The following is a 72089-nucleotide window of genomic DNA, read 5'->3' as shown; positions in this document are numbered from 1 at the left end:
TATCAGCCATTGGTTGAGGTTCTGGGTTTGAGCCTGCCACTTTTGGACTCTCGCTTGCTGAGGTGTTCCAACGATGATTATGAGGATCATGAATTGTGCAGTATGGAAGGATCCCAGATTGTATCACCCAGTATGCTTGAAAGAGTGTACCACATAATGACTGGAAGTGTTTATGTTGGGATGCATATTTGTAGTAAAAGAACAGGGCGGGAAGGACATGGCCACTGGCAGGCATGTAGCCGGGGGGGGGGGGGCTTGAGGTGCTTCAGCCCCCCCCCTCCCAAATTCTCAGGGTGGTCTGCGAGAAGACCTTACTGATACATTATTTAAACTGTTATGTTTATTTGTATCATGATCTGATCACCATGCTCAATATATGCCATATGCCTGGGGGTATTGGGATAACAATACAAAAGGTTTGCTAGGGTAGATTCTCTCTCACTCAGACTCACCCCCCCCCCCCCCCGAATCAAAATCCTGGCTACGGGCCTGGCCATTGGATGTGATCTTGTGTGCCCGTCCCATCCCCCTGCCTTTTTTCAATTTATGTAAATGCCTGTCTTGTATTCAAAATTTAACAGTATCTAATAAAGCAGCATGGCGTAATAGATTCAGTGTCAGGGAGATGGTTCTCTTTAGCTCTAAAGTTCACTGCATCTCAGCCTGATCTGCTTTACAAAGTTGTTGTGGAATGAAACTGTAGAAGTCTCGAACTATAGTACCCTAACCTGCTTGGAGGAAGAGAAGGTTGTTAAAAGTAGTAAATCTTCCTACTGCTGCTGCGAACTCTTCTTTTCAAATTGCAAACAGATTTCCATGCTGTGTACCTGTTTCATCCGGGATTTCCCCTGTAGGTTTCCAAGAAGGCAGCCTCCCTATTAGTCATAACGCGTGAGGGCAAGCCAAGTTGGAAGAAAGGCAAAAAATCAACTCATAAAAATAGGCAATTCCTTCCTATAATTTACAACACTATAAGTCATCTGAGAAAAAATAGAAATGGAAATGATTTCCAAATGATTATATGCCCCAGTGAAGACTCCATAAGGTCAGTTGAATATGCAGTGGAATATAGAATATGCTGGTGTACTAGTTAGTTATTAGGTTTTTTGAAAAAATGCAATATTCTGAGCAATTTTATTCTACCTCTTTGTGCCATTGAACATTTTGTAGAATTTATTTAGCATCCTATGTTTTTGTAGCAGTGAACATTTCAGTCAGCCAGATTCTAATTAGAGAATATGGACCATGAAACACATTTTGGATTCAAATAAAAACTGGATCTTCTCCAGAATACAGTTGTGTGGAATTCCAATAAAGACAGAAAAATGTGAACTGCCATTAGGTTGGATTCAGATTTTCAGATTTTCCACAGCTGGAAAGGACATTTGGGTTGTGTGCTCTAGTTCTGGTATTTCCATTTGGAATACAGCATAAAAATACAAAATGTCATCTGTTGGCTTTTCGGTCTATCCTTGATATGATTTATTCATAGCATCATCACTACTGACTGTCTGGGCCTTAGTGTTCCAACCTATTATGGACTTCTGCTTTACTCAAAGTAACAGAGAACAATTTTACAAAAAGTCCTAATAACATGTACAGTGATATTATCCTTTTCCCTATAGGCATTTATTCTAAGATGTTTGTTTTTCTAAAAGACTTTTTCATGATAATTTAATGTTTTCGTTTTGGATTTTGTTGAGACCTTTTGTGTAGCCAACATTGAGATTAAATCCTCAATAGAAAATAAAATAAATTTATGTAACATAATGAGCTGTTGGAAAATTCATTAATTTCCTTCCTCTTGATGAAATAAAAAAATACAAATCAACATACAAGTAGTGAAAAAAAAGTATTTAAATACCATTGAAACAAGCATCTTTATGACAGGTAATGTTTTCAAGGTTTCATTGAACATATGAGGTGGTGGGTGTTATTTTTTTTAAGGTATCACAAAAAGAGTTATTGTAAAAAGTAGCTTGTAACTATAAAATAATGTCAATAAATCTGAAATACTATCAAACTCCTGCTACACATCAAACAAAGCAAACATATGTGCACTTACAAAGCAATCCTATATGTGTGTGAGGAGGAGCCCCTTATACTGGCAGGACTGCTGACCCAAAGATCGGCGGTTCAAATCTGAGGAGTGGGGTGAGCTCCCATCTGTCAGCTCCAACTTCTCATGCGGGGACATGAGAGAAGTCTCCCACAGGATGGTAAAACATCCAGGCATCCCCTGGGCACCGTCCTTGCAGACGGCCATTTCTCTCACACCAGAAGCGACTTGCAGTTTCTCAAGTCCCTCCTGACACAAACAAATGTGCATAAGGTCCACCTAAATACTGCAACGGCACTAGATCCATCTGAACTTGGAAGCTAAGCAGACCTTGGTTAGAATGTGGATGCGAGACTGTTAACAATTACCAGATGCTGTAGGCTATATTTCAGAGGAAGGGATTGGCAAACCCACCTTTGAGTATTCCTTTCCTAAGAAAACTCTATGAAAGTCATGAGGTCACCATAGGTCAACAGGCAACTTGAAAGCACATACACACACAGCCCACTGGCTCCAATAAAATTTATTCCTTCTAAAAGTGAACAAGCACAAGAGTAAAACATATTAGCAATATCTATCTGCCTGAGAGTAAAAACCACATTGGAGCTTCTTTCTTTGAGAAAACAGTATAGCATGTTATCAGGGCGTACCAATCTGAACATAGGCCTGAAATTGGGACTTCGGGGTAAAGATGCATTGGGCGAGGTTGTCAGTTTAAACTCCTACACACACTTAACTGCAGAGTAACTTACATATCTTGAATTATTACTACTCCGCTTAGTCAGCAGCATCCATAGGTCTACATTGCTATTATACTACACAAATGCTTATTCCAAGGAAATCTGACCACATGCACATATGTGTTGTTCATATTTAATGACACAAGCATGTGTCTCAGTGATTTGCATTTAATATGTGAGTTTTCTCACTGAAAAAGGTAATAGAAACATAGAACCTTAATGTTGGAAGAGACCATCCATTCCAACTCCAGGTATTTGGTGCAGCTGGATAGTTGGAAATCCCTGCCACTGACAAGTTGGCTCGGGCCCCTTCTACACTACCCTATATCCCAGCATCTGATTCCAGATTGCCTGTTTATCCCATATATGGCAGCGGGATCTCATATACTCCAGTTCAAATCAGATAACCTGGGATCAGCTCCTGGGGTATAAGGAAAGTGTAGAAGGGGGCTCAAAGAGTCCCTTTCAAGTCACCAAGCTGATTTAAACCATAATCCAAAACATTGGTTCCAGCCTACTTAACCAATCAATGATAAGTGTTACTTATCCTTTCAGCCTGCGAACAAACCATTGGATACCAGACTAAGAAACATCAAGATTGATAACAAGATCCAACATATAATTGATAAGAAAAGAAAAAGAAAAAGATCTATGCTAGTTCAAAAGCTATGCTCCAAAGAAAGACCAGAGAAGAACACTATATGGTGGATGAAAAAGGCTCAAGGAATCCAATGTTTTGCAAATGTCAGTGATGAATCCTCACAAACTACCTTCTACCTATTTCAGAAGACATCCTCCCAGAATCCCAGAATGACTTCCACCCTTCCAGAGGAACAGTGGATATGATCTTAACAGCATAACAGTTTCAGGAAAAATTCAGGGAACAAAATCAATATTTGTACATGCCATTCATTGACCTTGAAAAGGCCTTTGACACTATGAAACATAATGCTTTCTGGACCATCCCTCTTGAAAATCAGTTGCCCTTTGACTCCTCCATGATGACATGATGGTAACAGTCTTGGACAGCAATGGCTCCCAAAGTGACCAATGTATGTAAGTTGAGATAAGGTGTCAAATAGGGCAGCATTATTGCTCCAACCTTATTTTCCATTTTCATAACTATGATTGTACACCTTGTTAATGGGAAGCTTCCTACCAGTGTGGAAATCTACCAGACAGAAAAGCCTTTAACCTCAGCAGGTTGAAAGTCAAAACTAAGGTCATAACAACTTCTGCTATAGAACTCCAACATGCCGACAATAATGTAGTCTATGCTCATTCAGAGAACACCAGTTAAAATTCATGAGTAAACCAAGTTTTTTTTAACCTGAAAAATTTCTGGAGGAGGGGGGGAGGTTGAACCCATAAACACACACTCTCACACACACTTTGGCTATGGGCTTGCTTCCTGCTGTCTCAAACCTCATCTGCCTATCTGTGAAATAAAGTTTCCTGGAACTGTAAGCTTATCTATATTAAACTGCATTTGTCCTATACAAGTACAGTAGAGGCTCGCTTATCTGACCTTCACATTCTGTCTTTTCTGACATTCTTATCTGATGCCCCCACTTTTCTCCAGCATTTCCCCTTCAATTAAAGGAGCGCTCCCAAACTACTTCTCCATTCCCAATAAGTGAGAAAGGCAAGACAAGGAAGAGGAAGAGGGGGGAAAGGGGGAAAAGAGGCAAATCCTTCCCTCTGTGATTTCCATGCTCCTCTTCTGTATCTGGGCACTTCCTGCTGGGACACTCTAGCCCCAAGGTATTTCCTTGCCTTAACCCTTTGAGTCCTTGTTAATATTCTAGGTGTCTAGTGCCGCATCAGATGGGTAACAGTAGGAGACTCCATATTATCCAACATTTTTGTTTATCCGACGTTCTGCCGGCCTGTTTATGTCGGATATGCGAGACTCTACTGTATATGCTCTTATAGTTTTGAGAGTTCCTTCTAGAGTTCTTCACTGTCTGGTTTGCAATTGACTACCTCAAATGATTTGGTGTTATCAGCAAATCTGGTCACTTCAATGCTCACTCCAACTCCAGACCATTCATGACAATGTTAAAAGAAGTCCTAGAACAAATTTGGTGGATCAAAAAATCCGTAGCTTCTCTCCATTGTGGAAACTCTCCATTTCATTAATTTCTTTCCTGCTCCTTGATGAGTTATTGATCCATAAGAGGAGCTTTGGTATAAGTTTAAAGTTACATTATGTAGCCTTGGCTAGTTCCCAGTCCTCTGACACAGAGATCTGATCTCGGGGATGCGTGCATATTTTTGTTATAAGATCAGCATTTCAAATTCGAGTTCTTTAAGAACTCTATGATACAAACCATCTGGAGCATGGGATTTATTTCCAATATTTGTGTAAAGTCTAAAGCTTCATCCCTTGTCAGGGTGTGTGCAAATGATGCTGCCACATCCTCTTCCACTTTCTGGCATAAGAAGGAAAATCTTCACTGATAGATCACTCTTTTTGTGAGACAGATTGGAACTCAATTAAATCTAAGGCAGGTTTACTTTGCTTTCCAGCTCAGACAGCAGGCTAGTTCGGACCTCCGCAGTTGATCTATATCAGTGGTTCCCAACCTTTGGTCCTCCAGGTATTTTGGACTTCAGCTCCCACGATGCCTAACAGCTGGTAAAATGTCTGGGATTTCTGGGAATTGAAGTCCAAAACACCCGAAAGACCAAAAGCTGGGAACCACTACTCTATATCGTCTGCAGTTCCAATGGGCCAACCACCTTCTACGTCATTTTCTTTTTAAAACAATCTTCTGTACTAAAATAATTTTGATTATTAGTCCTAATGTTATCATGATAATTCTCTTCAAAATCATTGGTGGGAGAGTGGGTAAGATATCCTTTTTATGAAGGTAGGATCAGTATATGTAAAAACAACCCCAGTATTGTTCATTGACTGCCTTAAATTTGATGATGTCTTTTCAGATCAGCAGTACACATTATAGTTGAGCTTCTACTAATTCACATTTTACTATACCCAAACACTATATGGCTGACCGAAAGGTCGCAGGTTCAAATCCAGGGAGCAGCATGAGATCCCACTGTTAGCCCCAGCTTCTGCCTATCTAGCATTTTGGAAAACATGTAAATGTGAGTAGATCAATAGGTACTGCTCCAACAGGAAGGTAATGGCACTCCATGCAATCATGCCAGACACACGACCTTGGAGGGTTTTTTTTAAAGTATTTTTATTGATTTTATTATACATACATCTATAAATTAAAATACTGAATGGATACAAAAGGCGTAAACGGGACGTAGGCGTGGGTGAGGGAGGTGGTGAGGGGAGGGTGGGTTGGGTATGGGGAGGGATGGAACAGGGGTGGGGGGTATGGGTACTTCCAGGATTCGCCCAGAAAGCTTTACATCTTATTGCTTTTATATACGTTATTCAAAGTCGTTAATACACTGTTACCCTTTATTTCAATACTCTTGTTTCTTAATGACCTTGGAGGTTTCTATGGACAGCGCCGGCTCTTTGGCTTAAAAATGGAGATGGGCACCAATGCCCAGAGTCAAACACGACTGGACTTAATGTCGGGGGAAACCTTTACCTTAAACATTATATTGAGATTTGTCTCTTTTCACTTTCTCATTTACCCTTCTTTTCCCAACCTTCCTATTTTAAAGACATTTCACCTTTAAGATTAATGTGACTTGAGCATGCTTTGTTGGCAATGTTCCACTTACATATGAATTAAATTTGATCACACTGTTTGCAAGTGATTCATTGTCTCTCACATTTTCCATTATAATTAAATTCAGTTTAATCTCACCTTTTATTTGTTCCATTACCTCCTATTGCCTTTTTTATTGTGACAAAAATACTCCTATGCAGCTCACCTTGTGCATGGAACAGAGAGCATTTCAGAAAGTTCTGGCTTTCCACATCCTGACTAGCAACCACAATTTGGTTTCCAGGACCTCACAATCACATTTCTTGAAATGATTGGTGCTTACATGTACCGCAAACACTGTTTGTAGCGCAGCACTATCTATTGGGCTTTTAAAATAAGTAGTGATACTTTCAACTATCATCTGAGGAGTGCAATTCACCACAAAGTCTACACGTTCACCACAGATGCGCCTATCATTAGGTGCATCTATACTGTAGATTTAATGCAAAGAGAGTAGGGGGGGGGGGGGCAAGGCTTCTTTTAGGTTTTCACGGAACAGTCCCCTTGCCTCTTACTACTCAGAAAAAGAATGGTTCCTTTTTTGAGAATAGATACAGCATTACATTGACCCATGGATAAGATAAGAGAGAAGGAAGGGAGGATGAAAGAGAGGAAGAGAGGGATGGAAGGAGTCCTTTTGATTCTATTTTTGACTACAATTTCCAGACTTAGACATAGTATATATAGTAGTATGCTACAAGTCGAAACTATACTGTTCAGCTGTATGTCTACTACTCTTTTTTACCTAACTCCAAGGAAGCCCTTCCGGTGCTGGACGAGTGCCTGACCGCTGTGGCTGTCTGGATGAGGACGAACAGGCTGAAGATTAATCCCGACAAGACAGAGGTCTTCCTGGTAGATCGTAAACCGGATCGGGGTATAGGGTAGCAACCTGTGTTGGACAGGGTTGCACTCCCCCTGAAGTCATAGGTCCGCAGTTTGGGTGTCCCCCTGGATTCTTCACTTACGCTTGAGACTCATGCGTTGGTGGTGGCCGGGAGAGCCTTTGCACAATTAAGACTCGAGCGCCAACTGCCCCCACTTTTTATGTAATATCAATAAAATGTCTTTGTGTGTGTGTGTGTACAATAAAAGTCAATTTAAAAAAGATTATGCTTACTGTAACTTCCAAAATGTAGTGTGTTCATTGAAGATGTTCTCTAAAGAATTTGCTTCGCCAGAGAATTAGGCTCTGTCTCTGAGGCATGAAAATGGAGTCATCTCCTTCCCTTGACCTACCATGTACCATTCGAACTAAAATAAACACCACCTATTCTGCATTTATGGTGATTAAGGAATAGCTTGAGTCTTTGACAATTAGAATTCACTATTTTTTTTAAAGCCCTCACAATGTAAGGCATTAAAACCAACAAAAAAGGAGCAGTGGCCAAACTGGAGCGCTGGATTTGTTTCCACCAGCAATCAGGTTTATTTGCTTAGGTTTTATTTTATTTGCTTTCCGATGATTCAGATAGGAGTTCTGTGGTCCTTTCCAAGTGAACTTGCACGTTCTGTGTATTTTGAGGCTGCTGGCTTATCCAAATGTGGAAAGTATTGGCGGCCCAACAGTATTTTCCTATCCAGGCTTTTTAAAAATGAAAACTTTCAGGAGGAACTGAAGGAATGCTTCTTCTAAGCCAGGTTATCTTTCTAAGCAAAACTGTATTACCATTTTTCCCCTGACATCTTTTGTAAATTCATGCCATAGATCATTTCGCAATCTGTTCTAGTAAGACTATAGGATTTTTTTTGCACATGTTATCTGAACTCTAGAATCTAGTTTTGGTTTTTAAAACTGCTTCCTGCTGATAAATATAGACATTTGGTCCATCTTGAGTTGATCATGAGTAAAACCCTGTTTGATCATTCTGCCTGAACAGGGTACAAGAAAATGTGCAAGATGCATGGGCCCATATTTTGGCCCCATTCACATTATCCTCATGTCCATTGGCTCCACCTTGTCCCCAACCCTATTGCACCAAGTGTCACGTGTACAATTATCAGTCTGCTGGACAGAGATCATGTGTGCATGCGTGTGATGTGATGAACTCTTGATGTCCAGGGAACAGGTTTGTTCTCTTGAAGGCAAGAGAGCTCATCTGGAGAGACAGACAGATGAATGTATGCTTACTGAATGAGGCCTTCAGAGATATTACTATTGTGTTCCACTCCCAGGGTTGCGGTTTAGCTATTGTTATGAAACATTAGGCTCCAGAAAAAGGGAAACACTCTGAGGGATACTTTCCTTAGGAGAAAGGGAGACACCTGGCTATAAAAGATGTGATAATAACTAGAGACAAAGAAGCATCTACACCAGGCATGGGCAAACTTTCTAACTTGGGGGCTGTATGCTAGCACCCCCTGCTATGAGGACCGACTGCCCAGTGATGGAAGGAAGGAAGGAGGAAGGGAAGAGAGAAGGAAGGGAGGATGAAAGAGAGGAAGAGAGGGATGGAAGGAGAAAGAAGGAGAGAGGGAAGGAGGGAGGAAAGAGGGAAGGAAAGACAAAAAGGGAGGGAGGGAGGGAGGGAGGGAGGGAGGAAGGAGGGGGAGAGAGGAGGAAGGAAGAAAGAGGGAATGAAAGACAAAAGGGAAGGAAGGAAAGAAGGTAAGGGATGATGAAAGGGAGGAAGAGAATGTTGGGAGGAAGGGAATGTTGGGAGGGAGAAAGAGGGAGGGAAGGGAGGGAGGGAAGAAAGGAAAGGGGGAAAGAGAAAAGGAAAGAATGAAGGAAGGAGAAAGAGGGAAAGAGGAAAGGAGGGATGAAAGAGGGAAGGAAGGGAAGACAAAAGCCAAGGAAGGAAGGAAGGAAGGAAGGAAGGAAGGAAGGAAGGAAGGAAGGAGAGAAGGAAAGGAAGGATGAAAGGGAGAAAGGCAATGGGAGGGAGAAAGGCGGAGGGAAGGAAGGGAGGGAGGGAAGAAAGGGAAGGGAGAAAGAGAAAAGAATGAAGAAGAGGGAAAGAGGAAAGGAGGGATGAAAGAGCGAAGGAAGGGAAGACAAAAGCCAAGGAAGGAAGGAAGGAAGGAAGGAGAGAAGGAAAGGAAGGATGAAAGGGAGGAAGGCAATGGGAGGGAGAAAGGCGGAGGGAAGGAAAGGAGGGAGGAAGGAAAAAGAGAAGGAAGGAAGGAAGGAGGGAGAGAAAGAAGGGGAGAGAGGGAAGGAATTACGAAAGCTTGGAAGGGAAGGATGGAAGGAATTACAAAAGTGTGGAAGGGAAGGATGGAAGAAAGGGAAGGAAGGAAAGAACAAGGAAAGAGAGAAGGGAGGAAGGATGAAAAGAAGGGAATGGAGAGAGGGAGAAAGAGGGAGGAGAGGAAGGAAGGGAGGAAAGAAGGAAGGAAAGAAAGAGAGAAGGAAGGAAGGATAGGATGGTAGCGACTACTGTTCTTTAGTGCTGTCCCTCAAAGAAGCGCTGAGAGAATAGAGATGATTGGTGTTTCTTTTAAGGTCTCCTGGGATGGACTAGTGGTTCTCAACCTGTGGGTCTCCAGATGTTTTGGCCTTCAACTCCCAGAAATCCTAACAGCTGGTAAACTGGCTGGGATTTCTGGGAGTTGTAGGCCAAAACACCTGGGGACCCACAGGTTGAGAACTAAGCTGTTGCCTTTCATCCCTCTTAACCACTCTTAACAGAGAAGGTTTCTTTTCTGATAACAGTTAATTCTGTTCCATAACAGTTATTTTAAAAAGAACCCATTCCTTTCTTTGAGTAACTCTTCCAGGAGTGAATTTCCTTCTGAGGGGTAGATTCCTCTCATTTCCTGTAGTCTAACTCTGGTTCTTAACTATCCGTCATTTGTGAGTCGTATGTTGGTACCTCAGGGACTGCCTGTATATAGTATTCAACCAATAGGGCCGTTAAAGCCGCCTTCTGAAAAGTATCAGAATATAATCTGCGAAATTATAATTGGCAAACTGTCTCATTTACCAAGATAGTACAAAAAATGATAATGATGTTGAAGAAAATGCCTTCAATGCATGCCTACTTTGCCTTGAGCTATTTGAAACAAACACAATATCACTTTTTAAGAACACAGTCCCTGCATGCATACGCTGTGGCATGCATCTTGTGTGGGCAGAAAGGTTTTCCATTGTGGGCACACAATGACCAGGTGAAGACAGATCAAAAGACAACAGTCATTTATGCGAGCAAGTCAAGAGGTCATATGTACGATGACAGTAAAAACTGTCACCAGCAGTAGAAGGTGTGAAACCAATTATCCTCCAAGCATTTCATGTCGTCTTCATAACAGGGAGGAGATCAATAGATCTGCTTACCAAGTGAATGTGCCTCTTCCTCTAGACCAGGGAGTCTTACATTTTTCCACTCGAGACCCCTTTTTGGCCTGAGAAATGTCTAAATGACCTTGGGTATACTGTTATATAAAACACTTACAAAAATCAAACACTTACTGATAATACATTTGCAAGGCTTGTGAAACAGACTGATTTTCCGTTTTATGAAGTACAGCTGAAGTTATCACACTGTTTGAAGAGATATATTCTCAGTTACGTGCATAGTTATAGAAATACATTCGCCAGTCTCCTGTGAACATTTTAGCATACACACTGAAATTTATATATGACTACATTCTGATCCCAGTTTTGTTTTTCAATTATATGGTCATAGCTATATAGACAGGAGCCTCCGGTGGTGCAGCGGGTTAAGCTGCTGAGCTGCTGAACTTGCCAACCAAAAGGTCAGTGGTTCAAATCCGGGGAGCAGGGTGAGCTCCTGCTGTTAGCCCCAGCTTCTGCCAATAATAATAATAATAATAATAATAATAATACTTTATTTGTACCCCGCTACCATCTCCCCAAGGAACTTGGGGAGGGCGCGCAGACAATCCTAAATCAATATCAAAGTGCATTTGAGGACATATAGCAGTTAGAAAGCATGCAAAGTGAGATCAATTGGTACCATTTCGGTGGGAAGGTAATGGCACTCCATGCAGTCATGCTGGCCACATGACCTAGGTGTCTACGGACAACGTTGGCTCTTTGGCTTAGAAATGGAAATTAGTACCACTCGAGTCGGACACGAGTAGACTTAATGTTAAGGAGAAACCTTACCTTACCTATATAGATGGTTTGAGAACTAGAGACCATCCTGGATTACATTTATACAGAGACAGTAATGTGCAAATACACATGTGCAGCTGTTTTAATGTGGAGTTTTATTGATTTGCACAGTATCTTATGTCATTTCTTTTTGTTCCAGTCTGCCATTTGGCTGTCCCTATGAAGAGGCATAATGGGTTTACATATCCTAAAAGCACTAGATCCTGTCTGATCTTGAATGTTAAGAGGAGTCAGCTCTGGTTAGTACTTAGATGGGAGACAATAAACAAGTATCAGATACTGAAAGCTATATTTCAGAGGATGGAACTGGCAAAAGTACCTCTGAATAGTTCTTGGCAAAGAAAACGCTATGAAAAAATCATGTGGTCGCCATAAGTTGACAGGTAACTTATTTATTTCGTATCAAAAGCATTGCATATATTAGTATAAAGCTGATAAAAATAGGTGTGCAGGTGGCTAAATATCTTTTGACCAAAAACGGGCAACAGCAACGGTATATGGACAGGTAACCTGTCCATACAAAAAAAGAGGTGAATTTAGGTGTACCCAAGTGGAAAGCTATGGAGCCTAAAAAATGCACACTGTTACCCTTCTAAACCAAATATTCCTAACAAGAAGGGGAATGAGGGCTCTAGCTATGAGTGGACCAAAAAAAATTAGAAGAATGGCATTCAACATACTTCATTTATGATTGTGGAGGCATCAAATTGTTGCCGATTGTGAACCATCCTGTGAAAGTTGGTAAACAAATAAATACATTTCATGGCCAGAATCACTGGGTTGCTGTGAGTTTTCTTGGCTGTATGGACATGTTCCAGAAGCATTCTCTCCTGACATTTCACCCACATCTATGGCAGTCATCCTCAGAGATTGTGAAGTTTGTTGGAAACTAGACAAGTGAGGTTTATATATCTGTGGAATGTCCAGGGTGGGAGACCTTGATTAGCATTGAATGACCTTGCAGCTTCAAAACCCGGCTGGTTTCTGCCTGGGGGGATCCTTTGTTGGGAGGTGTTAGCTGGCCCTGATTGTTTGTCTGCAATTCTCCTGTTTTTTGAGTGTTGTTCTTTATTTACTATCCTGATTTTAAAGTTTTTTTTAATACTGGAAGCCAGATTTTATTCATTTTCATGGTTTCCTCCTTTCTGTTGAACTATGAAAATGAACAAAATCTGGCTAAAAGTATTAAAAACTCTAAATTGGGACCCTAAATAAAGAGCAACACTCAAAAATAGGGGAATTCCTGACCTGAAACAATCAGGGCCAGTTAACACCTCCCAACAATGGATCCCCAGGCAGGAAGCAGCCAGGCTTTGAAGCTGCAAGGCCATTCAATGCTTGCAGCTTCATTTTAACTTGGATAATGAAGGGCATGTGTACCAAATTCAGCCCAAATCTATCAAGCTACGCGTAGGAGCCTTTGAGGTTCGTTCATTCATTCACACATACATACTTTCAATTTCATACATACATACTTTTGAGAAGGCCCTCTCCCTCATCCCCAACAATCGCGCCTGCGAAGGTGGTGTGAGCGTGAGCAGGGCCTCTCCAGATGATCGAAGAGATCGTGTGGGTTATTATACAGAAATGCAGATTATAAGAGTCCGCATTGCCAGATAATCTGGGATAAACAGAAAACCTGGGATCAAATCCTGGGATATAGGGCCTGTCTGGAAGGCCCGAGAGTCATAAAATCATAGAGTTGGAGGAGACCACATGAAACATCCAGTCCAACCCCCTGCCATGCAAGAAAAACCTTACCAAAAGAAGCAAGCAAACCAAATTTGTCCAATGTTCTGCCAATCACTGTTGTCATTTTCATTTACAACTCAATCCCTTTTTGATTCCGCCCAGTGTGTACACACACCCACTTGTGTTTGCTCTGTTTCCTAAAAAGCTTGGAAAGAACTGATTTCCCAGGAATGTGTGACCTTGCTTTAGCAAAACATGTTATTGCACTCTAGTGTAGCAGAACATGGGACAAATACAGCTGCTTTTGGTTTACGTCTGTCTAAACTGCGGTGCAATTGATGTCGGACTGACTGTACACAATTCTGGGAAAAAATGACAGTTAATCATTGCTAGAGTACAATGAGAGAAAACTTAAACAAGTGATTCTGGGATTTTTCTACAAAAAACAAACAAACCCAAATACGTTAAATGAGCAAGTCATGCTTAGTGTTGAGTCTCCTAAACTGAACACACCAAGGTCAAAGATATTCCTCTCATCCCTCAAAAGGAGAATAATTCTATCTTAATTCACATGCATTCTCTTTCTGGGTCCATGACTCCATGAAATTATCATTCTTCTTGGGAGTATAAGGATACATTTTGTTAAAAATGAATGATTTCCCAGCTCACTCCATTTAGTAGTCAAAATACCATCCAAAATAAAAAATGAATAATTAATTATTTATATTCTTTAAAATAGGAAAGCCTTTATTCTGAAGACTTGCACTGCAGTGTGTGTATATGTATACAAACACAAATCATTATTACAGGTAAACCTCCTTTTGCAGCACAAGAGAAATATTATTATTATTAGTATTATTATTATTATACACACTACAAATTTCTGTTTGAATCAAGGCATAATTTACAGATATACAGTGGCATTGCTCTTCAGATTTCCAGATTTCCAATATTTTACAAATATTTCATTTTTCAGTGCACATTTATAGAAATGTATAGAAATATCAGTTGCATAATCTATTCTCTGATCATGTCTCATCTATGTTCACCAAAACAATTCCCTCCAGCTTCCCTACTGAAGAAAAAGGTCATTATTCTATTTGTTCAACGGAAACATGAAGTGCAGCTTTGTTACATTACTACGGGATCACTGACACACAATACCTTTAACCCAACTGCTCCTCCCTCTAGACAGACTGATACTAAACAGAACAACCCAACATACAAAGTCCCTCTTCAGTATTATCTTCATTTACTGAAAAACCCGAAGCTCCACAGACTGAAGAGGGGCAATATACCCATTCCCAAGATGGCGTTCGAAGAGATCTTTACTTTCTTCCAAATGGATCAGACCATACTTTTAATCCTAAGGAAAATAAAGGTGTATTTAGTTTAGAAAATGGCAGCAAAAGAGGAGTTATCACATCATCCCTTGTGTATATTAATAGGCGTAATATCACAAGTATACCCAAGACATAGTCAATAAATAGAACAGTAGCCCTGATTTAGAGCCCCTGGTGGCACAGTGGGTTACACCACTGAGCTGCTGAACTTGCTGACAGAAAGATCGGCAGTTTGAATCCAGGTAGTGAGGTGAGCTCCCACTGTTAGCACCAGCTTCTGCCAAACTACCTGTTCAAAAACATGCAAATGTGAGTAGATCAATTGGTACTGCTTCTGCAGGAAGGTAACAGTGCTCCATGAGTCATGCCGGTCACATGGCCTTGGATGTGTATATGGACAATGTGGGCTCTTCAGCTTATAAATGGAGATGAGCACCAACCCCCAGTGTGCACATGACTAGACTTAATGCCAGGGGAAATCTTTCCCTTTACCCCTGATTTATGGAAAAACTGGTTTACAAAAGGGGATTTCTAGGAACATTCTTGACTTATAAAAGACTTGACATCACAGGCATTCAGCAAATGAACGACTGAAAAAAATGCTGAAAAACTGCATGACACATGTATGCATGTTTTTAAATACCAGTTTGCACAACATATGGACCAAAGGCACAGACACTTGTTTTGAGGTCAGATATTTGAACACGGAAGATATTTAGTTACAGTTGGACCTCCACATTTCCATGTTTGGCTTTTTGCAGATTTGATTATTGATGGATTTGATTCAAAATGTTCTCTCTGTGAATCTCTTGTCCTCAGTGCAATTTTTATGGTCAACATCCTCAGGAAAGGTATTTTGTTTAACCTGGGAGAACATCTGTGTGGGAATATCTAGGTTTTCCAGTGCAATTCTATGACCAGCAGCCAGCTGACTATAGAGCAGTGCTGGAGAAACTAGAAATTCCCAGAGAGGAATTTCTAGGTCAATGGTTCTCAACCTATGGGTCCCCAGATGTCTTGGCCTTCAACACCCAGAAATCCTAACAGCTGGTAAAGTGGCTGGGATTTCTGGGAGTTATAGGCCGAAACACCTGGGACCCCACAGGTTGAGAACCACTGTTCTACGTTCTCTTAGTTTGAAAAAAAATTCTAGAAATTTCTAGGTTCTCTCAGGTTAAAAAACAGCGGTTTTATTTGCAGATGTATTTTATTTTTGTATTAACTTTTATGGGTAGTTCTGTGTCCCTAGTCCCAGTAGCTGTGGAGGGGTGATTCTCTTTAAAATATTTATATACACCCTTCATTTAAAGTTGACTCCAGAAGAAAAAGAGCATGAAGTCAGGTTTCCAGCTCAAAGTGCTTGATGAAGCAGCTCCATCTGGTGTTTGGGCTGGAAACTCGAGATTATCAGAAAGTGTGGACATTTTCCCTGACAACATCTGACTCAAGAATAATAATAATAATGTTTATTATTTTTATTTATACTCTATTTTTCTCTCCACAAAAGAGACTCAACATGCCTTGGTAACAGGTGATGTGTTCCTCCCATCCAAAATAATTCCCCCAAATAAAAATCAGTATTGCCTATCCATGGGGGATATGTTCCAAGTTCCCCTGTGGGTATCTAAAGAAGAAAAGAAAGACTACTGCTACTACCACTAATAATAAATATAAAAATAGATCCTAGATTTTTACATGGATCAGAAGCATGCCATAGGATAACACTGGAGGACCTGGAGAGGTCTACAAACATATCAGGAGAAATTTATAAAAGGACAAGTGAAATCAATGGGCATAAATTCTATGGATAAGGAGGTCATACTGTACTCCAATTGTCTATTCATAAATGTACCTGGAGGTTGAACATCTTCTTGAATAATACCAGCTCGGTTTACTGCTTGCTCCTTTTCTGATAAATAAAAAAACATTAGAACATTAAAAATTGTAAGTAAGAATAATGATACAATTAAACAATTACGGCCAGCTAACACTTCCCAACAAAGGATGCCTGTAGGAAGGAAACAGCCAGTCTTTGAAGCTGCAAGGCCATTCAGTGCTAATCAAGGTAGCAAATTGCAACATTTACACTTGCCTCCAACAGACAAGAGGTCTTTCTCCCACCCTGGACATCATTCCACAGATATATAAGCCTCACTTGCCTAGTTTCCAAGAAACCTCACAAACTCTGAGAATGTCTGCCATAGATGTGGGCAAAATATCAGGAGAGAATGCTTCTGGAACATGGCCACACAGCCTGGAAAACTCACAGCAACCCAATTAAACATCTCATTGTAATAAAGGAAAAGACTCAGAGCACAGACCCGAACCAATTGTAAGTTTACTGCAAGATGTAATCAAATAAACTTTGATGCTTTTCCATATCAAAATGGAAACCATATGGAACTCAAACGAGTCATCTCAGCATTGTAGTGAGTGGAAATGATCTCACATTTCCATATGGAAGTTACTTTTCTTGCTGCCCACAAGCAGCTATACTCAACACTCTGGCATGCAATGACCCCACCACAGCTTGGAAAAGTTACTATTGGTTATCACAGTTGCAGTGGTTTCCAGAGCCCTGGAGCCAGCATGGCCGGTAGTCCTACTGACTGGGGAATAATAGTCCAAAAGAAAATCTATCAGTACTTAAAGTTTGCTATCTTGGGCAAACTGGCTGTGGATGCAGGCGAACTACAACTCCCACTATGGTGAGTCAGTCCATTCAAATCACAATAGTAGGTTGAGTTAGTCATGGGGGTTCTGTGTGCGAAGTTTGGCCCGCGTCCATCATCGGTAGAGGTCACAATTTCTCCAGTTGTGGGTGAATAACAACTCCCAGAAAGGATGGTCAGTTACCCCCAAACCTCTCCAGTATTCAAATTTTGGCATATTGGGTATGTATCCAAGTTTGGTCCAGATCCATTGGTGTTTAAGTTTACAATGCTCTCTGGATGTAGGTGATCTACAACTCCCCCAAATCAAGGTGAATTTTCCCAAGTTTGGTCCAATTCCATCTTTTTGAAGTTCAGAGTGTGAATGCAGGTGAACTATAAATCCCAGTACCCACAACCCTTATAAATCATAGTGAATTCTCCCCAAACCTCTCTAGTATGTTCAATTGCTAATCAATTTCTCTGTTTGCTGTGTGCCATAGAAAAGAATATGAAAGGGTTAAGGGAGAGGTAGTGGGGTAGGGTCATGCAAATTCCATACCAATGGAGAGAGTAAAAAACACTGGGTTGCCTGTGGTGGAGGAAAAACAGAAAATCTAGGATGAAATTGTCCCTGTATGAAAGCCTTCACTTGGGTGGTGGGCAATATACTGTTTGTAGAGGACACTGGCAGGGGTTGTACATGTTCATGGTGCTGACTATAACCTGCCATATCATTGGAGAGAGGGCCTTTGGTGGCTCCTCATAGGTGGGATCATAGATGTTTGTGAAAGTGGGTACGATAAATAGATAGATAGATAGATAGATAGATAGATAGATAGACAGACAGACAGACAGACAGATGGTTATCATGATTTTCTATAGGCAGGCAGATGACGTCTAGTATATGATATATATTATGCATTTCAAGAACTAGAGCTGATGGAGAAAATTGGTGGTATTTTTGGATTAAGGTCAAATATACCCAAAAACAGTTCTAACATTTGAGGCACCAAAGTGCATTTTGCCCAGTGTAATGTATAAGCTGTTTCGAGTCCAGATATTGGAGGAAAGACTGGATATAAATAAAATAAAATAAAAAGTCACAATCTAGTCATCTGTATTGGTTTTAATAAATTTTGCTCTCTTGAGTGCCAATATAGGGGGAAAGACTGGATAGAAATGATTAAGACTAAAATTTCACTGTCTAGCTAAACAGCATCAGCAGCAACTGAAGAAAATGCCTGCAAAAACATGCCACTTTTAAAGCAGGATTGTAAATAACAGTTGACCAGGTAACTCTAAAGTATTATAAAATTGGTTGTAACTTGAAAAAAGAAGGTAAATGTGGGCAGTCCAGTTAGAAATTTCCACTAGTTTGAATTAAGAGGCTAAGCCAATATGAACAGTTTTGTTGTTGTTCATTCGTTCAGTCGTCTCCGACTCTTCGTGACCTCATGGACCAGCCCACGCCAGAGCTCCCTGTCGGCCGTCACCACCCCCAGCTCCTTCAAGGTCAGTCCAGTCACTTCAAGGATGCCATCCATCCATCTTGCCCTTGGTCGGCCCCTCTTCCTTTTACCTTCCACTTTTTACTGGACAATAATAATAATAATAATAATAATAATAATAATAATAACAACAACAACAACAACAACAACTTTATTTGTTCCCCGCCTCCATCTCCCTAAGGGGACTTGGGGAGGCTAACATGGGGCCAAGCCCAAACAATTACAATAAAGCAAAATGAAATACATACAAGACACACGACAACATCAAGTAAAAATGCTTATACAATAATATAATAAAATAAGATAGTAACAATAACATAATAAAACAGAGTATAAAAAACAATACAGACGTTTAGACAAGGACGAGCTAGGCCAAGTTCAAGGAGTGAAAAATTTTAAAACCCATGGGTGAGGTAAATAAATAAAGTGCTGTATTTATACAGAGACTCAGGTGGGATAAACAATGAGGTTATTATCAACTGAGGAATGGGATAAAGTGCATCAGAAAACCAACTGACACTGAGACAGGACCTGACATGGGAATTAATTATTCATTCTTCAAAATCACATTCCTCCAAATACCCCTACTTTCCCATTCTTTAAAGCAGTGGTTCCCAACCTGTGGTCTGTGGACCACCAGTGGTCCACAAGAACGAAAATGTGGTCCGCAGCCTCACCATTACTACACTGTTTCCTCGAAATCACACGGCAACAACAGCAACTGGTCTCACAAAACAGTCTTATAGTGGCAAGGCAACGGGGATGTCAGGAGGAGAGAGGCTGACTACCCATGAAAGATTACTACTACCACATCAGCTCTAGATTATTAAATATGGTTTTCTGTGGGCGAGCAGATGGTGACTACTGGATGGCATATGTTCTGTATCAGAAACTAGAGCTGATGTGGTCTATCCAATGCAATTTTCTGAATCAGCACCCCAAATAACCAAGCCGAATCTAAAGTTGACCAAAAATGGATTCGTAACCCTTTTGGTACTAATGTTGGAGAGTGTTCCCTGGTCAAAGTGGTCTTTGGTCAAGTAGTCTCAAGTGGTCAAAAAAAGGTTGGGAACCACTGCTTTAAAGTGACTGGAATCTTTTTCTTCCCCAACATGTTGCAAAAGCCTGTTCTTAAAGAGAGTTCACAGCTTTGTATAGATTTCAGGTCTTTCCAAATTTCTTTCCACAACTCACATCATCTTTTGTTTTCTCACTTGGATTTCTCTTTCTTCTAGGCTTTGGGGTGAGGGTGAAGCATTGCAATGCATTTCACGGCAGAACATACCACATCACATTTTTATATGTTCTGAAAGTGCTAAGAACAGATTGAGCTCCCTCTGTTGGCATTAGAAAAGAAGGCATAGGTCACAACAGTTGTATATCCATCCTTTTAAAAAAGGGATCCAAAAGGAAGGAGAAGACAGCGAGTCATGGAAATGGGGAAAGTCTGATGAGTTTTGTTTGGAACTGTTCATCATTTCCAAATTGGGGGAACGGAAGCAATTTAAAAGAAAAATTGGTCTATTCTGCAGAAAGAAAGTAACATGTATCTGTTTCTCATATTTGATTATGATATATGAGTATACTCGCAGCAAAAGGAACATTTGTTGTTGTGTACCTTAAATAAAGCAACCTTATCACTAGGTTTCCAGGAGCTGAGCAGAGCATCAGACATCAGGGTGCATCTACACCAGGCATGGGCAAACTTTGGCCCTCCAAGTATTTTGGACTTCAACTCACACAATTCCTAACAGCCTGTTAGGAATTGTGGGAGTTGAAGTCCAAAATACCTGGAAGGCCCAAGTTTGCCCATTCCCGATTTACACTGTAGAAATAATGCAGTTTGTCACCACTTTCATTGTCATACCTGAATGCTATGGAATCATGGGATTTGTAGTTTGGGGTGGCTTATTCTCAAATAGCATCCCTAAAATCCTGATTTTCCCCGACATACAGTTTGTATTATTCAAAAAGCCAACTTCTACACTGCCATATAAAATCCAGATTATCTGCTTTGATAATCTGGATTATAAAGCAGTGTAGAAAGAGCCACAGAGAGTGAAGCTAGGTCTAAAATTTCAGCTTGTAGGTTTTCTGACAATACGGTCAATGTCATTTTTTGACAGTTAATGCTGTCTCAATGCATGCTCTTTCTATGCTCATTATCTATTAAAAAAGGCTCTTTTTCAAAAACAAAAACCAAGTATTCTAAGTAGCCAGGAAGATATCAGGAAAAATCATGGGAATGAAAAATGTGAGATTGCTATGCTCAAACCTGACAATGCCAGTTTTTGCTAATGAATACAATTTGTGCTTGATAAAGTTAAGTAATAAAATAGAACAACTATCACATGGGCAGTAGTCATATTCGAGGCACAATTGATTTGAGTCATCTGCATCGAATTCAGGGTAATATAAGTGTCCAACTTCATGTACAGTATTTGGTGAGACTATGCGGGAATATCCTGTCAACTGACATTAATTTTCTTGCAGCTGATTATATTTTTTATTATTACTCATACAAAACATTGACTTATATATGAAAGTAATCGTTGTGTTTTGGACTTTTTTTTCAGATTTCTTGCTATATTCAAATGCTGAACAAAAATATATTTTGATATATTTTGTATAGCTTGCAATGTTAAAAGAACACTGAGGCTGAGTCTACACTACACTATATCCCAGGATCCGATTCCAGATTGTCTGCAATGAACTGGATTATATGAGTTTACAATACCAGATAATCTGGGATAAGAAAATAATCTGTGATCAGATCCTGGAATATAGAACAGTGTAAATCCAGCCTATGCCCCCCCCCCCCCCCCCAGACAGGCCCTATATTCCAGGAGCTGATCCCAGGTTTTCTGTTTATCCCACATTATCTGGCAGTGGGGACTCGTATAATCCAGTTTAAAGTAGAAAACCTGGGATCAGATCTTGGGGTATAGGCCTGTCTGGAAGGTCAGTAAGATGAGTGGCGTGTTTGGAATGGAAGTTATTTCACTTTTCTGTGTTCATGCACTCGCTAGTGAACTCCATGCTCTATATCAGAGAGTCTTCCCCCTCTCCACTGCCACCTGTTGACCACTGTGTACATTTTGATTTTAGTTTTTAAAATTTGTATGGCACAATATATATTGATATACTGTGTATGAGGCCTGCTAGAACCATAAGAAATGCAAAATACTCACTGGTAAGAACTCATTCTCAAATTGCCCGCCTGTGGGGTGTGTGCCTCATGTTGGGAACCAGGACACTAGGGGCCCTTCCACTCAGAATATCAAGGCAGAAAATGCCACAATATCTGCTTCGATCTGGATTATCTGAGGAATTGTGGGAATTGAAGTCCAAAACACCAGGAGGGGCCAAGTTTGCCCATGCCTGGGTTACACCCTTTCCCCTTTCACATGTTAACCATTCACAGATGGGCGACTTCCATCTTATTTTACAGTGGTCCGGTGGCACAGTGGGTTAAACCGCTGAGCTGCTGAACTTGCTGATCGAAAGGTCGCAGGTTCAAATTCAGGGAGCGGGGTGAGCTCCCACTATCAGCCCCAGCTTCTGCCAACCTAACAGTTCAAAAGCATGCAAATGTTAGTAGATCAATAGGTACCGCTCCGGTGGGAAGGTAACTGTGCTCCATGTGTGGGATTTCTGGGAGTTGGAAGTCCAAAACACCCGAAAGACCAAAGGTTGGGAACCACTGCTCTATATCTTCTGCAATGAAGATGGGTACCTTCAGTTCCAATGGGCCAACCACTTTCTATGTCATTTTCTTTTTTAAAAAATATTCTATACTAAAATAATTTTGATTATTAGTCCTAATGTTGTCATGATAATTCTCTTCAAAATCATAGGTGGCCGAGTTGGTAAGATATCCTTTATATGAAGGAAGGATTAGTATATGTAAGAACCCCAGTATTGTTCATTGACTGTCTTAAATTTGATGGTATCTTTTCAGATCGGCAGTACGCATTATAGCTGAGCTTCTATTATTATTGTTGTTGTTGTTGTTGTTATTATTATTATTTAAAACTTGTGTATCCCGATCTTCTCTACCTCCATAGAGGGACTCAGACTGGCTAATAGCAAGGATTGAATGCTAACAATACAATCTAAAACATTGTACAATAAATTAAAATACATATAGACTAAAATACATAAAAGACAGTTCGGCAAGATAAAATCACGTCCCACTCAGTCTGCATATGTGGTCGATAACTTTAATCAATTGCCAGTCTCCGCCATCATTCTGAGAATGCCTCGTTCCATAGCCAGGATTTCACTAGCCTCCTGAAGGTCAGGAGGGAGGGGACAGATCTGATCTCAATCAGGAGAGAGTTCCATAGCTAGGGGGCCACCACAGAAAAGGCCCTGTCTCTTGTCTCCAACAGACGCGATTGCGAGGGTGGTGGGACCGAGAGCAGGGCCCCTCCAGGACATCTTAACAGCCTTGATGGTTCTTGTCTTAGTTTTTAATTAGTTTTAATCAGTTTGTCTTTTAATCGTTACATGTAGCCCACCCATTGTCACTGTGCCTGTGTCTATTGTAATTTTTTATATTGTTATGTATCCACATATTTTATGTAATTATGATGTTACTGTTTATTGTTCGCATTTTCGGTTGTGTCTTGGGTTTTCTTTATTGTAATTGTTGTTCGGGCCTGGCCTCATGTAAGCCGCTCTGAGTCCCAATCGGGGAGATGGTGGCGGGGTATAAATAAAGTTTATTATTATTTATTATAGGGGAGGATATGTTGGGATAAGTAAACTGGGCTGGAACCGTATAGGGTTCTACTAATTCACATTTTACTACACCCAAACACTATATGGCTGACCGAAAGATCGCAGGTTCAAATCTGGGGAGTGGCATGACCTCCTGCTGTTAGCCCCAGCTTTTGCCAACCTAGCAGTTTGAAAACGTGTAAATGTGAGTAGATCAATAGGTATTGCTCCAACGGGAAGGTTATGGCACTCCATGCAGTCATGCCAGCCACATGACCTTGGGGGTGTCTACAGACAACGCCGGCTCTTCGAGATGAGCAGCAACCCCCAGAGTTGGACACGACTGGACTTCATGTCAGAGGAAAACCTTTACCTAATTCCCACAGGATGACATTGCTGATCACATGGGCATGCACATTGGCCCTTCCTTCCTTTGTGGGCCTGAAGCCTGGAAGCTGGGCTGGCTTAGTGTTTCCTAAGCCTTGACCTTCCTGATGTTTTGGACTGCAGCTCCCATCATCCAGGCTGGCTGAGGCTCCTGGGAGGGGGCGTCCAAAGCAGAGGGCTCTGGAGCATCCTAGGGGAGCTTTGCCTAAGGCAGGATCAGTTCAGGGGGAGGAGAGGACTTACTGTAGTCCTCCAGGTGCATCAGGGGCCGGAAGTAGATGGGGTACAGGGCCGCCCCCACCAGGCCCACGAAGCCCCCGAAGACCAGGAGGGTGCGAGGCAGGCGCGCCATCCACGCAAGAAGAAGCTTCTGCAAAGAGCCCGCACGACTCCACAGGAGCCTTCTTTCCGCTTCCGGGACAGGAAGAGTTTGGATGTAAGCACCTCCCTGCAACGCCCCCTCGTGGCCGCAAAGGGGAACAACCCATGCTTCACTGTCAGCTGAACAGATTCACTTCCTCATTTGGCCAACATCTTCTACGTCAGTGTTTCTCAGCCTGGGGGGTCGCCAAAGAGCATAAGAAAACACTGTATTTTCTGTTGGTCATGGGGGTTCTGTGTGGGAAGTTTGACCCAATTCTATCATCGGTGGAGTTCAGAATGTTCTGTGATTGTAGGTAAACTATAAATCCCAGCAACTACAACTCCCAAATGTCTATTTTCCCCAGACTCAACCAGTGTTCACATTTGGGCATATTGAGTATTCGTGCCAAGTTTGGTCCAGATCCATCATTGTTTGAGTCCACAGTGCTCTCTGGATGTAGGTGAACTACAATTCCCAAACTCAAGGTCAATGCCCACCAAACCCTTCAAGTATTTTCTGTTGATCGTGAGAGATCTGTGTGCCAAGTTTGGTTCAGTTCCATCATTGGTGGGGTTCAGAATGTTCTTTGATAGTAGGTGAATTATAAATCCTAGCAACTACAACTCCCAAATGTCTATTTTCGCCAGACTCCACCAGTGCTCACATTTGGGCATATTGAGTATTCGAGACGTTTGGTCCAAATCTATCATTGTTTCAGTCCACAGTTGTCCCTCGATGTAGGTGAACTACAACTCCCAAACTCAAGGTCAATGCCCACTAAACCCTTCAAGTATTTTCTGTTGATCATGAGAGATCTGTGTGCCAAGTTTGGTTCAGTTCCATCATTGGTGGGGTTCAGAATACTCTTTGATTGTAGGTGAACTATAAATCCCAGCAACGACAACTCCCGAATGTCTATTTTCCCCAAATTCCACCAGTGCTCACATTTGGGCATATTGAGTATTCATGCCAAGTTTGGTCCAGATCCATCATTGTTTGAGTCCACAGTGCTCTTTGGATGGAGGTGAACTACAAGTCCCAAACTCAAGGTCAATGCCCACCAAACCCTTCAAGTATTTTCTGTTGATCGTGAGAGATCTGTGTGCCAAGTTTGGTTCAATTCCATCATTGGTGGGGTTCAGAATGCTCTTTGATTGTAAGTTAACTATAAACGCCAGCAACTATAACTCCCAAATGACAAAATCAACCCCCCAGTAGTCAAATTTGGGAGCATTGGGTGTTTGTGCCAAATTTGGGCCAGTGAATAAAACTACATCCTGCATATCAGATATTTACATTACAATTCACAACGGTAGCAAAATTACAGTTATGAAGTAGCAACGAAAACAATGTTATGGTTGGGGTCACCACAACATCAGGAACTGTACTAAGGGGTCGCAGCATTAGGAAAGTTGAGAACCATTGTTCTACATTGTTGTTGTTCATTGCTGTTCCTCACTACTTTATATAATATTTTTTGAGAAAGAGCCATGTTGGATTAGGTTGAATGCTTATCATTGAATCATAGAATGATTGACTTGGAAGAAACCTCATGGGCCATCTAACCCCCTGCCAAGAAGCAGGAAAATCACATTCAAAGCACCCCTGACAGATGGCCATCCAGCCTCTGTTTAAAAGCCTCCAAAGAAGGAGCCTCCACAACACTCTGGGGCAGAGAGTTCCACTGCTGAACAGCTCTCACAGTCAGGAAGTTCTTCCTAATGTTTAGATGGAATCTCCTTTCCTGTAGCTTGAAGCCATTGTTTCATGCACTGGTTTGTAGTGAATTAATTTGATAGTGGATTTATTTCATGCCTTCTTGGAAGGCACGCAATAAATCCACTATTTCCAGGTCTGGACTGCAGAATACTGCAGTCCAGACAGTATTCCCACAGTTTACGGGGCTAGAACAGCCAACTGGGATCCAATTGCCAACCTGTCTTATTTTCTTTCTGGGGAAAATCTACACTCAGACCCCTTCTACACTGTAATATAAAATCCAGATTAACTCATTTGAACTGGATTATATGAGTCTTCACTACCATATAATCCAGTTCAAATTAGTTAATCTGGATTTTATATTACAGTGTAGAAGGGGCCTGAGTGTAGATTTTGAAATCCACAAGTATGTCAACAGAAAGGAGGAAACCAGGATAATGAACAAAATCTGGCTACAAGCCCTCTACAATCAGGACAGTAAATAAAGGGCAACACTAAAAAAAACCCAGTGGAATTCTAGACAGGGAGAAGTTGGGTCCAAGTAACATCTTCCAACAAAGGATCCTCCAGGTAGCAACCAGCCAGGCTTTGAAGCTACAAGGCCATTCAGTGTTAATCAAGCTGGCCAATTCAACATTCACACTTGCCTCAAGCAGACAATAGTACTTACTCCCATCCTGGGCATCGTTCTACAGATATATAAACTTCACCTGCCTAGTTTCCAACAGACCTCACAACCTCTGAGAATGCCTGCCATAGATGTGGGTGAAATGTCAGGAGAGAATGCTTCTGGAACATGGCCATACAGCCTGGAAAACTCACAGCAACCCAGTGATGCCAGCCAGGAGTTTTAAGATAGTGACTAGTATCTATTTGTGTGCTTTTGTTTTTGTCTTTTATTTTTGATATGGTCAGTGGACTACTCAATAAATAGATCTATCTATAGCAGTGTTTCTCAGCCTGGGGGTCGGGACCCCTGAAGGGGTTGCGAAGGGATGTCAGAGGGGTCGCCAAAGACCATCAGAAAACACAGTATTTTCTGGTGGTCATGGGGATTCCATGTGGGAAGTTTGAGCCAATTCTATCGTTGGTGGAGTTCAGAATGTTCTTTGATTGTAATGAACTATAAATCCCAGCAACTACAACTCCCAAAAGTCAAGGTCTATTTTCCTCAAGCTCCACCAGTGTTCACATTTGCGCATATTGACTATTTGTGCTAAGTTTGGTCCAGATCCACCATTGAGTGAGTCCACAGTGCTCTCTGGATATAGGTGAACTACAACTCCCAAACTCAAGGTCAACACCCACCAAACCCTTCCAGTGTTTTCTGTTGGTCGAGAGCGTTCTGTGTGTCAAGTTTGGTTCAATTCCACCATTGGTAGGGTTCAGAATGCTTCAAATCCATCACTGGTGGAGTTCAGAATGCTCTTTGATTATAGGTGAACTATAAATCCCAGCAACTACAACTCCCAAATTACAAAATCAATCCTCCCCCAACCCCAGTAGCATTTACATGTGGTTGCATTGGGTATTTGTGCCAAATTTGGTCCAGTGAATGAAAATACATCTTGCATATCAGATATTTGCATTATGATTTATAACAGTAGTAAAATGACTGTTATGAAGTAGCAACGAAAACAATTTTACGGTTGGGGGTCACCACAACATGAGGGACTGTATTAAGGGGTCACAGCATTAGGAAGGTTGAGAACCACTGATCTATAGAATCATGGGAGCTGTAGTTTTACTTAGTCTCTTCTCCCAAAGAGTTCTGGAGCCTCCCCAAACTGCAAAGCCATGCTTCCAGAGAGCCATGGCAATGAAAGCATGAATTCTGCCTGTCCTGGATAAGAGGCACCCAACTTTGTCCTTTCAGGGTGAAGAAATAGGCACAGCCAGGAGGGGATCAAAGGGAGGAAGAAGAGAGCTTAGGTGGTGAATTCTGGTTCAAAAAGAAACCATCAAGTCTGCAGGAAAGGTGTGTTTCAGGTGTAGGACTGGCTGAAGTCTTGGAAAGGCACCTTTCCAAGAATAAGCGCCAGAGGCGCAAGAAAAACAGATCCTGAGCCGGGGAGTGCTTTCGGGTGCCTGTGGCTGCACCTGCCTAGTCTGGGCGGCCCTTCCTGCTTCCTTCTCCTCCTCCTCCTCGTCCTGGGAGGCATGTCCAGGAAGCAGGATCTCCTTCCTCCTCCGTGGCCGGATTTCCAGGGAGGAGACGCGGTGGGCACCGCGATGGAGAGCTTTGCGCCCTCACCTGTGCCTTCCCCTGCGCGCTTTGGAAGCAGCCACAACCTGGGCTTCATCTCCCTCCCCAAACGTTGCCTGCTGCTGCTCTTGCTGCTGCTGGTGAGTCGCATCTGGGGTTGCCCCCCTTCATATTCACGGGGTGCCCACCCTACATGTGTTTGGCAGGATGGGGTCCGGGTGCCATTCCCTGGTTGCCACCAGAAGCAGCCAAACGGGCTCCCCAAGCACTTGGCTGAGCCCCAAAGCCCCTGAGCTCACATTCCTTCCACAAGCCTCATCCATTCTTTCACTATTATTTAGGGGCCCTTCCACACAGCCCTCTATCCCAGAATATCAAGGCAGAAAATCCCACATTATCTGAGTGTGGACAATTATTATTATTATTATTATTAATGATAACAACAACAATAATAATAGCAGAAACCCCAGGAGCTACCCAATCCAACTCCTTTCTGCCATGCAGGAAAAGCACAATCAAAGCACCCCAGACAGATGACCATCCAGACTTTTTAGTAGTAGTAGTAGTAGCAGCAGCAGCAGCAGCAGCAGCAGAAACCCCAGGGGCTACCCAATCCAACTCCTTTCTGTCATGCAGGAAAAGCACAATCAAAGCACCCCAGACAGATGACCATCCAGACTTTTTAGTAGTAGTAGTAGTAGTAGTAGTAGTAGTAATAGCAGAAACACCAGGAGCTACCCAATCCAACTCCTTTCTGCCATGCAAGAAAAGTACAATCAAAGCACCCCAGACAGATGACCATCCAGACTTTTTAGTAGTAGTAGTAGTAGTAGTAGTAATAGCAGAAACCCCGGGAGCTACCCAATCCAACTCCTTTCTGCCATGCAAGAAAAGCACAATCAAAGCACCCCAGACAGATGACCATCCAGACTTTTTAGTAGTAGTAGTAGTAGTAATAGCAGAAACCCCAGGAGCTACCCAATCCAACTCCTTTCTGCCATGCAAGAAAAGCACAATGAAAGCACCCCAGACAGATGACCACCCAGACTTTTTAATAGTAGTAGTAGCAGAAACCCCAGGGGCTATCCAATTCAACCCCCTTCTGCCGTGCAGGAAAAGCACAATCAAAGCACCCCAGACCTTTTAGTAGACTAGGACACAGAACGATGGCTTCAAACTACAAGAAAGGAGATTCCATCTGAACATCAGGAAGAACTTCCTGACTGTGAGAGCCATTCAGCAGTGAAACTCTCTGCCCCAGAGTGTGGTGGAGGCTTCTTCTTTGGAAGCTTTTAAACAGAGGCTGGAAGGTCATCTGTCAGGGGTGCTTTGAATGCAATTTTCCTGCTTTTCGGCAGGGGGTTGTACTGGACGGCCTATGAGGTCTCTTCAAACTCTATGAATCTATGATTCTATTACTCAGATAACCGAGTTTAAAGCAGATATTGTGGGATTTTCTTCCTTGATATTCTAGGACATAGGGCTGTGTGGAAGGGCTCTGTATCTATAGCTGGGTTCACTCTTTTCTTTGTGGTTCTTCCTTTCTTTCCTCAAGGTTTTGACGAAGGTTATGACGAAGGGCCCTTCTACACAGCCCTATATCCCAGAATATCAAGGCAGAAAATCCCACAATATCTGCTTTGAACTGGGTTATTTGAGTCCACACTCATACAATGTGGGATTTCCTGCCTTGATATTCTGGGATATAGGGCTGTGTGGAAGGATCCTCCATTGCCCACATATACCTTCTTCCTCTCTCTTGTCACCTGTTTTCTCCCCTCCAGACAGGCCCTATATCCCAGGATCTGATCTCAGGTTTTCTGCTTTAAACTGGATTATATGAGTCCCCACTACCAGATAATCTGGGATAAAAAGAAAACCCGGGATCAGATCCTGGGATATAAGACCTCTTTGGAAGGGCCCTGGATTTCTTTACCTCTTCACACCCCTCATTGATTTACACTGGCAAACTGAAGAGGCTCCAACATTTTTGTTCTTTACACAGAACTACATGAAATCTGGACACAAGTGTATGTACTGCTTAGACATGAAAGAGATTGCATGGGCCATCTAGTCCAACCCCCTTCTGCCATACAGGAAAAGCACAATCAAAGCACCCCCAACAAATGGCCATCCAGACTTTGTAATAATAATAATAATAATAATAATAATAATAATAATAATAATAGCAGAAACCCCAGGGCCATACAGTCCAACCCCCTTCTGCCATGCACCCCCATCAAAGCAGCCCCAATAGATGGCCACTCAGACCTTGTAATAATATTGATTTTTTTTTTTTTGTATCAGGAGCAACTTGAGAAACTGGTGTGAGATAATTGGCCATCTGCAAGGATGTTGCCCAGGAGACGCTCAGATGTTTCACCATCTTGTGGGAGGCTTCTCTCATGTCCTCGCATGTGAAGCTGGAGCTGACAGACAGGAGCTCACCCAGCCTCCCGGATTCGAACCACTGACCTTTTGGTCAGAAGTCCTGTCGGCACAAGGGCTTAACCATTGGGGGCTTCTATTGATAACAATAATAATAATAGCTCAAACCCCAGAGGCTATGCTACCCAATCCAACTCCTTTCTGCCATGCAGGAAAAGCACAATCAAAGCACCCCAGACAGACGACCATTCAGACTTTTTAGTAGTAGTAGTAGTAGTAGTAATAATAATAATAATAATAATAATAATAATAATAGCAGAAACACCAGGGAATATCCAATTCAACCCCCTTCTGCCATGCAGGAAAAGCACAATCAAAGCACCTCAGATACATGACCACCTAGATTTTTTAGTAGTAGTAGTAGTAATAATAATAATAATAATAGCTGAGACTCCAGGGTCCATCCAGTCCAACCCCCTTATGCCATGCACGAAAAGCACAATCAAAGCATCCCCCGGACAGATGACTTGAGGATTTTATTACTGTGTGAGAGACAAGGATATTAAATAAACATCACAGCTCAAAGTCAAACCTAGGCTAAAGGAAAGTGCCACATGGATGTATCCAAAAGAAGAAGGGACGCAGTTCTAGGAAGTGAACTATCGCTCAAATAGGTTCGATATATTGGACCATGCCTTTAAATTTTAGACTTAAAACTGGAGTACACTCAGAACCGTTAGCTGCCATTACAATTCATACCCTCTAATATTTCACATATGAAAACTGAGGTGATAATGAATTAATCGGAACTGACAAATCAGGACAGTTGGAGTGTATGATACTACACAAAATAAACATTTGGTTTCCAACCATGTAAAAGGGAGGAAACTCTTAACAATATGAATTAAAGTTAATGTTTTTTATCAGTTGTCCTCTAATATTAAAGAAGCACTGACATATATGTACATTTTTGTCTTCCTTAGAAATATGAACCATCTTGGGGGAAGAAAACATTACTGACCACACCTGTCGTTCTACAGGCTGAAGATAGTGTATTTTATGAGGATTTCATTCACCTCAATGTTTTGGACAAAAGAGTCCGCAATGATACTGAAATTTCAGTCACTTATTTATGTTCAAAACCTTGCATTGTGACCATAGAAGCCATAGCTTCATTGGAATTCAGAACTGCTGTTTCGGTGTATAAGAAAAGCTGGGAGAACAACAATCACCTCCACACTACTTGGAATCAAACAGTGAGCTTGACATTTCCAAGCAGTATGGTTTTCAGAGATGATTTTGTGATCAAACATTCTTTAATTGTGCACACAGTGATACTTTATGCATGGCTTAGTCACAAGCAAGCAAGAGTCCACCATGCGAAAGAAGAGGAAGGATACCAGCAGGCAATTGCAAAAGACTATACTTTGCTAGAAATAGTTCCACCATTTGAACGCCCACAAAAAGATCACAAAGTGTGCTTGAAATGGAGCTTGGAATATACCTGGAGACTGCAGGCAAACAGAATACCTCAGTGCTTTCATGAGACTGGTATGTATTTTCCAGTTTAAATAATGTACCAGTAAGGCCTTCTCTCGGACCACCATGAGAATTTCGGGGGGGGGGGAGCCCCTCAAGCTCCCCCCCCCCCTCCCAGCTACAGGCCTGATACTGGCCAACATACATTTTGGTGACTCAAATGTTTCTGGGTATTTTTGATCCAAAATAAAAAATGTCACCAGTTTTCCCCCAACAGCTCTAGTTTTGTAGATACAGAACATGTGCCATATACCAGTCTTTGTCTGCTCGCCCATGATAACCATAACTAAGAAACTAGAGTTGATGCAGTGTATCCAATGCAATTTTCTGAATCAGTGCCCCCAAATAAGTACAAGAACAGACCTAAAAACCAAGACACAGAGAAAAAAATGGCCGGGCTATGTCTGTGATTCTCAACCTGTGGGTCCCCAGGTGTCTTGACCTACAATTCCCAGAAATCCCATTCAGTTTGCCAGTTGTTAGGATTTCTGGAAGTTGAAGGCCAAAACATCTGGGGACCCAAAAGGTTGAGAACCACTTTCTGGTTTTATGGAAACTTATCAGCGATGGAAATGTTTTGGTACTGTGGAATGAACAAATTAGTATTTGAAAACTTCGAAACGTTGTCCTATATTATCAATTAATTGATCATCTGTGAACAAACAGAAGAGTTGTACATGGTTGTTTGCAAGTGTGTGGCTGTTTTCAGTTCCTGACCCATTTGAAAATGCTGACATTTTACAGATGCAGTAGAGATCCTTAACTTTCCATACGCATCCAGTGGAGAGAGGGCAGGGTTGGTGAAGAAGTTTCAGAAATTTAAGAACAGAGAGCTTGAAATGATCAGAAAGAGACAAATCAGCTACCCAAAGTAAGCAAATTTGCAAACCATTGTGTTTGGGGGTTGTTTTTTTAAAGCATAAAGTATTTCCCTTCCATCAGTGCTTTTTTCTGACTTTATGTTTATCAGTTACAGTCTATCTCAGAGAAACTTGCAAATGTAAAGAACACAAATCTTACACAATGGCTTCCCTGAGAATTTTTCTCATTAATTCCTTTGTGACGTTTGCACATTACATTCCTTCAATTAGCTCTGGTAGAACTTGTGGTTATTCATTTAATTTCTACTAAAGGTTTTTATTGTTTCTTAATTTAATATTACGAAAGTCTGTTAATCATTATGCCTGAACCACGCATATCATTGTTCTTTCTCACCTCCTTTGGAAACCCTGTATACATATCCCTGGTTGTGATTATCTGTAGAACATACAGTTCACTCAGGCTGGATCTACACTGCCCTGTATCATACAACTCTGATCCCAGGTTATCTGCTTATCCCAGATTATCTGGCAGTGTAGACTCATTCCAGTTCAAAGCTGATCATCTGAGATCATATCCTGGGATATGGGGCAGTGTAGATCCAGTCCCATTTATAGACTTGCAAACACATCCAAGATAACCACAAAGGAATGTTTGGAAGAGTGTGTTATAAATGGGGAATGCAGCATGAAGGTGAGACTAGTCTAATGGTATTCTGAAATGCCTAAGCAATTCTGATTAAATCTTGAAAAGTTCCAAGAATATCAGATATTTGGATATTTTTGGTTTGCCTTTCTTTTATTTTCTGATTTGTAGCAAGTTTGATTTAAAAAATTCTCTCTTCCATTTGCCATATGTGGTGCACATGAGGATTTCATCTATATATACGTACTTGCAGTCATTTGTTCTAATGTTCTAGCAACAAATTGCACATGGAATGGTCCAGGGCTGTTTTGAGTACAGAAGTAATATATTTCAATGATTTGAAATGGGATAGGAACACAGTGTGCAGCTTATTGGACAGGACCATAGCATGCAAAAACTCAAGGTCAATAGCATGCAGTCTCTCCATGTTCAGAACACGTTGCATTCACTAGATTCCAGTACATTCCGTTTGTCTAGCCTACAGTATTCATGGGATAGGGGTTTCTGTTTAATTAATTGCATTTAACTAATTGGTCTATTCCATTTCAGTGGCTCTGATGATCTGCTCTCTGACAAACCTGTCATAAGGTTTTCTTGGCAAGTTGCACTTTTTCAGCCTCAGAGGAAGGAGCTGCCCGTGGCACAATGGGTTAAACCCTTGTGCTGGCAGGACTGCTCACCAAAAGGTCGGTGGTTCGAATCCAAGGAGTGGAGTGAGCTCCTTTCTGTCAGTTCTGGCTTTCCATGCGGGGACATGAGAGAAGCCACAGGATGGTAATACATCCAGACTTTCTGTATACATTTCAGATTTCAATATTAATGTCAAAAATACATAGTATGATTTTACATAGGATTTGTGCTACATTCGAACAGTAAAGACAAACATCACTTAAGTAAAATAAACATTAAATATTAAATAACCAGAAAAATAAAATAAGGTGTAAACACTAAACCAGTGTTTCTCAACCTGGGGGTCGGGACTCCTGTGGGGGTCACGAGGGGGTGTCAGAGGGGTCACCAAAGACCATCAGAAAACATAGTATTTTCTGTTGGTCGTGGGAGTTCTGTGTGAAAGGTTTGGTCCAATTCTATCGTTGGTGGGGTTCAGAATGTTATTTCATTGTGGGTGAACTAAAAATCCCAACAACTACAATGCCCAAATGGCAAGGTCTATTTTCTCCAAACTCTACCAGTGTTCACATTTGGGCATTTTGAGTATTTCTGCCAAGTTTGATCCAGATCCATAATTGCTTGAGTCCACAGTGTTCTCTGGATATAGGTGAACTATAACTCCAAAAAACTCAAGGTCTATATACACCAGACCTTCCCAGTATTTTCTCATGGTCATGGGAATTCTGTGTGCCATGTTTGATTCAATTCCATCATTGATGGAGTTCAGAAGGCTCTTTGATTTAAGGTGAACTATAAATCCCAGCAACTCCAGCATTACCAAATGACAAAATCAATCACCCCCAATCTCACCAGTATTCAAATTTTGGGCGTATCGGGTATTTGTGCTAAATTTGGTCCAGTTAATGAAAATACATCCTGCATATTTGCATTATGACTCTTTTAGGTAAAGGTAAAGGTAGTCCCCTGACATTAAGTCCAGTCATGTCTGACTCTGGGGTGTGGTGCTCATCTCCATTTCTAAGCCGAAGAGCCAGCGTTGTCCGTAGACACCTCCAAGGTCATGTGGCCGGCATGACTGCATGGAGCACCGTTACCTTCCCGCCGGAGCGGTACCTATTGATCTAATCACATTTGCATGTTTTCCAACTGCTAGGTTGGCAGAAGCTAGGGCTGACAGCGGAAGCTCACGCCGCTCCCCGGAATCGAACCTGCGACCTTTCGATCAACAAGCTCAGCAGCTCAGTGCTTTAACCCACTGCGCCACCGGGGGCTCTTTTAACAGTAGCAAAATTACAGTTATGAAGTAGCAACGAAAATAACATTATGGTTGGGGGTCACCACAACATGAGGATCTGTACTAAGGGGTCGTGGCATTAGGAAGGTTGAGAACCACTGCACTAAACCGTCTTCGCCAATTCTTTAATACCAGAAGCAACTTGCAGTTTCTCAAGTCGCCTCTGGCTGAGAAACACAGTATCCAAATGCAGTAAATAAATAAATAAATAAATAAGTCGCTTCTGACTTGGGGAAAAAAAAGCCTCTGAGGAAAGCAAACCTTTTCTGAAGAAATCTTGCCAAGAAACACCTGTTATAGGCTACAAGATAGACGTGGATAACTGTAGCCCTCTCAATTTTGTTACATTGCAAATCCGTCATTATTTATTTTCCTTGCTGGTCCAACATCCTTAGAAGGCCACAGTTGCTTAACTTCATTATAAGGGCAAGGTAGTAAATAGATGGACCCACGGCCAGCATTCAGTTCTCATAGACTCAGCATTTGCAGTTAACAGAAATATGGGATTTGAAGTAGTCTAGTGCATCATGGAAATACTTCAAAAGAACCCCTGCCATCCTATCCATCAAATTCTGCATTCTGAAAGCCAGCAGAAATTTACTTTCTTGGAACAGAGAGGAGAAACTTTTACACACAATTTTACTTTTCTGCAATCTGCACAAGCTGCACCTTTATTTACTCTGTGACAAGTTTGCAACAGCTGTGTAGCCTGCTTGAATAGTTGCTTTGCGAATGACTTGCCTGTTTGCAATGCATTCTGCTGTGCGGAACGAACTGGTTTATCTCTTCCCTACCATGCCCATAATTAAGAATCCAGTCACTGTGGGATTCATTCCACCCCTTCACCTGTCATCAAACCATTTATCTGAAAAGGAGAGCATCATTATCAGGCTAAGACTTGGTATTAAGAGTGGAAAATAAAGGGACAAGGAGATCCCTGCCCCCATCTCTAACAGAATACACATCTGACCACATACTTTCATGTTAAAGTTGTCTCAGTAGTCCACCATTAATTTCTCATCCATCTTTTGTGCTTATACAGCTTTACTGTTTCAGTCTGGCTTTATTTACTCCACTACTGCAAAAAACCCTTATGTGGAATTCTCTATTTTATTGATTCGAAAGAAATGTATGGTAGCCCAGCTGTATTTCTTAATGATAAAGGTAAGTAAGAATGCTCAGATTCCACTATCCTTCCCTTACAGTATCATTTAATTCACAAAATCGTTTCAAAGGCTAGAAAGAGCGGTCAAGGGGACAACTCAAGGAGGGTGTGTGATTGTGGGAGACCAAGAAACAAAATAGGTGAAATATAAAGGACTTTTTTTATTCCCACCCTGCTGTGGGAATAAAAGCTAATACAAAGTGTAAGGACCATAACGTCCCTCCATTGTGGAGATACAGGAGGCTGAATCAGCATTAGTTTATTAGTACTGAAAGTAATAGTTCGATCAAACCACATAATCCAATGAGCAAAATGAAAACATCATCACTGATTGTGGTGGGAATCTCACAACCACCAGCATTTCAAAGATGGCCAAAGCAACATCAGAGTGAGATCGAGATAGCCAACGTTATTAATAAGGAAGACCAGACAAACTAGGAGAAGATGCAGTAGTTTGCTTTATTCTGAGTCTATAGGGAAGGGCACGATTCTGCCTCCCAATCTCCCTTCCATCTTCAGGAGCTGATTGAGTGCAAACTGCTTTCGAACTTTGAACTCATTTTATTATTAAGATGAAGAAAAAAATGGGAGGAGAAAGAAAATGGGACATTTTAGAACAGTGGTTCCCAACCAGTGGTCCGCAAGAACTAAAATATGGTCTGTGGCCTCACTGTTACTACTAAGGGTAATAACTCAGCCCAACAAAAAACATTTTCTTGGTGTTTTGGTTTTTAGGCCTCTTCATGGGGCTATTTGAGCTGCTGATTCAGAAAATTGCATTGAATAGACTACATCAGCTCTAGATTATTAAATACAGTTTTCTGTGGGTGAGCAGATGGCGACTACTGAATGGCATATGTTCTGTATCAGAAACTAGAGCTGATGTGATCTATCCAATGGATTTTTCTGAATCAGCACCCTAAATAACCAAAACCAAATCTAAAGTTGACCAAAAACTGATTCATAACCCTTTTGGTACTAATGTTGGATAGTGATCCCTGGTCAAAATGGTCCCTGGTCAAAAAAAGGTTGGGAACCACTGTTTTAGAAGCACCATAAAAGGTGGGATGATAGAGGACTAACTGTGACTATTATCCCTGCGAAATTGGGACATTTGGACATTCTTCTGGACATTTTGAATGCCTTTGAATGAGGCTTTAGTTGAAACGCTGCTGCCTGTCCATCAGGCTGAGGCTGGTGAGTTGATGGAGAAACATGACTTCCCCTTGCCATGAATATAAGATCCAATTTGGTGTTCTTTTTCCTGGCAACCTTGGTTATCTAGGGAAAGGCATGGCTGTTCATACTGATAAAGGTACGCCCTTTGAGAAGCATTCTTTTAGATTTCTTTAGCAGAAAATAGCACCATTTCATACATGAGGGGAAAGGATGGAATGGCTGGACAGTTTTAGATGTGACCCCACTGTATACACCTTACTAGCAACCTCACAAAGGTGTTTCTATGTATATTTAAAGCAGGATTGAGCTAACTCAAACCCTGGGACTAAAAGTGGCCTTTATTAGGCTTTAACAGGTTGAAATACCTGTTTTAGGCTTGGTTAGTGTCAGGAAAAGCTAATCTAAAATATGCTTGTATTTTTTATCTCATCTTTGCTTGCAGTCACAATTGTAACGTGGCCTTTGAAAACTTTAAAATGGAATTTGACCCTTGGGTTAACAGATGTTTCCCACCGTATTTTCAAAGTAAAATCCACAATGACCTCTGGCTCCTAAATAGTTGAGAAGACTATATCAATCTGCACTAAATTTGATGTCTTCACTTAACAGACCGGGTCATTGTTTGGGGTTACATTTCAGGTTGTGTTCACATCCAGATGCACCTCACCAATGGAGAAGACACTGCTGTGAAAACTACATTCAGCCTTCCTCTTAAGCAGTGGCTTCGGCTTGATCTCTCTGTTAATGGAGAACAGGTATAGAGGATATCCTCATAGCTGAATTTAAGGATAATGTATAGTAAGAACATATGAGATGGGTTGTTGTAGGTTTTTTGGGCTTTATGGTTACAGCCTCTAAGGATGCTTGCCATAGATGCAGGTGAAACGTCAGGAGAGAATGCTTCTAGAACATGGCCATATAGCCCGAAAAATCTACAACAACCCTGTGATTCCAGCCATGAAAGCCTTCAACAATACATTGAACATATGAAATATTTCTCTCCAATATTCTAACAGAGCTTCACATTGTGGCAGATCTATGGGCTCCTGACCAGAGGGAGGGGCATGAAGAACCCATTGTTCCACACCTCACACAATTTACTTTGACCCCCATCCTATGAGTGACAGTCTCACTCCCCAACATTCCCCCATTGCTAGCAAGACACAGGAAGGCTCTGGTGTTGGTGCCATGGTGGCATATGCTGCTTACTCTCCCCTTTCTGGATGGAGCCCAAAACAGAAGTACACATGCATTGTATAATAGGCTCCATGCTGAAAGGGAAGAACAAGCAGCATATGACGGGCCAAGTAGCCTGTCTGATGAGGTCGTAGGTTTTGAAGTGCATCTACACTATAGAAATAATGCAGTTTGGCAGCACTTTAGCTGCTGTGGTTTAAAAGCTATGGAATCATGGGAGATGTATTTTACAGGATATTTTGGCTTCTCTTCCAAATAGTGCCGGTGCCTCACCAAACGACAACTTCCATGATTCCAGAGCACTGAGTCGTGTCAGTTAACGTGGTGTCAAGTTGTATTCATTCTACAGTTTATATGGCCCTAAGTTTGTCTGTCCCTGTCCTCTTGATTACTTGAAAGATAAAAAAGAAGAAGAAAATGAATGTCTTCCTGCTTCAATTTATATATTTTTACTTCCCTTAATTTATCTTTTTAATATATCTATGTACTGGACTAGAAAAGCAGTTCCTGCTTGCATACATTAAATAGTGACTGGTATAGGTGCAGGGATTCCTACATTATTTTAATTGGAGCAGCATATATCTATTGGATTCTCTAGTAATGTTGGGGATCTTTTGTCGAAGGCTTTCATGGCTGGAATCACTCGGTTGTTTTAGGTTTTTTTGGGCTGTAAAGCCATGTCCTAGAAGCATTTTCTCCTGATGTTTCACCTGCATCTATGGCAGGCATCTTCAGAGGTTGTGAGGACCTCATCACCTCTGAAGATGTTTGCCATAGATGCAGGTGAAACATCAGGAGAGAATGTTTCTAGAACATGGCCATACAGCCCGAAAAACCTACAACATCCAGGTGTTGGGGATGCTTACTGAGCAATGGGTGGCATTACATCTTGGCATGACTTGTTCACCATGTAGTATGTTGATAATGGTAAAAAGAAGCCAATAGAGGGATCTGAATTATTTTTTACATTCAAACAAATGCAAAAGTTCCTTATTCATTTGTTTACTTCTACCTAGAGGGGGCAAGGCCCATGAGCCCATGACCTGGTCCTACTATCTGGCTCTAAATAGTATAACTCTTAAGGATCTCATCACGCAAGACAGATAAATCCCAATTACAGCAGGCCAACAACATCCTTGGACATTTCATGATCTCTTTCCTTTCCCATTGCTCTCCCAGTGGACAGCAACTTTTATAAATACAATCTATTAAAGACTACCTTTCATAAAATAAACACCTCCCAATAGCCTCTCACTGGGAGAGCAGAAGAGAAAGAACAAGGTCACGTGTTGTTTCTAAGCAAAGATGCTCTTGTCCTTCTATAATTGCAGTTTGTCTTTCTCAACTCATAAACGCCTAAATCAGAGCTAGGGAAAGTTAATTTTTATGATGTCTAGAATTCCCCTCTCCTCACAGCATAGTGACCATATTGGGGAATTGGGGAGGTTTAATGCAAATAAACATTTTCAAGCTCTGATCTGAATATACCTTAGAATTTACTTCAAAAAGTACATTTGAGATCCATTTGTTAAATTGTAGTATCAATAATTATCCACAAAGACTGTTATTGAGTTCTTCACGGGTTCTTCTCAAGGATCAGCTTTGACACCAAGCAAAGTGTAGATAATTGTTATGATTTTTAGTGTCACTAAGTCAGAACTAATACTAAATGTTTTTCTTTTCAGATCGAAATACGCAGTGTTGGAACAAACCTGAAAATTCATCAGCATGAAGCATTTCAGTAAGAACAACCTCCCTTAGCTCAAATTTCTTACAGATCTGTAATATTTCTTTTTGGATGAATCCCATTCCATTATCCGTCTCTTTATTTCAATGTTATTAAGAGACAATGTGGTTTTTAAGTACGTATTCTTTAAGACTACCATTGCATAAATAATGTGGAACTGTATAGATCAATTTTCAAACTATTTACATTTCTCCTTTTTTAGTTTTAGAGAGGATTTTTATTACAACGACACGTCTGGATATTTCGCTTTGGGAGGCAGCGCATATTCACCTGGCATCGAAGGATATTTTGGAACAGTAAAATACTATCGTTTACATAGCCTTGAGACTGAAAGGGTGAGTGAGTGAGTGTATAAAACATACTATGAGCTAAGAATACTTTTAAATAGAACAAATAAATCTATATAAATAAAAATGTAATGTTCATTTGTGGGACGCACATAACTCAAAAACCACTGGATGAATTGACATGAAATTTGGAAACGATACATCTATCAGGCCAACGAGTAATCATCACTCATAAAAACACTGAAAAACACAATGGAAGGGACTCAAAAAGCCAAAAGAAAAGCAAAAAGATGCTACAGCACATTCGCAAAACAACTCCCCCTGGGATACAAAACACACAATAGCATATCCACACTCTCTTCTGGACTACGGCTCCCTGCATCCCCTAAACCAGGCCCTTTAGGAGATGAGGATGATCCAAATGCACTGGTTTCAAGTTGCAAGTTTTCTTCTCCTTGGATTTCTTTGAGAGCATCCCAATCTCTGCATATTTCTAATTTCCTATTCCTGGACTGCAACTCCCAGCAATCCCCCAGATAGATAAGATAGATAAATTAGAGAGAAATAGAAAGGTAGGTAGGTAGCTTGATCAGGAGGACTGCTGTGAGTTGCAGTCCAAGAATAGGTAGAGAAGGAAGAAAGGGGAGAAAGGGGAAGGGAAAGAAAATGGGGGGGGGGGATAGGAAGAGGAAGAGAAAGGAGGAAGGAGAAAATGAAAGAAAAAAGGGGAAAGAAGGAAGGAAAGAGGAAAGAAAGGAAGGAGAGAAAGAAAGGAGGAGAGAAAGAGGGAGGGAAGGTTGGCCGGCCACAGCAACATGTGGCGAGTACAGCTAGTGGTAAATAAAATAGACACAGATAAAGTGTTATCTCTTTGTGACTCTGCTATTTGGGAGCCTTGCTGATTTTCATTGTAGACAGCTGGATTGTACCAGAACTATATAACAATGCTTTTGTTTTCTAGTATAAAGGTATCCAAATCGAGTTTATTTCTCCCCAAATACCCCGTTTTTATTCTCTCCAAAGACTTCCCTAGTAAAGATGTGCTGTCATTGGTTTAGCTGCCAGTGTTGACAAACCAGATTTCTCTTCCAGATTTCGAACCCTGTCTTCGGCAATGAAGTTTTGAAAAGAATTGATGCATACCATCAGAAATGCCCAGTTATCCAAAGGATAGCATCCAAGTATGGATTCACACTGAGAGAAGGAGAAGAAGAGCCAAAATGTAAGTGTAAGGTTCGTCTTTTAGTGGGGCCAAACTTGACACTATGTGTGTGTGTTTTTGTGTGTGTTTTTCACATCAAAGCAGTTGTATGGAAGGGACCCTCTTTTCTTCATGCATTTTCTTGATCTAAAATGTCTTCCGGGAGAAAGAACTCTTGTCTGCTGGAGGGAAGTGTGAATGTTGCAATTGGCCACTTTGATCAGCATTTAATGGCCTTGCAGCTTCAAAGCCTGTCTGCTTCATGTCTGGGGGATTTTTTGTTAGAAGATGTTAGCTGGCTCTGATTTATTCTTGTCTGGAATACCTCTATTTTTTGAGTATTGCTCTTTATTTACTGTCCTGATTTTAGAGGGTATATATATAAATAAACAAAACACTGGTAGCCAGATTTTGTTCATTTTCCTCCTTTCTGTTGAAACTGTCCACATGCTTGTGGATTTCAGTGGCTTCTCTGTGTAGTCTGACAGGGTGGTTGTTTGAGTGGTCCAGCATTTCCGTGTTCTCAAATAATATGCTCTGTCCAGGTAGGTTCATCTACCGTATGTGGACAAGTCTACATAGGGGACATCAAATGCAGCTCCCAGCGGTGAGATGACTAATTCAACCAGAGAAAACAGCCATAGCAGAGCACCTGATGAACCAACACTTTTATTGCAGACAGGCCTTAGGCATTTAAACGGCATTACTACTAATGAAATGAAACAGCATTATTACTAAATGAAAGCTCGTGGAGAGCTCTTAGCCACAATCTCCATTAGCTGAAGTTGACTTGTCAGCAAATAATAATAAATTACTGAACGGAGCAATGTTTCTTCTTATTTATCCAGCCCTGATCCTTTTAAAACCTTTTAATTGAGCAATCTTTTATTATGGCTTGACACTCAATCAAAACTTGATTACAGTCCAGAGACCCAATTTGCTCAGCAGTAAAAGGTGCACAACTGCAAACAAAGTAATACACAAATAAGACTAATTAAACACAGGGCCAAATAGTGAGATATAAATGTAATCAATAAAACATATGTTCAATTACAGAACCACTGTTCTATGGAAGGGGAAATTATTGGTAAACAAGCTTAAAACTGCTATCCTTAGCACACTTACAAGATAATATGTTTTATTTCATTCAGTTGGATTTTGCTTATTCATATGCTTAGGGTTATGCAGTTTAAGGCTGGATCTACACTGTCCTGTAATTCAACTTGTAACTAGATTATATGGTCAGTATGGCCCTATATAATGCAGCTTAACTGTGTTGACATATGGGTCTACATCAGGGGTCCTCAAACTAAGGCCCGAGGGCCGGATATGGCCCTCCAAGGTCATTTACCCAGCCCTCGCTCAGGGTCAACCTAAGTCTGAAATGACTTGAAAGCACACAACAACAACAACAACAATCTTATCTCATCAGCCAAAAGCAGACCCACACTTCCCATTGAAATACTAATAAGTTTATATTTCTTAAATTTATTCATTTAATTCATTTTAATTATTGTAAGTGTTTTTTGCACTACAAATATATGTGCAGTGTGCATAGGAATTAATTCTTTTTTTTCAAATTATAATCCGGCCCTCCAACAGTTTGAGGGACTGTGACCTGGCCCTCTGTTTAAAAAGTTTGAGAACCCCTGGTCTACATTGACCATATTATTCAGTTCAAAATATGACAGTGTGGACCCAATCTCTAGTGTAGTTATGCCCAAAGTGTCAAGGACTCCAAAACTAACCTAGTTCAACACCATCTTAAACCAGAAGGAAATGACCATGAAGTGATTTTCTTGTTGACAAGCAGAGTGATTCAGTTTCATTTTCTTCAGGTATTCGTGACAACTATTATTTGGAAATGAAAAACAAATATGGAGGAGATCTCAAGTGTGCTGAGTTCAGCTGGGGAAAAGAACTAATGGGAAAACACCACAGCATATCTGGACTGTTGCCTGAAGGTAATGTGTTACTTCACAGCATACATACTTAAACTGTGGATGGTGTAGCCACTATCTTGCCTGTGCACATTTTCAGTTTTGATGCATAGTTACTTAAAATCCAAAAGGGTTGAGGGTGATCAGGAGGGCTATCTTCAATTTCAGGGCAGTCTGTCATTGAATACCAGTTGTTGGGGAACACAAAGGGAAGGGTGTTGTTGAGCTCATTTCCCTCTTGTGGACAACCCATAGTCATCAGAGTGGCCAATTTAAGGACAAAATGCTTACCTCAATAGGCCTTCAGTCCAAACCAGTCAGGCTTTCCATACATTCTTAATTGGATAGATTTAAAAATATTCTTTCAAGAACTTCCTACACCTCTGAAAGAAATATAATATGCCCAAACCCCATTTGTTCACTTTAATGTATTACCACCGTGACATGAGAGTCAACTATATAAAAATGCTGTTTACATCATTACGGTACATAAGAATAGACCCTAAGCATTTTCAGCATTAAGGCTGTCCGAAAACTGAAACTGTCTAATCAGGAATTCATTTAATCATCAGCTATATCTGGGCGCAAGTTATTTATGACAACTCTTCAAAATCTATCCAAGGATGATGGTCTACATTATATAAACTCTTCTCTCCAGTCCCTGATGGATTCCAGCTGTTTGGGATATCACAGAGCTTCCTATGTTCTTGGTGTTATCTTTGAAATAGGACTAGGTGTGGCTACAGATCCACTTCAGGTAAATATGTTGATGTTTTCCTTTTGACCGAGGATTGCTTGATTGACGGCCTTATCACATTATCCAACAAAATTGCCACAGATTGTGCCTGGCAGGGGACATTTCGAACCTGTTATCCCATACTCTGCATTGCCCAACTTACCCCAAACTTCATCCCATGACTGGAAGCGCCCACTGCCTGGCTTCCCGGCATTGATCCCTATGCGACAAAGGGAGCCTCCTGCGTTGCCGCCACAGCAGCATATGCTGGTTTCTCTCCATTTGTGCCATGGAGCCCTTCTGGAGGTAGCTCTGTCATGGGATGGGAGCCGGCAGACTCCATGGGGCAAATGTAGTGTTTTAAAAAACCTGGTTTACTCATGAATTAGTTAACCAGTTAAAATTAATGAGACATTTTGGGTGGGGGTGGTTAAACCCTAAACCCCCCTGGCTACAGGCCTGCTAATATTGCTTGTTTACATGTGTTCCAGTTTTAGGGGGCATGCAAATGACCACACAGAAATGAAAAGAAGAGCAAATGGTTGCCTGTTTTCCTGTTGTCTGATCGACCTACTGTAGCATCTGCAACATGTTTTTTTTTTAATTTAAATTTTATTTCAAAAAAATAATACACCAACCATATATGTTACAAAAATATACACCTACACAAACAACCCTCCATACAGTTACCCCTCCACCCACCCCCAGTGCTACCCACCACCTTGATTTCCGTCACTAATCCATACAAGATTTATGCACAACTTATTTAATGCTTAAATAAATAAATAAGCATCTGCAACATGTTGATTGCAACATGTTAAAAGCCTTCGACAATATGTTGATATTCTCTCTGTGTTTTCGAATGCCAGATGTCATTGGCTGTTTTTAAGCTTACATCCCAATGTATTAATAATTTCCAGGGACTGCTGTACAGTTTGGTTGCAGCTCAAGGGGGCGACAGGCTGGCCCTAATGAACCTTGGATATAAGCATTACCAAGGCATTAATGATTACCCTCGAGATCTGGAGCTGTCCTATGCGTACTATAGTGATGTTGCTGTCAAGACGCCTCATGATCAAAACACTGCAGAAGGAGACCAGGTAAAAGAAAACTGTTCCCAGAATTATATTTCAAAATTATTTTAAGTACTGTGTATACTCTTATATAAGTCAACCTCATGCAGGCTGACTTATGTGTCAATGGCAGGTTTGGGGGCTAAATTTGTGGGTTTTGGTATTACTCAATATGGCTCTGGACTGGCCCCAGATTGAGTGGCCAAAGTAGATGTCAAAGGAGGATACCTATTCACAATTGCTCCCTTAACAGGTAATATCAGGAAATGAAGTGGGTCTTTCCAGGTGCAGCATCATTCTATATCAGCTAACCTCATTGATCAACTTAGCATAGAACCAAAAGCAAACAAAAGAAACTGTTGACCACTAGTATGGAACATAAAAATGGTTAGCAAACATCTAAGCATTTTGTGGTTTTCCAATTTTAATGTTTTTTTCCTTTTGTTTTAGGCATTCGTAGAACCAGTAAGGCTACAGGATGATGAATTACTGAAAGCTCAGACCAGAGAAAGTGGGGATCTCTTCATGTGGCTGAAACATGAAGCTAAAAGAGGAGATGGAGCTGCACAGGTAGCACAGAACATCAGTACATTTCAGCCTTCAATGTTGCTGTTCTGGGCCTGAACTAAAAAAGTCTTCCTTTAACGTAGGTCCCTTCCACACAGCTGTATAAAATCCACATTGAATTGGATTATATGGCAGTGTGGACTCAGATAACCTAGTTCAAAGCAGATATTGTGGATTATCTGCCTTGATATTCTGGGTTATATGGCTGTGTGGAAGAGCCCTTTGTCAAAACCAACCTGTTCCCAATTGGCTGGTTCAAGTGTTTTGGAAAATCAGATCCTGGAAAGCTTACAACACAATAAAACGTAATAGTAGGCATGCTAAATGGAACAGTAATATGACTCAGGCCCTATTTACACTTCCATATAATTCACTTTCATAGTCTAATATAACTGCATTGAACAGCATTATATGGGAGTGTGGACTTATATAATGTAATTCAATGCAGATAAACAGCATTATGAAACTGCATTATATGGAGTGTAGATGGGGTCTCAATTTAAGGCAGTGATAGTCAATTCGATTAGGGCCCTTCCACACAGTCACATAACCCAGAATATCAAGACAGAAAATTCCACAATATCCGCTTTGAACTGGGTTATCTTAGTCCACACTGCCATATATTTCAGTTTAAAGCAGAAAATATGGGATTTTATTCAGCTATCTTATTATGTGACTGCTTCTTGAAAGAATGTTCAAGTCACATTTATACACATCAGGGATAGACATCTTTGGTGAGTCTTGTAGGCACTCTAGAATTGCTAAGAGGCAACTCTCTTCTTTAAAGCAAGGCATGCAGGTAACACATACCTTTTTATGTATATCACACTTAAATGAGCATACTTCACCCATAAAGCAAGATGAAGAAAAATGTCGGAAGAGAATTGCCACTAGTATATTGCCAAATATAGCACTAACGGAGGTAGTAAAAATGAACAGGGCCCACCTCTGACATAACAGCCTATGTATTGCCCATCCCAGTTACCGCATTTATACTTGCCAGGAAGTAAGTCCTGTTGAACTCATTGAAATGTATTTCTAAGTCAACAAGGAAAGTGTGTCTACTGCATAGTTGATCTAGATACCATCCACAAATATAACTTAGGCAGCAACTACAAAAAGCAGGTTACTCTGAAGTATTTCTGCCCCAAGTTCAGCATGTACCTGCTGAATTGGGCCAGTGTTCAGATGGTCCAATTCATTTCCATGTTGTCTTGTCCCCATGTTGCCAGCATTTCTTCTTGCCAGCCACACAGCTCCCTGAAAGTGCCAGGCTGTCACATCTGGTGAAATGATAATGAGATTAGCAAGAATGAGGTAGAGTTTTTATTTGTCATCTGGACTGAATTTGAGATATGCCAGACAATGGACAGGTGTTTGCAGATAAGAGGTAATGGCAGCAGTGTCCATCTAGGCAATTTGTTGAACCAAAATAGATCTGATCCAGCTGTCCACATAGCCACAAAGCCCCAAGATACGTCCAAGTTTCCTGTAAACTCCAGAGTATCCTCTGACTTTTCCTAAAGCTGATCCAAGTTGGGCTAAGGGTAGAAAAAATGACATATTCACTGGATGTCATCGTGCATTGTTTATATAACTAGCTCTGGATTTAAAGTTAGTCCAGGGTTTGTTTGGGGGGGGGGGGTTTGGGGGGGGGGGAGGGGTTGTTGTTCATTCAGATAAGTCCATAATCCAAGGCAGTAACTGGGAGTTTGTATTCTTACTATGTGTTTCAAGGCAGGCAGAAAAAGATTCAAATTCACATCTATAGCAAGAAGTGGTTGGATCTACACTGGCAGACAGTTCTCATAGCTACTTAGAGCATTGTTTCTCAGGTTATCTATCTGATGTTCCAAGTGAGGATTTTTTTCCCTCTAATGAGACAGTATTGTATTTGCGCCCATTGGTTATATCTTCTCTGCAGTGGATTGGCAAATAATGGATTGTGGATAGGCAGAAGTCCACAAGTTGCATTGACTTGGAGGACTTCTCATGACCCCATTAAAACATGCATATGCTTTTGTTGGGACATCTGTAACTGACCTTTACATTTCACATTTGAGGTTTATTTACTTTTTCCCTTTGTTTTAGCAACGTTTAGGACAAATGCTCTTTTGGGGACAGCAAGGAGTTGGAAAAAATCACAAAGCAGCTGTAGAATGGTATGCAAAGGGTGCCTTGGAAACAGGAGACCCAACTTCCCTATATGATTATTCCATTGTTTTATTCAAGGTAAGATAACTTTTAAAAATATAGTGTATTTTCATTGTCTAAGATTGTTGAGTTGTTGCTCAGATTCTCCATGGGCAGCTGATCTGTCTTTCCAATTCAGTAATCCCTTGCAGATGTATTTTGAAACAAAATAATGTCCCAATTTTGTAGATTTCCATAAAAATGACTCTCATTTAAGTTAGTGGAGTTTTCTTGTATGGAAACGTACGCAAACTTGCATGATATGGTTGTATTTGTGTTAGTTTTTAAAGTGCATTGGCTTGCCATTTAAAATAGTAATCTGCTACGCATTTGGTACAGAGTAAATGTGGCGTAGAGGTTTGAATCCCCACACACCCAAGGAGCTTGGGACAGTGATTTATCCTACCCTACTTATGTGACTTAAAGGCACATAATAACAACAAGGTATTTGAGAGATGAAAGCTGGTAGATCAGTGGTTGCCAACCTGTGGGTCCCTAGATATTTTGGCCTTCAATTCCCAGAAATCCTAACAGCTGGTAAACTGGCTGGGATTTCTGGGAGTTGTAGGCCAAAACACCTGGGGAACCACAGGATGAGAACCACTGTAGTAGATGAAAGCTAGTAGAACCCCTGTCCTTCTATTTCCCTCCAAAATGGTGTATGTATTCAGGTGTCCTTGCTAGAGTAGCAAGCTTTTAAAAAGTTCCCCTAAGGGAGAAAATGATATTCTGTACAAGATGATTTGTTCTATAAAGAAAAATTATTTTTAGAGTGAGAGAAAGAAACTTCACGTAATGTAGATAGACATGCAATAGAGTCCAGTGGTTCTCAACCTGTGGATACCCACGTGTTTTGGCCTACAACTCCCAGAAATCCCAGCCAGTTTACCAGCTGTTAGGATTCCTGGGAGTTGAAGGCCAAAACATCTGGGGACCCACAGGTTGGGAACCACTGCAATAGACAATAGCAAATTCAAGGCGGTAACCAATCAGTCAGCACTTGAATAGGCTATGAAACTCATTTCTGCCAAGACACCAAACAACCATTTGTAAAAACCCAACTCCATTTTCAAAAAATGGTCCCGAGGAAGCAATGTCACTTTTGAATAAGGAAGAAATCAGAAACATTTTGCATATCCTTCAAACTAACTTTTGTCGTTGCATTAGGGTCAAGGTGTGAAAAAGAACAAAAGACGTGCTCTACAACTGATGAAAAAAGCAGCGTCGAAGGTAACGTCTATCAAAAAATCAATACAGAGTGTTGTGACTGGAGCAATTCAGCTTTCCTCTTTTAACCCTCTTTTACTGGATGAAGGGAATGGTCAGCCAAACTCGGCATAATCATGCCTACCACATTTCAAAGGTGTAAACTGGACCACATGTGGCCCAACATCAGTGTGATTAAGATAAGAAAGGTTAGTAATGAGGAAGAATGGATAAGCTAGGAGAGGTTGTAGCCACTGGGCATTCCCTTGTTCTCCATCAGGTATGGAATGGCTTTGTGGAAAAGGGGGTCTCTAGTGATTCTGTGGTATGCTGGTACTGTATATGTGTGTCTTTGGCACTGTGGAAGCAGAATTAGAATACCAACCCCTTTAGTGAGCAAAAATACGCCTACATAGGTTAACTTTATCTGTGCATGCCATGAACAGGATGCCAGCCATGGAAAGCTAGAATGTCAAGGCAAAGGGTTTTCACAGGAGTGACCATTCATGTGAGCTTTCTATAACAGTTTCCAGATGTATTGCCGAAGGCTTTCATGGCCGGAATCACTTTCATGACCTCACTACCTCTGACGATGCTTGCCATAGATGCGGGTGAAATGTCAGGAGAGAATGCCTCTAGAACATGGCCACATAGCCTGAAAAAACCTACAACAACCCAGTTTCCAGATGAATGCATCATGTCCTCTGAGATACTCCAGAATTCTGTGTGAAGTGTGAGAAATGTCTTAGAGTTTTAACTGTGGGGATTGGCATGGCTTGTACACATTATTATTGTCTCTACAAGGTGTTGGTTCGTCCAGCCAAGGAGAATAGTGACTGAAAATTCTCCACAACTGGAGTAATTGCGGGTGGCGCAATGGGTTAAACCATTGAGCTGCTGAACTTGCTGACCTGAAGGCTGGCAGTGATCTCCCGCTGTTAGCCCCAGCTCCTGCCAACCTAGTAGATCAATAGGTACAACCTCAGTGGGAAAGTAAGCAGGTACTCTGAGCAGTCATGCCGGCCACATGACCAGGAGGTGTCCGTGGACAATACAGGGTCATTGACTTGGAATTGGAGATGAACACTTCCCTCAGAACCAGAAGTTGAGCCCCACCTCCAGAAGCCAGAGATGAAAGGGAAGCCTTTGCCTTTGTGTTTGTTAGTTAATTTCTGTTAATTGTATCAAAGCATTGTATGTTTGCCTGTGTTGGCATTTGTATATACTGCAATCCACTCTGAGTCCCCTTGGGAAGATAGGGCAGAAAACTAATTTATTATTATTATTATTATTATTATTATTATTATTTAAAACAATCCTCTTGATTTTTTTTATCTATAGGGACTACCTCAAGCGGTAAATGGCCTGGGCTGGTATTATCATAATTTTCGAAGAGACTATGCAAAAGCAGCCAAATACTGGTTAAAAGCTGAAGCAATGGGCAGCCCTGAAGCATCTTTCAATCTGGGTGTCCTGTATTTAGATGGAATTTATCCAGGACAGACTGGTCGAAATTATGTGAGTATATAAATTATTTGTGTACAAGTATAAAATAATTCAGCTGTTTCCCTGCCCCCAAGCAAATCACAAAATGAGCACAATCTGCAACACAAAGCTAAACAAAAAAGTCTGATATTAAAATCACAAAAACAGACAAGCTGAGGATTCTGAACCAAATCAAACAAAGACACAATGGAACCAAAAGGATTTTGCAGCATTGACACTCCTGATTTGAAGACACGTATATACATTAGACTTGGGGTTCAAAACTCATTTCGGATGTAGGGGGTGGTTCAATTCTAAGTTCACTTCCAATTTTGTCTGAAAAAAAGTCAGAACCTTTCGAAACTTCCAGTCACTGAGTGTAGTGAATACATTAATTGACATCTGATCAAAGTGGCTTTTGTAAGCTTTTTACTTCATAATCTTTTTAACCAAAACTTATCATCCAGAAAAATCCACTTTAGGTTCTCTTGAAATTTGTTCCTGGTTTCCATCTTCAAGTAAATCAATATTCTGGGCACGTATCCCAAATAATTTATCTTACTGCTGATTATATTTTCGTACCTGACATCTGACATGTATAATGACGACCTGGTAGTTTCAGTTGTTAATATTCAATTGTGCTAACTGTGATAATTCTAGTTGAACACCTCTTGGAATGCTTGAAGACATAGTTTTGCAATATGTACACATGCTTTTAAAGTAGAGGAAAAGTAAGTAAGCAAATATATATACATTTCTATCATTGTTTTAAACAGACTGTGGCTGCTGACTATTTCTATAAAGCAGCAGAAGGAGGTCACATGGAAGGAACATTGCGGTGCTCTCAGTATTATATTACCGGAAATTTAGCAAGCTTTCCCAGAGATCCTGAGAAGGCAGTGCTGTAAGTAAATTAAAAAGCTCTGAATAACAAACAAAAAAATATATCTAATTTTAAAGGGGAAATTATTATGCAATGAATATAACTTGAATAACATCTCCTCTACAACATCCCCTGTTCGTGCATTTTATCTTCTTTGATACTGAGATAGAAGCAGGGAGAGAAGGAAAGGCACCCGCAAAATCCCCATGCAAACTGGCAGCTCCAGGGAAGTGCCCAGCTGTCACCTTCTTTGAGGCACACAAAGGAGGCAAAGGTTATTCACCCCGTATTTCTTGAGTGTGAACTCTTGCAAAGATCAGTGGCAAGACACAACAGGGATGAGCAACCATAGATGGGCCTTTGTGCCACCAAATTGCAGCCCTTACCTGTAAATTTTGGTCACTTCTGGACACAGAAGACTGGGCAATTTGGAAGGCACTGAACAGACTGTACTCTGGCACTACGAGATGCAGAGCCAACCTTAAGAAATGGATCCACTATATGCAAGTGTGGAGAAGAGCAAACCACAGACCACCTATTACAGTGCAGTCTGTGCCCTGCCACATGCGCAATGGAGGGCCTTCTTATAGCAACACCAGAGGCACTCCAAGTGGCCAGCTACTGATCAAAGGACATTTACTATAATCCCAAGCTTTTAAACTTTGTGGTTTTTTTTAAATACATTACAACTGTACCCTTGGTTTGCTCCTGATACGATAAATAAATACCTGTAATTTGATAGTATAAAACCAGACATGCCCAGATGGTTGGGTCTATTTCCCTGAAAATGTAAGTCTGGACGAAAATAAAGATGTCAGATGGGTGGGTAGGAGAACCGTGCTCCAAACAAATTCCAAAAACATAATTCCCATTGAGATGTTCCTTTCAGAAAAAGGACCATGTGGGTATCTTAGGGGACTTACCAGGACATGATCCCTATCCCTGAGTTAGAGTGGGGAGCAGATGAGAGACACAGCATGCTGGGAGGGACATCCTCTTATGTGCTCCTATTTAGGCGTTCAGAGTGTGTGCGCAATGTTTTAATTTTATTGCTACTGTTTTCATTTACAGCTGGGCAAAATTTGTGGCAGAGAAGAACGGCTATTTAGGTCATGTCATCCGAAAAGCACTCAATGCTTATCTAGACTTATCCTGGTAGGTTTAGTGCTCCCGTTTTTTGTTTGTTTGTTTTTTAAAGTTGGTTTTTAAATCTGTATTGCATATTTCATTGTAAGACAGTGACTAATTGTGAGCTTTCCCACTGCCTCCCTTTTGTCAGATGAGAGTAAAAGGAAAAGGAAACAAAATATACGTTCTATATTTTATGGTGTGGCATGGCCTTTGAATAAAGCCTAAATTAGAAGAATTAATTCAGTTGCTAACTATGTTAGTGCCGAAAATATAACTTTTTGTTTATTATAAACCATCAGCCAGTATTTTATTGTTTTATTTATATAAAATTGAAATACATTTTAAAACATTTATGTATCATCTCTCAGTCACCACCACTCCTCTCCACACCCACAAACATACAATGAAATGTGAAATATATTGACCAAGGAATTCAAATCAAAGTAGATGAGATGTTCATCAGCAGTGGCATTACTAGGAGGATGCAGGCTGTGCAGATTGCACCAGGTGACACCATCAGATCAAAATTTATCTTTCCCCAAACCATCATTTCTTTATAAAATGCATCCTTGCAGCTAGATATAACCATAGAAATATTTTCAGTAGGTATAGCTTACATGATCTGTATCAATGTACTTAAGAGTCTAAAACTCTGCACTGATTAAAAAAACTTGTGTGCCTGCCCACCAGTCAGAGCTGTCATGATCACCCAATGTAATTAGTAGATCTTCCATTTGGAATCTGACCAGTAGGTGTAGCTATTGCTTTGGAGATCTGGTTTGTCTTTCTCTTAGAGCCCTGGGAACTAAAATCCATAAACTAATTGGTGTTAAAGAAAACCTCTGATGGAAGCTTCCATCCTAGGGCTAGGAGCAACTTGGTCAGGAGTTGCAGACTTTGGCACGGAGAAAAGATTTTTAATGCACTTGTTTCCCAACTATGGCTTCAATTTTGGGGTTGCTGCCGCAGCTGCTATTTACCATTTTTAAAAGATTGATTTTAAAAGAAGAGATACATATAACACCATCTGTACCTTACACGATAATCCTATCTCCAAACACCAGCCTCGTAAGCCTAACTAGACATGTTATCTCAATCAAATGAATTTGGAATAGGAATAGGATAGAGTAAGACCATCTAAAGGAAAACTTGAGCTCTTGGGAAGGGAGAGGTGACTCTATTCCAGCCCTGCTTTCCCTCCTGGAACGACTGTATAAATCAATATATTTCCATGTGAACAAGGCAACAAGAGTAAAGTATAATATCCACTGATTAAAAATGACCTTTGAGGCATATATGTAAATATGCTATAATGCTTCCTCCTCCTCCTCATCCTCCTTTATACCCCACTTTATTTCTCCTGAATGAGACTCAAAGCTTTGTATACATTTTCACAGCCTCAGTTTGGCTCTGCTGTTGTGTTGTCTATTTTTGAACCTAGTATTGTAAGTTTTCATAGCAGTGTTTCTTACTTTATACCTTTATGAACTACTTTTTACAGGGACTTATTTCCAGAAATTCATGTGTGCTGGAAATTGTCCTGAAGGTTATTTGGGAGGGTCTACACTACATACCCCTGAACAGATTTCATTGTTGATCCACTTGAGTGATTATTATGCCCTGAAAGGATTGTGTCCATTTCAGGGGAAATCTGTGCCAGTGATATTCAAGATAATTTCCGGGGACATATATTACCAGTCTTCTCACTAGAGCACCCGTGATAGGCTTCTGTCAGTGGTTTCTATAGGGGAGCAGTGAATCCTCTCCTGGTTTCAGTCAAAACTTGAAAGGAATTATCCAAGATGTTCAATCCTACCCTAAAAACCGGCACAGCATCTTGGATAGCTCTTCTAAAGTTCAAACTAAAACCTGACCACATTTACCAACAGTGGCTTCTGGCTTTTCTTACCCCTTTCTGGATCTACTGTTTGTTTGTTTTTCAATTTTAGGCACGAAGCTCTGCTGTATTACATACTTGCTGCAGAGACTGGGATTGAAGTTTCACAAACAAATCTGGCACACCTTTGTGAGGAGCGAGCAGTAAGTAAATCTCTTCAGAACCTTTTTTGTTTGCTGTATTTACATTATATTTTTAAAGCTCTCTTTTAGTATGAAACCTGCCAATTCTACAGGCCAGGCATATAAAATGCAAAATCAATTTTATGCTTAAGAAAGGGCCAATGCAAAGAAGTAAGTGTTCAGTATTTTTCTAAAAGTCTGCAAAGAGGGACTTGAAGAACCCCAGAGGACAAAGCCCCCACCAAGCAGACCTGTCCCCTTATGTCCAACATCCTAATCACCTATAGTGATGAGCAAATGTGCCTAGTCTTTTTGATGACTTCAAAAGTCAGGACAGGCTAGTACAGATGAGCACACAACTCCTCTGTTGTGCCAGTTCCACTAGTTGCCAGTCTGCTACCGGGCACAATTCAAAGTGCTGGCTTTAGCCTATAAAGCCCTAAACGGTTCTGGCCCAACTTACCTGTCTGAAGGCATCTCCCCTTATGAACCCTACAGGACTTTAAGATCGTCTGAGAAGGCTGCTCTCGATCCCGCCTTTGTCACAAGTACCTCTGTCGGGGACGAGAGACAGGGCCTTCTCAGTGGTGGCCCCTCGCCTATGGAACGCCCTCCCTAGGGATATTAGATTAGCCCCATCCTTTTTAACATTTTGAAAGAAGGTCAAGACTTGGCTCTTTGAGCAAGCGTTTGCCGACACAATATAACAGACATGGAAAAAAAAACAGAACGATTCGACGACGCTATTGGATAATGCTTTTAACTAGAAGACTCAAACTGATATATGTTTTTACTGATTGATTGTTTTACTTGGTTTTAAATTGACTGTTGTTAATTGTATTTTATGTCTTTGATACTGACTGTAAACCGCCCTGAGTTACCTGCGGGCTGAGATATAAATGTAGTAAATAAATAAATAAATAAATAAATCCTTTTATCACTTCAAATCATTCAATACTTTGTCTGTAAACCACACTAAGCCATCCTTTTTCTCACTCTTTCCAGAATCTGGCGAAAACATACTTGGCTACTGATTGTGTTTGGAGATATTACAATTTCTCAGTCTTTCAAAGCAATGCTCCCACCTTTGGTATGTATGCACATGGGTTAAAGGTAACTCTGCATGTCTGCTCTTTGATAATGCGAAACGATTCCTTGTCAACTATGTTTTTGAATAATCTAGAACTTGATAAAAAGCAGTAAACAATTGGATTGGTAATTGCTGGATTTGGTTTCATAATTTGGTTTCATACTGAGTTTAGTATGAAAGAGATTGTCTATTGAATATGGAACTGAATATTAATCTTTGCTTCTTTCCATAGCTTATATAAAAGTAGGAGACTTCTACTATTATGGGTATCAGAACCAGACCAGAAACCTGGATATGTCAGTACGGATGTATTCCCAAGCTGCATTACTTGGAGATGCCCAAGTAAGTAGGATCTAAATAAAGTGGATGGCATAAAACTTAAGAACGTTGGACTGAATCATGTACAGGCTGATGTCCTTAAGGATCAACAGGGCTGATGCATTTCTGGCTGTAGTCTCTTATTGTATGCCACAATATAGCTTTAGATGCACACACAGAATGTTAATGTTCCATCAGGATTAAAACAAGTTAATCACAATGAGGTTGAGTTCTCTTACTCGCTACTAAACTCTGGAAAGTCTCTGTCATATCAGTACTAAAAAGAGCTGAGGATGGATAATTCTCCAGATTTGTCATTTCCATGTTAGTGTCTCATAGAAGTTTGTGAGCAAGCCAGCACAGTGTAGTAGTTGGAGCATTGGATTACAACTCTGGAGAGTCGGATTCACACCCCCACTTGGCCATGGAACCCCACTGGGGAACCTTGAGCAAGTCATGATCTTCGAGGAAGACAATAGCAAACCATCTTTGAACAAATCTTGCCAAGACAATCCATAGGTCAGAAATGATAGGCTACTTGTCTAATCAACCCCCAGAAATCCCAGCCAGTTTACTAGCTGTTAGGATTTCTGGGTGTTGAAGGCCAAAAACATCTGGGGACCCCTGGTTGAGAACCACTGGTTTAGAGACTTGTAAAGCAGCTATCTAGTAACCTCTTGTTCACCTTCAATACAACTGCGCATAGACACAGGTATGCCCTCTCCTTCATGGGAGTTATTCTCAACATTATTGTAGTAGTGTAACAGTTGCTGTGTTTTTCTTTAATCGTTGTTTAGTTCCCATGTATCTGTATATCTAAAGTGGCTTGGGACCATAATATGAGAGAAAAAGACTGTAAGCCTTTCTCCAGTCATGATCCACCTGACTTCTGACAGCTATCTGTTATTAGTTATGTTGCCTGTTTTGAGAAGCAGATACTGTGGAGCAATATTCAGAATAAGACTGTTTTTGATGCTATCAGGGTAAAACTATAATATTGAGACAATTATCATTAGAGTTCATGGACTTTTTATCACCACCGAATTTCACAACATTCCAATGCAACCCGATTGGTTAATTTATGTAGTTGTGTAAATTGTTTGCTGTACAATAACTGATCTGTGCGGTAAATCATGACTGTTTTACAGACACAAGCTGTCCAATAATGTCATGGCTATGTAAACAAAAAGCATTCCTGGTGTGTGGGGACAGGGTCAAGATTTTCAGCATCTACCTACAGAGCAAATAATCCTGCCCCATCCCATTCACTTTTGAGATTTGTACTTACCTCATCTACGTGCTTCTTGTACATGAAACAAAAAATAAAAGTTCCCATTGTAACTCCTTCTGCAGGTTCTGGTTCCACTCCTGGTTGGGCCATGCCAGCTGTTGGAGTGGGAGCTCTGACATGTTTGAATCAAGATAGTAAAGATTTCAATAAGAAGTTTTTCTCCCCTGCCTTAAAGCAATAGAAAAGTAATGCTAAGTCTCAGGGGTGGAATATTGCGCATCAAGGACAAACACATACATAGTGGAGATAGCACAGTCTCTCATCTCTTCAAGTATGGATATGTTAAAGGTAAAGGTTTCTCCTTAACATAAAATTTAGTTCAGTCTGACTCTGAGTAGTGGTGCTCATTTCCATTTCTAAGCCGAAGAGCCAGCGTTGTCCATAGACACCTCCAAGGTCATGTGGCCATCTTGACTGCATGGAGCGCCATTATCTTCCCACCTAAGCTGTACCCATTGATCAACTCACATTTGTTTTCGAACTGCTATGTTGGCAGAAGCTGGGGTTAATGACAGGAGCTCACCCCGCTCCATGGATTTGAACTACCGACCCTTCGGTCAACAAGTTTCGCAGCTCAGCGGTTTAACCTGCTGTGCCACCAGGCATGTAGCCGAGAGGGGGGGGGCGGCTATGGGGGCTTCAGCCCCCCTCCCCCCTGAAATTCTCATGGTGGTCCGCGAGAAGGCCTTACTGGTACATTATTTAAACTGTTATGTTTATTAATATCATGATCTGATCACCATTCTCAATATATCCCATATGTATGGGGGTATTGGGGGTAACAATACAAAAGGTTTGCTAGGGTAGACCCTCTTTCACCCAGACTCAGCCCCCCCCCCCCCCCCCCCAAATCAAAATCCTGGCTACGGGCCTGTGTGCCATCATGGCCCCATTGGATATGTAGTCAACAAAAATATTGCAGAGGCATTTGGGTCTTCACATTTAGGAGTAAATCCAATGCAGAGAACATGTGGCCCTTTGGATGTTGCTGGAGTACAACTCTCAACACCATTGGCTGAGATGTCTAGGACTGATGGAAGCCATCATCGAACAGCATCTGGAGAAATATATCATTTCCATTTCTGGTCTAAATCTGGAGGTGATTTTTTTTCTTAAAACATTTATTAATTTTAATTAAAGAATGTATCTATTACAGGGATTCTATAATTTGGCCACCCTTCTTGAAGAAGGTTACTCCATCCCAAGTGACATTTTAGATCATTTAGAAATCAGCAGGTCGCTCCAAACCAGTAATACGGCCCTTCGTCAACAGCTTTATGAAAGGTAAGCCAGCCCTTGTTCATGTTCATCTGAGTCTTTAAAAATAGGTAATGAAGTTTTTATAACACCTTACATTTGGGGAGTTACGTTTTCTCCCTGCCCCCAAAACTCCAATTAATAATGCCCCTCTCTTGGATTGATACAATGTTGAAATATATATATACTTGTGTGTCTCTTTACAACTGTCCATAGGTGCTGCAGTCTTAGCAACCAAGAATCAATCAGCCCCTGCACATTAGCTTTGCTTTATTTTCACCTGAGGATTTTCTGCAATATTTGGCATTCTAGCCTGGTGCGTATGACCCCACTATCCTTTGAGTAAATGCCTCACACATTTACATTTAACTAATACTGGTTCTCTGAAATTCATTGCAGATTTATTTCCTGGGATCCTTGTTGGCCTTCACTTTGGTTGCATTTGTTATGCAGTGTTTTCAGCGTCTGCTTCGTAAGTATTTAACATAGCTACAAAAATGGAAATGTCATTAAGTGAAAAAAGAAATAGAGCTACACTTCTATCCCAGAGTGCAATAGGCTGATTTCATCTTACTTCATGCTCATAATCTATCTCCATTTATTATCTATAGATAAAATATCAATCTAGAATCTTTATCTACCATCAAAACAATATCATAAAAAAGCCCTTTCACATGTCCAGGGTGTGTGTGTGTGTGCACACTTGTTTCTCTGTGTGATTTTTATCTTTACTTTTCTGTGTGCGGAGGATTCAAGGACTGTGTGTTCGGGTGTTTAAATGATTCACTTCTGCCCAAACCAGATACTACCAGTTTTCAGTGCTGGTGATTTTTCTTAAAGTAGCCTGATTATTTCTGCACAGTTCCAGGTGAGTAAATCAGAGGATTTATCTGTAGCAGTTTTACTCAGGGTCATAGAATTGCCAGTAACCTAGTCCAGCGCGTTGCTAATAATGCGGGAAATGTTCCCCTACAGATTTACTGCCTGAAAGCTTTTAACCTGGCTGATCACCACTGACCACCAAAGGTGGTATAGATTTGGTTGAGCCTCACAGCAGTTACTCAGGGCTGATCCATGGTAACATGCAGCAAGGCCACCTTAACATAGGCTTACCTGCATTACCCAAATCCAGGGAAAGCCCAGATTCTGCCCCAGAATTCAGGCTTTCCCCCACTTGGGCCAGTTCCCAACTAAAACAATGTGCAGTTGTCCTGATTGCCACCCCACGTTCCCCGGTCTCACAATTGTCTCTGGCCATGGCACAGCACTTATTTTTTGCCTGTCACTTGCCCTGGTGTCAGGCGGAGCACTGGGGAGCATGTGAAAGGAAGCACCCATCCCTCTGGCTGATGTCAGTACAAGTGACAAGGAAAAGGTAGGTGTTGTGTGCTGAGACACAGGAGCAAGGAGGGGACATGTAGGGTGGCTTCCCAGTAGCACCAGACCATGTTTGACGCTGCTGGGAAGTGGAGAATCCCTGCCACTCCCTCAATAACTTTCCAGACTCTTCTCAGTGCCAATCATGGGAGTTGTAGTTTGGTGAAAGAAGGCTAAAGACCTTATAAAACTGGAACTCCCATGATTTCATAGTATTGAGCCATGACAGTTAAAATGGTTTCAAACTGCATTAATGATGATGATGATGATGATGATTATTATTATTATTTATGTATGTATTACTCATCTCTTCTTTCGACCTGAGCCAAGGCACAACACAGTCAAATACATGTACAAAATCACATATCAAACATAGTTTAAATGCAGCCATAAAAGCATATATTAAAACGTGCCTGAGACAAAAGCTAATACATATTCAACATAGAATGTGATTTCAACATCATGGTTAGAATTAACTAGGTAGGTCTGGCAGAAGAGATCAGTCTTCAGATGTGTTTTAAATTCTGACAGCTCATTTAGCTGTCAGAGCTCTTCCAGCAGGTCATTCCACAGACTTGAGGTAGTCAATGAAAAGGTCCTCTGATGGTAGCTAGTCAGTTTCTGTCTGGATAGAGTAAACACAACCCAGAGGACCTAAGTGTGTGAGGTGGATTGTATGGGAGATGGCAATCTTATAAGTAACCTGGACCCAAACCATGTAGGGCTTTAAAGGTTAAAACCAATACTTTGTACTTCGCCCAGAAACTATAGGGATGATGTGCTCACTCCTGGATGTTCCCATAACCAATCTGGCTGTCGTATTTTGAACCAGCTGGAGTTTCTGAACTTGGTACAAAGGTAACCTAATGTAAAGTGCATTGATGAAGTCCAACCTTGAGGTTACCAGTGTGTGCACTACCATCTTTAGGCCCTCCAAATCTAGGAAGGGGTGCAGCTTGCATATCTGTTGAAGCTGATAGTAAGCATTTCGGACTGTTGCATCTACCTGGACTGACATTTGGAGAGACAGAACCAGGAGTACTCCCAAGCTGCAAATGCAGTTTTTCGAAGAGAATGTAACCGCATCCAGAACTGGTTGACACACCTCCATCCACAGATATGGACCCTTGATGGCAAGCACCTTTGTTTTGTCTTGATTCAGTTTCAATTTGTTTTTCTTCATCTAGCCCATTATTTCTCCCAGGCATTCATTCACAGGAGATACACTGTACTTAGCTGAAGCTGATTTTGGAGCCATGGAGAAATATATTTGGGTGTCATTGGCATACTAATAGCCCCCTGCCCAATGCCTCTGGATGATCTCTCCCATTGGTTTCATATAAATATTAAAAAGCATTGGGGATAGAATGGTGCCTTATGGGATGCCATATGATAGTTCCTTCTTTGAGGATTAGCTACCCCTAAGCACCACCATCTAGAACCTGCTTGAGAAGTATGACCCAAACCACTGCAGTACAGTGCATCTAATTCTCACCCCCCCCCCCCCCAAGTCAGGCATTTCAGAAGGATACCATAGTCAATGGTATTGAAAGCCGCTGAGAGGTCTAGAGGTACCAACAGGGCCTGTCGGTGTTGAGATGCAGATCATCCACTAAGATTACCATAGCGGTCTCAACTCCATATCCTGCTCTAAAGCCAGTTTGAAATGGGTCAAGAAAGAGCGTGTTATTCAAGACTGCCTGATGTTAAAGGGCATCAATCCTACAGAATAGATATAACCTTAATATCCCTTGTCCAAAATGCTTGGGACTAGATGTACTTTGGATTTCAGATCTTTTTTTCAAGTTTTAGAATGCCTGTATTTAAAATAATGTGTGTAATAAGATATCTTGGAGACGGAACTGAAGTCTAAACATGTTTCATATGCACCTCATATACACAGTCTGAAGATAATTTCATACATTCTTTTTAATAGTTTTGTGCATGAAACAAAGTTTATGTATACTGAACCATCAGAAGCAAAAGTGTCTCTGGTACAATCACCTATGTGGACATTTTTGGGTTTGGGGGTATTACTAATTTGGAAATTTTAGCCTGTGCTGTCAAGTTTCTCGTAATGTTTAGTCACTGACTCATGCCTTACTTTCTGGAGCAATAGAGGGAAAAATGGCTAAATCATCTATCTGACACAATTGAAGATGGCAGTCATATGATCTTTCCAGTAGATTTTCCTAGATAAAGTATGTTTACTCAGACTAAGAGCAGATCCCCTGGAATAAATGAAACTGAAGTCCCATTGGTTTCAATAATAAGTCACCCAATAATTTTAGACAGTTGAAAGTAGTTTTGAGAGTGGTTTTTACTTCCTTTTCCCTAGAAACTAAGCAGGACGAGTGTCCCAATCACAAAGAGTATTTTTTTTTCTTCATTTTGACCTATGGTGCTGTGATAGTCTTTTCTTTTGCTGCTACAAGCACAAACTGTATTTTTGGAAATTATAGCTTTCGATCCTTCACTGGAAATTTTGGAAGAGTTTAACATGTGCAGTTTCACTGGCAACCGGGATTTAAAAAGAAATGTTAAAATCTTCCTCTGTCCGAAGAATCTGGTTTCAGCCTGTTCTTAGGCAGTAGCCAACTACAGCATTCCACTAGGTTAAAAAATAAAAAGGTTTTCTAGTAGAATATTAACAAGGTCAGATAATGGGTAGCAGGAAGAGATAATTTCCTTTACAGCTCTTGTGTTTCTCGCCTTCTGGCACTGTCTGAATAGCCATATAATTGAGCGGATAGTTTTACAGCGTGGTTTTCAGGTTATCTGCTCTGAAGGAAGCTCCGTTCATCTCAATGTCTCTGACTACAAAATTGCACTGAAATGTCCTATAGAAGGAAGGACATCACTCCATGTAAGAACTTTCAGACATGAGAGATTGAAACCAGGGCCTAGTCTTACCCACAGCAGAACTGATAACTACCTTTCTAGCAGATAAAGCACCCAGAGATTCTTGGAAATGGCAAGGCACCTCTACCCATTATAAGGATCTTTGGATTAGGACCGCAGATGCCAAGACCAATTGTTTTGGCTAAATGAGGGGCTCAGGTGGTAGATCCGATATAGGGGAGGAGAGGGAGCAATAGACCATTGTATCCACCATGACTTCTGCCCTGTTCCCCCTAAGCTGTCCCTAGGTGCAACTGGAAAGAGATTGTCCTATTGCGGGCACTGCAGTAAGTGTCAACTGTATGGTGCATTTTGTTTTGTTTTTTTCTTCAGGCAGCAACATGACTTTGGCCAAGCCTGCCACCTGGTAATGTCATAATTTTAAAAGTGATACTCCAGTTTGATTTTTGCATATGAGTCTGGTGACCTCATCAAACTGGCTGATTTACCCGTCCTACGCCACTTCTCCCCTTTCACCATGGAACCCTTCCCATGATGCGCACCAACTTCTGGCCAGTCTCCATGGTGAAAGAGGAAAGGAAGTGGTGCACACTGCCATGTCAACATGAGAGGCTTTCCATGTTGCCTTAGGAGCAATGGGGAAAGCCGGGTGCCGATGCTTCACCCCATGGGGTGGGGTTCGGGGCAAGTTGGCCCTGCTCTCGGTCTCACCACTATCGCAGTCCTGTTTGGTGGGGACAAGAGACTGGGTCTTCTCCATGGTAGTCCCTCAGCTGTGGAATTTCCTCTCCAATGAGATTAGATCTGCCCTCTCCCTCCTGACTTTGCCAGAAGAAGCTTAAATCCTGGTTATGGGATCAGGCATTCACTGAATAGTTTGTTTACTGGGAAAGACAAGATTTATTGGACCAGATTTGGACTGCTTTGAATGACTATTTTAATTCTGGTGATTTTAATCTGCCGAACAGGTTCTTAATGTATATTTAGAATTATTTTAATTTTGTGGATATATTTATGATGTGTTTTATATTATGTTTGGCATCGAATTGTTGCCTGTTTGGAAGCCGCTCTGAGTGCAGAGGTCGAGAAGGACAGCTTATAAATGTTTTAAATAATAAATAAATAAATAAATAAATAAATGTGGGGTGTGGAGCGCTGGATTCTCCACGCCCCCCTGCCACAACCCCATTGATTAACCACGATGTCTGGTTAATCCTTAGTCTAATGTAATAAGGTCATGGGTAAATACATGTATTTTATTTACTCTATTGCATTATGCTTTCCATCAGGTATTCGCCCCCAGGTATCATCAATCCCTGGACAGGTTCCAGCTGACTGTTCTTCCCCAGATGAAAGCACAAAGGATCTTGGAATAGCAGAGCCTGAAGGACATCCTGTTCCAAATAATGGAGAAGAAATGGACTTAAACCCTCAACATCCTTTTTCTAGCAGTTGAGATATAATTTTCTCAGCAGGTGTTGCCTTCAGAAGATGAGCTATGAACTTTTACCCCCTTCTACCGTCAACAGCTAAAGGTCTACCTTTTTATTGGGATCCACTCCAGGAGCAAAATCCTGTGTTCACAATCTCTCTTCCTTTCTTGAACTTTGAGGAGTCTCAAGAGCTTCACCCAAAAGTGAATTAGCAAGGAGGATGGACTGATTCTAAGAGGGAGAGCCTTTGAATGAAGGGTAGTGGCAAGCAAACATCAAGTCAGTTTGTTGTTGACCTTGGAAATGGCATAAACTTTGTCAGCTTGGTCTTATCACAGAAAAGGGGATTTCTGTTCCTTTAAAATAAATCAGATTGTCTGAGCCCTGAGTGGCATGCTTTGGTAGAAATAACTTATCAACACAAGCTGAGCAAAGTATACTCCCACTTTGGTTTCATTTTTCTAAAGCAGAGGTAACAAGTTGGATTTCAAAGGCCAAAATCCAATCGCTAATCCAAATTAGAATAGGCCATTGGTTCAGTGAAATTTCTTTTTTTGGTCAGCAGTTTATTCAGTATGTATGTCTGCGTTCGGTGGGAATGATCATTGATTTAGGTTAGGAATAACAATGTGATATCCCTGGACATGTAAAAGGAAGCTTATGTTAAAATGAAAAACAAAAATTAAAAGAGAGAGTTATTTTAGGATATGGATTTAGGACAGTGATTGTCATTCATTCATTGTCAACTAGAGATATTTTATTTTATTTTTTTCAATATTGTTGGCAGTGAATCAGAAGTGTGTTTTTTTCCCCAATCCCAGTCCCCTTACTTTTGGGAGGCAATATCTATTACATATTGTTGTAACCTCCTGAAGTTGCAGGTGTTTTCTGAGGCACCTAATCCAAACCACCATTGAAGTACCTCCAAAGGTGGGCATCCTACCTCGATCTAAAAACCTCAAATGAAGGAGAGCCCCCCACTTCTTGAGGGAATCTATTCCCTTTATAGTATCTGTACATTCTTCTTAATGTTCAGTTAAGAGTCTCCTTTCTTGTTTATCATACTTTTTATTCCTGGAATTTTATTGTGCTGTGTGCTCTTCAGTCATTTATATCATCTTTCATTTGTTTACAACTTAGACATTAAATTATGATAAGCAGTTCAGAAATTATATTAAATAAAAAAGGGCAGTGGGGATGATGATTACAATACTACAGTGATTGGCTATTAAAACAAGCTCATAAGCAGAACATGATGATAATGATTGTTGTCTGTTCAAATCCAAATGCATGGGGTTATTTTCATGATTTCCAAAATAATTTATGAGCATATTCCTTGGAGCAGAAGTTGACAACATACAATTATCCAGATGTTGGACTGGAATTCCAACCACTATTCACCACTATTCATCCAGGATTTAATCCTGGAGGAGCGGGCAGATCTGGCGTGCATCACGGAGACCTGGTTGGATGAAGCTGGGGGCGTAAATCTCTCCCAGCTTTGCCCTCCAGGTTTCTCCGTGCAACACCAACCAAGAGCCGGAGGACGGGGAGGCGGGGTCGCAGTGGTCTATAGAGATTCCATCCATCTGACCAGGAGCCCCATCCCGCAGACCACAAATTTTGAATGCGTCCACCTGAGGGTGGGTGACCGGGACAGAATAGGGATTCTGCTAGTGTACCGTCCACCTCGCTGCACTACAGTCTCCCTACCTGAGCTAGCGGGGGTGGTCTCGAGCCTGGCGGTGGAGTCCCAACAGCTCCTTGTGCTGGGGGACTTCAACATCCATGCCGAGGCAACCCTCACAGGAGCGGCTCAGGACTTCATGTCCGCCATGGCAACCATGGGGCTGTCCCAACGGATAACTGGCCCCACCCACTGTGCTGGACACACATTGGACTTGGTCTTCTGCCAGGGATGGGAGCAGGGTGGCGGTGTGGAGGAGCTGTCTATCTCTCCGTTGCCATGGACCGACCACTTCTTGATCAGATTTAGGCTCACTGCGCCCCCTAACCTCTGCAGAGGTGGAGGACCCATTAAGAAGGTCCGCCCCAGGAGGCTTATGGATCCGAATGGATTCCTGACGGCTCTTGGGGATTTTCCCGCCACCTCGGTAGGTGACCATGTCGAGGCCTTGGTCGCTCTCTGGAATGGGGAGATGACCAGGGCAATTGACAGGATCGCTCCGGAACGTCCCCTCTCGAGTAACCGAGCTAAACCAGCCCCTTGGTTCACTGAGGAGCTGGCAGCGATGAAGCAAAGGAAGAGGGTACTAGAGAGCGTGTGGCGCTCGGACCCAAGCGAGCCAAATCGAACACGGTTTGTGTCCTTTCTAAGGGCATATGCCGCGGCAATAAAAGCCGCAAAGAAAACTTTCTTTGCGGCTACTATTGCGTCTGCAAAGAACCGTCCGGCGGAGCTGTTTCGGATTGTCAGAGGTCTTTTAACTCCCCCTACCTCAGGTGGGAGCCCTGACAATTCGGTCACGCGCTGTGAAGCATTTGCTCGGTTCTTTGCAGACAAAGTCGCTTTGATCCGCTCTGAGCTGGACGCCACATTAAGTGCAGTCTCTGTGGATGTGACACAAGCACCTGCTTGTCCTATTTTGTTGGATTCTTTTCAGTTTGTGAAGCCCGAGGATGTGGACAAGATACTTGGAGGAATGAGGCCCACCACGTCCATCCTAGACCCCTGCCCATCCTGGCTTCTGAAGGAGGCCAGAGGGGGATTGGCCGAGTGGGTAACGGTGGTGGTGAATGCCTCCCTTCGGGAAGGCAAGATTCCAGCGAGCCTAAAACAGGCTATTATAAAGCCGCTGTTGAAGAAGCCATCACTGGACCCCACCAAATTCGAAAACTTTCGGCCTGTTTCCAATCTTCCCTACTTGGGCAAAGTCATGGAAAGCGTGGTGGCCTCACAACTCCAGGTATTCTTGAGAGACACGGATTATCTGGATCCGGCACAGTCTGGTTTCAGACCGGGACATGGTACCGAGACGGTCTTGGTCGCCTTAGTCGATGATCTGCGCCGGGAGCTAGACAGGGGGAGTGTGTCCCTGTTGGTGCTCCTGGACCTCTCAGCGGCCTTCGATACCGTCGACCACGGTATTCTTCTGGGGCGCCTTGCAGAGATGGGTCTCGGGGGCACTGCTTTGCAGTGGCTCCGGTCATTTCTGGAGGGCCGTACCCAGAAGGTGTTATTGGGGGACTCCTGTTCAACACCACAGCCTTTGACCTGTGGGGTTCCTCAGGGCTCCATCCTGTCCCCCATGCTGTTTAACATCTACATGAAGCCGCTGGGTGAGATCATCCGGAGTTTCGGGGTGCGGTGTCATCTGTACGCAGATGATGTCCAACTCTGTCACTCCTTCCCACCTGCTACTAAGGAGGCCGTCGAAGTCCTGAACCGGTGCCTGGCCGCTGTAATGGTCTGGATGAGGGCGAACAAACTGAAATTAAATCCAGACAAGACAGAGGTACTCCTGGTCAGTCGCAAGGCCGAACAGGGTATAGGGTTACAGCCTGTGCTGGATGGGGTCGCACTCCCCTTGAAGGCTCAGGTTCGCAGCTTGGGTGTGACCCTGGACTCGTCGCTGAGCCTGGATCCCCAGGTTTCAGCGGTGACCAGGGGAGCATTTGCACAGCTCAGGCTCGTGCGCCAGCTGCGCCCGTACCTTGGGAAGTCTGACTTGGCCACGGTGGTACACGCTTTGGTCACATCCCGCCTCGACTACTGCAACGCTCTCTACGTGGGGCTGCCCTTGAAAACGGCCCGGAAGCTCCAGCTAGTCCAGCGCGCGGCAGCCATGTTGTTAACAGGAGCAGGGCGTAGGGAGCACACAACGCCCCTGCTGTCCCAGCTCCACTGGCTGCCGATTTGCTACCGGGCCCAATTTAAGGTGCTGGTACTATCCTACAAAGCCCTAAACGGTTCCGGCCCAAAATACCTTGCAGACCGCATCTTGGCCTACGAGCCCACGAGGACCTTGAGATCATCCGGGGAGGCCCTTCTCTCGATCCCGTCTGCCTCACAGGCACGCCTGGCGGGGACGAGAGAGCGGGCCTTCTCGGTGGTGGCCCCCCGGCTGTGGAACGCCCTCCCTGCTGAAGTTAGACAGGCGCCCTCCCTTATGGCCTTTCGTAAGAGCCTGAAAACATGGCTCTTCGAGTTGGCCTTTAACTGAGTGCTATATCTTGGCAATGATGACCGGAATGGACCACGACTATGAGACTGACTATGACCCATGATATGACGAAGCGGATTTTTAGTATAAGTATATGTCAAGTAGTAGTAGCATGTTATGTATTGCTCTGATTACTGTAAATTGTCTTTTCTATGTTGTTGTTCACCGCCACGAGTCGCCCCCTGGGCTGAGAGTGGCGGTAAATAAGTGCAAGTAATAAATAAACAAATAAATAAATAAATTAGTCATTGACAAGGGCAGGGCTTTAAAAACCTTTCCACTCATGACCCCTTTGGGCCCAAGAATTTTTTGCGTGACCCCAAATATACAGGTATATAAAATAGGTGTAAAAATCAAACATTTACTTATAAGAAATCAGCATTTACAAGGTTTGTTAAACAGGCTGATTTTCCTTTTTTCTGAAGCACAACAGAAACACTGCACAATAAATGTGTGTAAATGTATAAAACAGCCCAGCCACTAGGTGCCATTCTGAAAATTTTAACCTTTGCCAATTTTTTTGCCACCCCAGCAATAAGTAAGAAGACCCCTTTTGGGGTCAAGATCCACAGTTTAAGAAGCAGTGGTCTCTGATATTTTTAACTAATTTTTAGTCCCTCTTTTTTGGGGAAAAGTAGCATATAAATAAAGTTAACAGTAATTATTACATTTTTAAAGTTTTTTTAAAGTCTTTTTTATTTTTGTCCATTCCAATGTGCCTGCATCTTGGAGACAAAACAATTCAGTCGGTAAATTCATCTAGTTCTCTTTACCTCCTTCAAAGAGACAAAGAGCATTTACAGTTGATCCCTTTATCCACAGGCTCTTCATCTACAGATTCCACCATCCACAGCTTGAAAATATTTTTTTTAATCCCAAAAAAATAATCTTGGTTTTGCCATTTTATATAATACACACCATTTTACTATGCCACTATATGTAAGAGGACTTGAAAATCAGTATCCAGAAGGGGTCATGGAACCAAAGACCCACTGTACATAGCTGAGACAGATACTCCTACAGTGGTGATATACCAAGTGCTGTCACCTAACTTGCTTTACATTTAAACTAGTTGTAGTTTACAGAGTGCCCCAAACCACTTCTCCTACACAGGGATCAGTACACTTATTATTCTAAACAAATGTGTAGCTATATACACTGCATAGCATGGGCTACCCAGAAGGACCTTCTCTTGCTTTTAGATTGTCACTACAAGGGAAAGCTGCATAAATCTCCTACATTTATGTCACACTTCACTAAAGGCCAGTCAATATGAAGTGTACTTTGTCATACAAGTCTATCCCATCATGTTTTTATTCCTCATGTGCTAAAACCCACAAAGAGATGTCACCGATTTTGAAATCTCTCAACCTTCAAAAACATTTGTTCTTTTAGGTGAGTCTGTTGGCCAGTTATTTTCAACCACTGGTGAGGTTGCTTTGCAAGTTCAACACAGGCATTATACCACCATTTAATTCTGTCAGTGTAGAAACATTCTCAGCCAACATTTAAAGCAGTTGCTCCCAACCTGTGGGCCACAAGAACAAAAATGTGATCTGTAGCCTCACCATTACTACACTATTGTCTCTAAACCACATGGCAACAAGAGCGACTGATCTCGCGAAACCCTCTTATAGTGCCAAGGTGACAGGGATGTCGGGAGGAGAGAGGTTGACTACTCACAAAAAATTACTACTACCACATGAGCTGTAGATTATTAAATATGGTTTTCTGTGGGCAAGCAGATGGTGACTACTGAATGGTATATGTTCTGTATCAGAAACTAGAGCTGATGTGGTTTATTCAATGCAGTTTTCTGAATCAGCATCCCAAATAACCAAACCAAATCTAAAGTTGACCAAAAGACTAACTCGTGACCCTTTTGGTACTAATGTTGGAGAGTGGTCCCTGGTCAAAGTGGCTCCTGGTCAAGTGGTCCCTGGTTAAAAAAAAGGTTGGGAACCACTTCTTTAAAACTATTTTTTATGTACCACCTTCTTTAATATATTCTTCTTTCTATTTCTTGAAAAAGAAATTGCTTTTTCAAGATGCAGTTGTTTGAATGTTTTGTTTTTTGTATTTGAATACTGTACTTTTATGACTATTTTATGATACCTTGTTGATAATTTGATGGTTTTGCATAACATTATTACCCAGATATACTGTAAGTCACATAAAGCTATTCAGTGAAGAAAAAGCAGCAAATATATCTTTTTAACTAACGTGTTATCATTCCCAAGATATGAAACCAGATTTTTGTCTGTTTATTACAGGAATTGTTTTAGACAGCAATCTATAGTGCATAGCTCAGGAGAGTTTACTTTGAAAACCAAAGTCTTTCTCCATATCCAACCTTCTTTTAAAAACAACATCGATGGTGTGGGGAAAGTGGTATCGTTTTCATGTAACCTCCAGACTCATGCCCCTCTTGTCTCATGCAATCTTTTACCAACCTAACTAGCAGGATGGGGTGATATAAGCTTACAGCAAATTATACTTTTCTCTGTTAATAGGTATGAAATTCACTTTCTACTCTAGAATTCCAATATGCAGCCAGTGGGATCTTGGGATTTATAGTTTTATGAACCACTAGAATTCTTGGCAGAGAATGATAAGTAACTCTACCCAAACTGCAAATGCCAGGATTCAATTGGATGGGACAATGGCAGTTAAAGAGGAATGGTAGGTCAGTAACAGTGCAGTGTGAAAAGACTGCATAGTCTAAGTTCTAGATCTTGTGGTGTAGGAGCTAAACAAGTGATTTGTCAT

General features: G+C 41.4%; 2 protein-coding genes across 2 annotated transcripts; one reads left to right on the top strand and one right to left on the bottom strand.

Moving 5' to 3' along the window:
* Positions 1-13993: 13993 nt before the first annotated feature.
* Positions 13994-24326, bottom strand: SMIM20 (small integral membrane protein 20). The gene is made up of 3 exons (XM_060777864.2): positions 24136-24326; positions 16471-16527; positions 13994-14641 (listed from the first exon to the last, which is right to left on the bottom strand). The coding sequence occupies exons 1-3, from the start codon at positions 24242-24244 to the stop codon at positions 14604-14606; spliced, it is 204 nt and encodes a 67-aa protein (XP_060633847.1). The 5' UTR covers positions 24245-24326; the 3' UTR covers positions 13994-14603.
* Positions 24327-27959: 3633 nt separating this feature from the next.
* SEL1L3 (SEL1L family member 3) lies at positions 27960-66541 on the top strand. The gene is made up of 24 exons (XM_060777865.2): positions 27960-28321; positions 31553-32120; positions 32853-32979; positions 36542-36663; positions 38483-38598; positions 40726-40781; positions 40990-41122; positions 42167-42296; positions 44114-44239; positions 44788-44972; positions 45872-46051; positions 46475-46594; positions 48683-48823; positions 49952-50014; positions 51332-51508; positions 52252-52379; positions 53430-53513; positions 55439-55529; positions 56514-56598; positions 56831-56940; positions 59364-59491; positions 59681-59780; positions 59864-59936; positions 64993-66541. The coding sequence occupies exons 1-24, from the start codon at positions 28136-28138 to the stop codon at positions 65157-65159; spliced, it is 3396 nt and encodes a 1131-aa protein (XP_060633848.2). The 5' UTR covers positions 27960-28135; the 3' UTR covers positions 65160-66541.
* The last annotated feature ends 5548 nt before the right edge of the window (positions 66542-72089 follow it).

The sequence above is a fragment of the Anolis sagrei genome, chromosome 5, assembly GCF_037176765.1.
Source record: "Anolis sagrei isolate rAnoSag1 chromosome 5, rAnoSag1.mat, whole genome shotgun sequence".
Taxonomy (NCBI): domain Eukaryota; kingdom Metazoa; phylum Chordata; class Lepidosauria; order Squamata; family Dactyloidae; genus Anolis; species Anolis sagrei.
The sequence above is the reverse complement of the archived record's forward strand: the minus strand, read 5'-3'. Positions and strand labels throughout refer to the sequence as shown.

Coding starts and splice junctions, on each gene's coding strand:
- SMIM20 (XM_060777864.2), bottom strand. CDS start 24,244: ATGGCGCGCCTGCCTCGCACCCTCCTGGTCTTCGGGGGCTTCGTGGGC. Junction 16,528..24,135: donor GATGCACCTGGAGGACTACA/GTAAGTCCTCTC, acceptor TTTATTTATCAG/AAAAGGAGCAAGCAGTAAAC. Junction 14,642..16,470: donor AGAAGATGTTCAACCTCCAG/GTACATTTATGA, acceptor TATTTTCCTTAG/GATTAAAAGTATGGTCTGAT.
- SEL1L3 (XM_060777865.2), top strand. CDS start 28,136: ATGTCCAGGAAGCAGGATCTCCTTCCTCCTCCGTGGCCGGATTTCCAG. Junction 40,782..40,989: donor CATCAGCATGAAGCATTTCA/GTAAGAACAACC, acceptor CTCCTTTTTTAG/TTTTAGAGAGGATTTTTATT. Junction 42,297..44,113: donor AGGAGAAGAAGAGCCAAAAT/GTAAGTGTAAGG, acceptor CATTTTCTTCAG/GTATTCGTGACAACTATTAT.